This window comes from Bidens hawaiensis, unplaced genomic scaffold, assembly GCF_021521415.1.
Source record: "Bidens hawaiensis isolate Kalapana, Puna unplaced genomic scaffold, B.hawaiensis_p1.1 tig00001412_1, whole genome shotgun sequence".
NCBI lineage: Eukaryota > Viridiplantae > Streptophyta > Magnoliopsida > Asterales > Asteraceae > Bidens > Bidens hawaiensis.
The window spans coordinates 159,671-231,759 of record NW_027491079.1 but is presented as its reverse complement, the minus strand read 5'-3'; the positions used below and the strand labels follow the sequence as shown (position 1 = coordinate 231,759).

The window sequence follows — 72,089 nt, the reverse complement described above, 5'->3', positions numbered from 1 at the left end:
CAAAGTCTTTTTTAACGTGTACGATAGTGTTAAAGTCATGTTTATGTTATATCCCACTTATTTAATTATGAAAGCTATAACTCATTCAGTAGCACTGACTTTACGTATGCACGTCTATTTAAGCCAGTTATTATGATTAAGTATGGGTATAGATAGCATTGACACAAGGGCTATCTAGTTGAATAGTGTTTCATGTTTTAGAGAAGAGTAATTTAATTAAGGATTTGTAATCCAGTGTGTGGACAAGTTGATGACTAGTGTAATTTTATTCTTCTTTTGTGTGGTGCGTATTCAATAAATTTTCTATGTTTATGAAATATGTTGCATGTGTAAACCCCACCATTCAGACCCTTGGATTCAGGGCATTTCATGAAACAACTAACAATCGTTTTTCGCTGACAAATTTCCATTGGCAAATGCCTTCACTGATGAATCACTGATGGAACTAATTGTTGGTGTTATTTATATAATGGAGAGTATAAATTATAGGCAAATTGGAAAAAAAAATAGTCTCACCTTTTGTGTATTGGCTGATAATAATCTTACCTTTAAAAATCACTACCAACGGTCCAATCTTTCAACTATTTTTGTCTCAATGGTCCTCCGTTAAAAACACTTAACGTCGTTACATTTGTTTTCGAGTTTCAAACCGATGTTTTAGGGCTTTTGATCAGAATAAGGATACGAGTCAACTGATGTAAAACTTATCTCGAAACGGTGATCCAAACGACAAAACAGTATTTCAATTTGGGTGTTTGAATTTACAATTAACAAAAATCAATCCATTTGATACCTCGTTTCGAGATAAGTTTTACATCAGTTGCCTCGTATCATTCTTCTGGTCAAAATCCCTAAAACATCGGTATGAAATTTGAAAAAAAATGTAACAACGTTAAGTATTTTTTTAACGGGGGACCATTTAGACAAAAATAGTTAGAAAGGTTGAAACATTGGTAGTGATTTTTAAAAGTGGGATTATTATAGGCCAATACACAAAATGTGAGATTATATATTTCCAACTTGCCTAAATTATAATAATCTACTAAAAGTAGTCTTATCAAATATGTAATTTCTTTATTTAATTATTTCTAACAATTAAACTATGATTACTTTCCTAGCGTTTCAATACGTTACGGTATGTTGCGTACCCAGAAGATTATAACCTCTATGAAAAAACGCTATATATATTAAATATTAACATTGGTACTCAAACGAAAAAATATTCAATTGTGAGTCACGTTACCTTAAAACAAAGTTTCTTTCTTCACTGGTTATTCTATAACATTCCACCATTTGTAACACAATCAAGTTCTTGTTACTTCTTAAAACGTGATCAAAACCCTTTGTTGTCTGATTGAAGACTCTAACAAAGGCCTCTTTATATCGATCTGGTTTTCCGCTACGAAATACTCGAATCCGTCTCTCATTCAAGTTATCGCATGTCATTCATTTTATTCTATTTATATGCATACAAAAACTCGATTTCGAGTTTTTTTCTTTGTCATTAACATATGTTTATTGATCCAAAAGACATTTATATGGCAATCATAATCTTCGTTAATCTTTTGGCTTTTATTTATTGTTAAAAACAAATGAGAGTTATGACTACTTTCCTAGATTAACCTATTCATATCATATCAAAGTTATTTGAGAGTTGATCTTTAGAAAATGCATTAGTATTTCACTTGTTATACGTAGAGATGCACAAACCAATTTTAATCCCTTAACCAGTTCGGGTTGAACCTTGTTCGCTAGGTCACCAACTGTCAAAACCAGTTTATGATCGGTTTTGGTTCGGGTTAAACCGGTTTTTTTTAACTGTTTACGGTCGGTTTTTGAACGACTCGAGTAGTTTTGGACGGTTTTTGGTTCAATTAACCGGTTTAGAACCAGTTTTGATAGAGAGAATTACAAGCTGGTTCAAAATTTATGGTTCCAGTTGGTTCAAACAGTATATTTTAGTCTTTTATTAAATAATGTAAATAATATGTTATATTCTTTTTATTCTAACGTTAATTAATATAATTGAGTTGACATTAATATATTGTTTTAGGTTGTCATTACATCTCATTCTTATTCCTATTGGATTATTTTCTAGTTTCTAAATGTAAGATTATTAAAATAAAAAAAATTAACGTGCTAAATTAGAAAATGTATTAATATATGCATGATAGATTTTAATTTTTACTTAAATGTATAAAGAAGTTAAGCATTTCTTTTTTTTACTAATTAAAACTTAATATATGATAATTAATTTAACAAAAATATTATCATTTATTATTGTACATAGTTAATGTAAAAATGATAATACAATAAAAATAATAATTGAGTATAATTGTTTCAAAAAAATTATTATGATCTCTAGTTTATGAGTTGCAAATATATTTATATCATTACAATTTTCTATTTCATTTATTTGTTGATTTTCTGTTTTATCCTTAATAGTTAGCACTTAAAAATTCTATTTTTCTTCAAAAATATATTATATTTATCTTACATTTTCTTTTAAAAAAAAGGTAGTGGGTGAAAATATTAGGTCGTAATAACTTCAAAGTAAAAAATTATTTTTGTTAAGATGATAAAGATAAAAAATAATAAAAAAATCAATAATATTTTAATTCGAAGAATTACAGCTAATTACTAGATAAAAAATTTTAATCACATTTAATATTTACTAATTTTCATTTATTTACAGGAATACAAAAAAATGATTGCTTTGTACATTTAAGATAATTTAATAAACAAAAAAGTGTCCAAAGAAAATTTGACCACATATATGAATTCATTTATTAATACGATAGCTATAATATTATACAACACGATAAACTTGAACTTTTTTTTTAATCGTTGTTTAGTTTCATTGTTTATATCAACATTTGACTTAACATATTGTTTTAACAGCTAATACATCTATGTCCTTAAAAGATACTTTCGACAAAATTTTTCTTACCATGACTCGAACTCCTAACCACCCAAAGGAAGTGAACATTTGGAAAACCTTTATAACCACCTCCACGAAAGCGGCGATGGCAACATTGGATCTAACCTAATCGGTCAAATACACATTAATGTACAAATGAATTCGTAGATAAATAATTATTCGTAATTCGTTTAAGAGGTATTAAATTAATCTCTCTAATATTGCATAATAAAGTTAGGCTTAATTTTATTTTTTCATATAAGATTTAAGTAAGTAATTTATGAGATTTGTTTTATATTTAAAAATAAGTCGGGTTAAATGCAATGACTTTGTGAAATGAGATATATTTTCATAGTGAGAAGGAATCTTAAATTTGAAGCTAATAGAAAAGATTTAAAATAAATATTTCAACATATTTCTATTTACATCCCATTTCTTTGTGTGTGTGTGTATCTCGATCTTCCTCCCTTCACATCCACAATGTATTTTGTTGGTTAAAGAATTAAGGAGAAAGCTCCTTTGTTGATCAAGTATTAACAACAAGTGATAAAGTATCTTCTTCTATTTTTTATTTTGTACTTGTTACATACTTTTTTTAGGTTTATTGGATTTTAATAATCCCTATTGACTGTATTGGCCAATAATAATCCTTATTCATTTTATCACCGCTGGCGGTCCCAAATTTAAAAAAGTTGGCCCCTAATGGCCCCCCGTTAAAAATGACTTAACGGAGTTATACTTTTTTCAGAATTTCAAACTATTGTTTTAGGGCTTTTGTTCGGAAATGGGATATGAGTCGATTGATATAAAACTTAACTCGAAACAGTTATCCAAACGACTTGATTTTTGTTAATTGTAAGTTCAAACAACCGAATTGAAGCATTGTTTCTTCGTTTTGGAGCACCGTTTCGAACGAAGCTTTACATCAATCGACTTGTATCATCCTTCCGAACAAAAACCCTAAAAAATTAGTTTGAAATTTGGAAAAAAAGTATAACGCCGTTAAGTCATTTTTAATGGAGGACCGTTGGGGGCCAACTTTTATAAAGTTGGGACCGCCAGCGGTGATAAAATTAATAGGGATTATTATCGGCCAATACCAGTCAATAGGGATTATTAAAATCCAATAAACCTTTTTTTTATCTTTTAGTCTTGCTCATGTTTTTGTAAGTCTCTAGCAATGGGTCATATTTTTATCGGGTTTTGTCTTGTCTTCTCTAATTTCTTACCGGTGGAGATTTTCAGATATAATCTTTGCCGTTCAATAAAAATATATTCAGAAAAAGACTACATTTCTTTTTGTTACGAAACGCATACCTTAATTTTCATGTTAATCGCTTTTTGGTTTCTCATTTCGGCATATAGATAAACCAAAATTCACATCTGCTGTTTAAATCCATTTTGAAATGTTGAGTTTTGAACTAGACCTACTAAAAAACCGAATCTGAATTGCTACAAATATTAATATATGTCTTATTTTTTTACATATAATACACATTTTTCTTTTTAATATATGACGCATGGAAAATCAAGTCTTAAATGAATCGTATTAGAAAATTTTACACCTTTCTGTTTAACACCTAAACTAGTTACTTTTTTTGTTGGTTAGATCTTTTAGGTGGTGAAATTAGACCAACAATGACATTTTGTCATAGCTTATTGGTTACTGTTTTTTAATTGCATGAAAAATAAAAGTTTTCGCTTTTTTGTCATTTCATAACAAAAAAATGAAATATTATCACGTCTGAGTGTTTGTTATAAAAGCTTCATAAAAAATAATAAATAAATAAACAAATTCAAGATTAATATATATGATTTAATTTATGTTAAATATATTTCACAAAAACTAGAAACATTCATCTTTTTATTATGGTCTTCTCATGAGTTTTTTCTTAAGAATCTGCTAATCTTTAGTAGTAGTGGATTTTAACTAAACTGTATTTTGCATTATGATTTTGCAGACAAAAGCCAAAAAATAGAAGGATATAGTTATTATGGGGAAGAAATAGTGCCTACAATCGCATCTGGTGGAAACGAGAATTCAACATTCGCATCTAGAAACGAACAGGAAATTCATCGTTCTTCGAGTTCACAAAGGGTACAATATACTCCTCATTCGAAGAAGAACTCAAAAAGTAATACTCATTTTTCCTTTCTAGTATTTACTAAATTAAATTTGAATCCATCCATATAGAGTTATTTTATTTTGTTTATTTTGTTTTGTGTTACCAAGTTCCTTAAGAAGAACGATCACCCCAACGAGAAAGAAAGGATAGACATTGGAAGAAAACTCAACATCGAAGGAAAAAAGGTCAAATTTTGGTTCCAAAATCGAAGAACTCAGAAAGGTAATGTTTGATAACATATTTACTTTTGAAAAAGTGAGATATTTGAAAATTCAATGGCAAAAAATTCAAGTTTAAAAAATATGCAAACATCTGACAGTTTAAGAAATATACTAGTCACTCCTAGACCTAGACCCACTATTATTTATTATCTGGTATTAAAATTCATTAACTATATTTGTGTAGGCTCAAATGGAGCGTGATGAACTAAAGAAAGAGAATGAGAAACTTAAGCTTGAGCTTTTAGCATTGAAAGAAGCTATAAAGAACCCAATTTGCAACAAATGTGGCCCGCAAGCAACACTTTCAGGCAGTTTTATTGAACAACAAAAGCTCAAGATAGAGAATGAATGATTAAAAAAGAATCTTAGTAGAATGACGAGTGTCTTAAATAAAACGCCGTTGACACTTTCTATTCCATTGCCAAACAAAATGGCAAATTCTAATGACAAAAATATAGAAGAGTTAGCAGGTATACATAACTGTTAACATATTTTTTATTATTATTATTATGGAGAATATTCAAGATAAGAAAGAAAGACGACGATTTCTAATAGTTCTAGTAGCTTCTGATTGATATGTGTGTTGTTATATAAAGTGTCCCTTGAGTATGCCACTATCTTTATTATTGGCACTTATATTAATGGTATGGATATGGATGACTATTTCACATTTCTCGAATGTTCTTTTGAAGTTTTTTTTTCTTTACATAATCATTTAATTTTTGTTTTTGTTTGTTAATTTGATGGTATGTGGAGGCATCCAAACAACAAAAAGGAAGAGAGACTTACATGACCTATAAAAGGGAATAAGGTTTGGATGGATGAATAGGTGAACTGGAAGGACTGTTTTTGAGTTATCATAGGAGTTGGGGAGACTTGGGGATAAAACGAAGGTGCGTTACCAACAGGCTGGAAGGACTGGTGTTTGGCCGACAAGCGGGAAGTAAAGAAAACCTTTGTGCCCGGAACTAGGAGTTGCTCACCGAAAGAAGGAAAGGTTCATGCGAAGCAAGGTTTGCGGAAGATTGCAATATGATATAAAGATTTGCTGGGGCACCATCTCACAACCCGAAGGCCTGATAGTACGTCTAAAATAAGTTTACCCGCTAGAAACTAGGGGTGTAGATCTGGCATCATCAAGTATTAATTTAATGCTCACTTTTTGTACTTACGGATAACATAAATTATCTCTCACTTTGAGAGGAAGATTTTATGAGATATGGCTATCACTCTCTTTTCACAATGACTATCAATCATTTCTTTTCTACATACACTCCTGTCTCTAGATAATTCAATATTGTATTCATCATTCCTTATCCGAGTAAACGTCATGTTAGGGTCTAAGACTCAATGTCTGTTATTTTGGGTACCGCATTAAAAGTTTTATATAAAATGCTTAGCCAACATGGGAAGGATGAGTCATGAAAATTCAGTCGATCTTAGACATAGCTCCAAATAGGATAGGTTTACATATCAAATCAGTTGCCGTTATTAAGGAAGAAGAAGAAGAAGAAGAAGAAGAAGAAGAAATAAAGAAAGAAAGAAACTTCCCTTATAATTATGACACAAATTAAAAACATCAAATGAAAATAGAGATTTGTTCAATGTTTGATAACAAATAATGAGACTTATTGCCCAACCTCTTAATAGTGATACAAATACGGAGCAAATGAATCTTCAAGATGAAGTCAACATATGCAACACAATACATACATTTAAGACACAAATATACACAAATAGGAGTGAGATCTTCGTTTTTTTAACTCATGATGTAAAGTGTGAAGAAGCCCAATGATTTGTAAACTATAGTCATGTTTAAATTTATTAGAATGCAATTTTGTCCTATTCAAGTGTTTCCAATGTCATATATGACAAATCAATGTGAAATTATCATTCCTAAAAGGGTACCTTAGTGAGGATAGTTATAACGTGCGCCCAACAAATTTTTCACATATATTGTACATAGCAAAATACGCAATTTGCATCAAAACATATTTGGATTAAAACAAAGATCTAATAGTAAGTATCTAGTTTAATATATCTCATAAACTATTTACTCTTTTGCTCGACTTTCACTTTATAGACTTTCTAGCTCCTTTACTAACGAACAATAACTTTGAATTCGCATAGGGAAGCTCCAACAATAATATTATAAGCCCAATGGAGTCGCAATCACAAATACGCAACGAAATAGATATTCAAAGGAATGGATATCTTGAGCAAGCATCAAGGGCAATGGAAGAGATCTTGAGGCTTGGGCTAGTCAATGCTCCATTATGGAAAAGAAACAAGGAATGTGGAAAAGAAACTCTTAAGCTCATCGAATATGTAAAGGCTTTTACACCTTGCCTGGGCACAAAACCACCTGGATTGGTATCCGAGGCTACAAGGGCTAGCAACGTGGTACCAATAAATGGTTCAATCCTTGTAGAAGCATTACTTAACGCGGTGACTTTTCTTTTTTGTCTTTGGTAGTTTATTAGAAAACCAAGGGTTTTATCAAGTTATACGAAATTTGATTAATTTTATGTATTACAGGATCAATGGAGAGATACGTTTACGGGTGTGATCGGAAGTTGTACTACAACGGAAGTGATTTCTAAAGGCGTAGGAGGTTCAAGAAGTGGTGCTCTCCAACTTGTAAGTCTTCTTGAATTTCTTTGCTTTTAATATCCGATATTAAAATTATCATTTAGTTAATGCTAAAAGATCAAAATTTTATGCAGATCAAAGCCAAAATCCAAGTCATCACACCTTTAGTACCAGTTCGAGACTTGAAGTTTATTAGATTCGCCAAACAACAAGCAGAGGGGCTATGGATTGTGGCTGATGTAACCATTAACTATGGAATGGAAGGTCACATAACAAGGTGTCCATCTGATTGTAGCATACATGATATGCCAAATGGTTTATTAGAGGTACATATATACATATAAAATTATTTGTAAATATAGTTTTATTGCATAATCACTAACTAAAATATAATTATATATGTGTAGATCACCTGGATCGAACATGTTGAACACTGCGAGCAATCAGTCCCCCGTCAGTATCGCAAGTTAACTAGCTCTGATCTTGGCTTTGGGGAAAAAAGATGGAGTAGTGCACTTTTGCGACACTATGAGGGCTTAAGAGCCACCATATCACCTGTCATACCTCAACCTATGGCGGAAATATCAGGATGCGAACCATTGGTTCACAACTCACAGGGTACTATTATACAATTTGAATATGACAATAACTAATTTATTTATTAAGTTCAAACAAGTACACAAAGTTCAATCATAACTAGAAACAATCCAAATTTAAATGATTATCCAAAATATAAATAGAACGCAAATATCCTTTATTTTATTAACTAAGATCTCTATATGTGTTTCTTCACCTTAACTTCAAACCAAATGATAACCTGCAATTACAAGCAAAATAATATTGATTTGTCAACACGAGGTTGTGTGAGAAAAGTCACCAGTTTTGATATAATATATATATATATAAGAGCAAAACTGATATTGTGAGTATAAATCAATCAAATCATGAGCAAATAAAGGGTGTCAGTTAACCATGCCTCTCGAACACGGGCTATGGCTACTATGACAAAACAAATACAAGTAAGGGTGTCAGTTGACCATTGCCTTGCGGATCGGTCTTTGGCTACTAAGACGGCGTATGATCATACTGACTTTTGCTAGAATTCTGATGTACCTCTCCGAATGCGATAAAATAAAGCAACTAAACAAGTAGCAATTAGTCATTCAATTGATAAACACACAATATTCATAGTTTGTTCGTGCGTATAATATATACTATGTAAATACGAATAGATAAGCAATTGTCCCCAAAATGTTTAAAAGCTGTAAAATATGGGGAAGGACTTCTCACCTTATTACTTAGGCAAGATTAAGAAATAATAAGAATAAACGAGAAATCGTCTTTTAGCGCGCTGACTGAGTTAATCCGAATAGACTAGATATAACAAACCAGGATTAAAACTAAGGACATAGCCGCTGGAATCAATCCAAACGGATGGATAGAACTTCGATTATGAGAATTTCAGTAAATAAGCGAGCTGGTACTGACCAGGATCCGAACAGCGAGCCGGGAGTAGATTTTTGGTCTGTACAATTAAAATCTCGAGAAAAAACTAAACTTCTTCTGGACCGAAAGCTAGTTCCGACAAGAAATGATAGAAATCGATTGGTCAACTTTGTTGACCAATTTGCCTTTAAACTGGTCGGAGTCCAATTAACCCATCAAATCCCCTCAATCTAAAAAATTGATTGAGGGTTATTGATTATTGGACAATAGAGAATAAATTTACAAAAGACAAATTACCCGAAATGTGCTTAGATCAATGAGAAAACTGAGTCAAACACCGGAAACACCAAAGTCAAACTTGAACACGAACAAGTATGATGAAAATAATAAAGAATGAAGGGAAATCGGTTTTTTTTGTTGAAGGTGGCAGGCTGCTACAGAGTAAATTAGGGTTTGTGGAAGAGGGTTGCAGGTTATTATGGCCTTGTTTATATAAGAATAGTAAACTAATGCTAATTTTACTCTAAAGACTCGTTTAAGCAACAATATCTCATTTAATGACCCAAACAACTGAAAAAAAACCAAAATTCGTTCTTGTGGTAGGGGCAAGTGTATATGGACATGTACCAAGTCTAGGAGGGTTTTCTTGGAGCTTAAAACACAAGATTTGGTCCATAATTAAGCAATTTAGCATTAAACACGAGATTGGACTAAAAATAAACAATGTTAGCTGATCTGAGGCCTTGGCCGCGACACGCAACCAGGTTAGGCCATCCTCCTCGCATGACGCAGCGTGGAGGATGGTCTGACCTCTTTCGTTCTTTCAGTTTTGGTCCCTAAGGTTCCCAAAATGTCATGTTTGGCCTTTTTAAGAAATTTTAAGTAATAAATGGCAAGTTTAAATAACACAAAGGGTATAAAATAAAAAGCTACTTTCAACTTATATGTACTAAGTGTCTCAATCTCCATGCATCTTGATTTTGAATTCCAAAGTCAGTTTAAAAAGCTACTTACTACTTATATGTACTAATCTTAATTATCAAATGCTTATTAGCTAACTTTATATATTTTTTTCTCATGTAGACACTCGTGGAAGATGATTAAATTATGGTTTTGCAAAAGAATTCGGGTGACATGACTGGATCACTCATTATCTATGCCATCATGGATTCGCCGACAGGGTCCTTGCTGATGTATGGCGAAGACACTTCTTCGGTGGCACTCTTGCCATCAGGGTTATCTATTGTACCGGGTTATGGTGAAGATGGCACAGGTGCACCTAGGGCTGTCACTTTTACCCGAAACCCGAAACTCAACCCGAAAAAACCCATACCCAAACCCGAACTAACCCGACCCGAAAAACCCAAACCCGAAAAAAGACTAACCCGAACCAAAGTAATTCGAATTGGTTCTTGGGTTTGATTTATAAGTTTCGGGTCAACCCGAAAAACCCGAATAAACTTTTAGTTTTGAAATTAAATATAATTTTAGGTATAATAGGCTTAGTCTTAGTCACTAAATTTATCAAAATCTGAGCCTAATCAAATGTTGTCATTCCAACTATTATGGATCGATTGCTTATTGTTAATTTAAGTTTTCCGTTTATTACTAATAACAACCATAATCGAATAACCAAATCACATCTGATTGAAGACGATTATGGTTCGAGTTAGTTACTTAGTTTTACTCTTCTTTTGAATTGTTTTATGACTTTATCAAGTTATATTGGTTTATTATTTGATTATTTGCGTTACGAGCAAAAAAGAATATGTTGTTTTAATTTTAGCATTGAAGTTTTTAAAATTTTTTTTGTTGTTTGTTTCATTTTCTAGGATACTCGAAACCCGATTAACCCAACCCGAAAAAACCCGAACCCGAAAAACCCATGAGAGATTTGGGTTGGGTTTCGGGTTAAGATTTAAAACTTTGAAACCCGAAGAACCCGACCCGAAAAACACCCCTAGGTGCACCAGATGGTGAACGTGGATCGATGGTGGCTATGGGAAACCAAATATTTCAAGCTACCCCGAACCTCACGATGGAAACCATTAGCACCATAAATGATCTAATGTCACGAATGGTTCTGGAAGTTAAAGAAATTAATCAATATAGTCAATAATAAGAGTAGACGAGTGGTTGAACCACTTATTCGAGTCTAGTTGTAACATCCTAGAAAATCCCAATTATTATTTTGGACTAAAAATGTCAACTTTGAAATTTGAAGGATTAAAAATATTCTTACAACAAGTAAAGAGAAAGAAAAAGAGATAAGAAAAACAAAACATCTCATGTTAAGAAAATGAGAAAAATTCCATCCCATATGGAAAAATGGACGAAAGCGGAAGCATTCCACATGGGTAAAAATAAGAAAGAAAACTTTCATCCCACATTGAAACAAGGAAGAAAATGGAAGCTCTTTATAAGGAAAAGAGTTTCCATAGTAATATTCTTATGTGGCTAACCACTTTCCATAGTCCTAGCGGAGGGTGCGAAGCACCCGACGCGCACGCGCACGGACTCGGAATTGGACACGGACACGGACTCGGACTCGGACGATAGGCGTAATGTGGCGTTTTGATGGCGCACTTTGCACTTACCTAAACCGACATAGTACGGCTTCGCGCTACGCGAAGTATTCCTCCGCACGATGCGAAGTAACAAATCTGCATGCGTGACACGTGGGGAAACGTGGCAGCACGTGGTGCCACGTGGCAACACGCCTGATGACTCAGCAACATATAGGCGGTTCACGTGACGCAAATGGTCCTTTGCGCGACGCGAAGAAACCCAAAAATTACTATAAATAGAAAGGTTCATGGCACGTTTCATCTCACACCAATCACATCTCACGTTCACACGTTTAGCATCGTTTTGCATGCCGGTTCTCGTAGTACGTGCCAATCCCCAAGGTTCCGACGGTTTAAGCCTCAATACGCGATAGAGAGTAGAAGTGCTGCCCGTACAAGCTTAGCCATATAAACTCCGAATACCCGTGTAAGGTAGGGGTTTTGCTTAAGTTATTATTTTATTATTATTATTATACTTGGCTTAGACCATAGTCAATGGTATAGCCCAAACCTTGATCATAATTATGTTTACAAAAACTTTATACATGCAAAGGTTATAACTAAAATAATGTTTCTTTCTGATTAAGAAACATAAGCTTTTACATATATGAAGATATAGTCAGAAATAGTTTCTTCAAAATTAAGAAACATTACATGCAAGAGATATAGTTTTCTTCGTGATAAAGAAACGTAAAATTTACATACAAAGGTTATAGTTATTCAATGTTTCTTCTTAAAGAAGAAACCTATGAATAGATGTTTCTTCATGAAGAAGAAACTCAGCACATGATTTTTAAATAAATGAAAAGACTACAGGTCTAAATATTATATTCAAAACAAATGATCGGTCAAGGTTAAAGCTATCAAAACTAGACTAAAGGTCTGTAAATGGATCAAGAGACGATCCATATATTTATATAAACCTATTATATTATAGGTCAATCATCATTCATTCACAAAGGTTTTTAAATGAGATCACCATATCATTCAAAAAAGACAATCATAGGTGAATACGTTAAACCTTTTACAGTCGTCATTAAGATAAACGGGTTGTTTATCTTAACAAGTCACTCAAATGTTTATATGAGATTACGTGATCTCTAAATTTAAGGGATTACGTGATCCCTAAGTCACAATGTAGAAAATAAAAGCAACTCAGACCGAGTACACATGTGTCTGGATCCAAACATATATGCTTAGCCTATCAATCGAGGCTACGTGGCCGCAGGCTAGCAGTCATAACGAAAGTTCTCCAATGGGCATCAGTTCCTGGAGAACCACAATTGTGTGTGTATGGCAGTGGCACAAGTTCCCAAAAATAAGAGACGTTTCTGCTGAAATTGTTCAAGAAAACTATCTTGTCAGTCAAAGATTTTACAAATGTTTTTAGAGTCAACGATTCACCAGCATATCACTGACGTATTTTTTCTCACATTACAAGAAAGCAAGTATAGCCCAGATTGCAAGGAATTAGAGTCATTCCTGGAGTTAGATGCTCGCTTATGGAGATGGCTCAATTTTTAATTATTAAAATATTGCAAATAAGATCAAACAAGGTTTGTAAACCAATCACTCAGATATTTACTATCCAAGAAGTTTTCAAAATAAATTAATATTTTATAAACAAAGACTTCCGCTAATAACCTGCCACTCTGATATATTTTCAAAACAGGTACCAACTACGGGTGTCACGCCTAGGCCCTAAGTCGGGGTGTGACACTAGTGTTGGTGTCAAGGGTTGTGACGTATTCAGTTACAAGGATATAGCCCGTGTAATACACGGGTGGTTAAAAAATACAACAAAAACATTAAATTTAATAATATACGTGATAACATATCTTGTCGTCTCAAAAGCATATTAAAACATATATATATATATGTGTGTGTGTGTGTGTGTGTGTGTGTGTGTGTGTGTGTGTTTAAAAATATGTTTAATACAACATATTTTTATCTTATGGATTCATAATAGCATAGCTTATAGAATTATGATTTTGTCTTAATAGTATAAATAGGTAGATTAAAATTAAATAGCTTGCTAGGTATAAATTATAATCTTGGAAATTGTTGAGGTGGAATCCTATGTGAATAGCTTAATTAAATGTCATGTGGACACTATATGTTGCTTTAATATAGTAGTTAGATTAGATTAGATTTGCTATCGTTAATGTATTTATTTAATATCATTATACATTCTTTTAGTTTTATAAATTTATTGTTGATATCATGTACATGTGTGTATGAGTTGTCTTTCTGTTAAAATTTTAAAAAAATAAATACTTTTTCAATAAAAAGTAATTTGCTATATTTCTTTTTATTCTTAAAGTTTTAAGTGTTTGTTTTGCATTTTATCTATTTATCGAGCTAGCAATGAAGTGGTGGTTCATTGGCAAAGGCAAACCGTTTAAACACCTAGATTTGATAGATGATTTGGGTTCAAGTCCATAGACACAAAGATTAAAAGAAATTCATCATCAATATATATATATATATAGGGGTGGGTTAAAATAAAAAGAGATAGTTTTCTAAGAAGACCAGGAATAAATCATAGCCATTGGATTATGTTAATCAATGGTTGAGATTTAAAATTACCAAAAACCGACATAGTTTCCTAGAATTACTCTTTCACCATTATAACCGACATAGTTTCCTAAAATTATTCTTTTACCATAGATTTTAATGTTAAATGTCAAAAATCTATTGGTTCTTACCATTTCTAGGAAACTTTTTATTTTTATTTGAACTCTTTTCTATATATATATATACACACACACACACATATAGGGGAGGGTTATAATAAAAAGAAGTAGTTTCCTAGGAAGACTAAGAATAAATCATAGTCATTGGATCATGTTAATCAATGGTTGAGATTTAAAATTACCAAAAACCGACATAGTTTCCTAGAATTACTCTTTCACCATTATAACCGACATAGTTTCCTAGAATTATTCTTTTACCATAGGTTTTAATGCCAAATGTCAAAAATCTATTGGTTCTTACCATTCCAAGGAAACTCTTTATTCTTATTTGAAAACCCACTTGAGTTGTGAAAACTCTAGAAACTCATTCTCAACCACATGTTTTTAATTAATGTTTAAATCTTGTGGTCCATAATTAAAGTAAATAAAAAATGTAAATATAAATATAACGTTTTCTCTCTCCTGAAAACATATATAAAAATTAGTAAAAAAATGTTAAAAAATAGCAAAACATTTTTTTTGATGTTTCGATGTTTTGTATTAAATATTACAACATATATTACATGTAACAAAAAAAACGATGTTACATAGGGTTTTCGCGGGTTTTTCACAACTCAAGTGGGTTTTCATTTTACCATAGATTTTAATGTTAAATGTCAAAAATCTATTGGTTCTTACCATTTCTAGGAAACTTTTTATTTTTATTTGAACCCTTTTCTATATATATATATATATATACACACACACACACATATATAGGGGAGGGTTATAATAAAAAGAAGTAGTTTCCTAGGAAGACTAAGAATAAATCATAGTCATTGGATCATGTTAATCAATGGTTGAGATTTAAAATTACCAAAAACCGACATAGTTTCCTAGAATTACTCTTTCACCATTATAACCAACATAGTTTCCTAGAATTATTCTTTTACCATAGGTTTTAATGCCAAATGTCAAAAATCTATTGGTTGTTACCATTCCAAGGAAACTCTTTATTCTTATTTGAAAACCCACTTGAGTTGTGAAAACTCTAGAAACTCATTCTCAACCACATGTTTTTAATTAATGTTTAAATCTTATGGTCCACAATTAAAGTAAATAAAAAATGTAAATATAAATATAACGTTTTCTCTCTCCTGAAAACATATATAAAAATTAGTAAAAAAATGTTAAAAAATAGCAAAACATTTTTTTTGATGTTTCGATGTTTTGTATTAAATATTACAACATATATTACATCTAACAAAAAAAAAACGATGTTACATAGGGTTTTCGCGGGTTTTCACAACTCAAGTGGGTTTTCATTTTAACCTTACCCTATATATATATATATATATATATATATATATATATATATATATATATATATATATATATATATACACTCATCGAGCTTCTTAAAAAATTTGTATTGAAATTGGTAATGTAAATGTAGAAATAAATTTAAGTTTCATGAATACTTTGGAATCAACACATGAGAGTGAGCAAAGGTGATTTATTTTTAAGTTTATGGTTAAATATTGATAAAAACATTTTAGACATAAAATTAAGAGGATATATCATATATCTTTAAGGATTTTTAGTTATTGTTATAGTATATGATATCTTGGATGTTTACATCTCATATGAAAATATAAAAGTTACACTATGATAAAGAATGGAAAATTTTCATTTTAGGAAAAATGATGATGAAATATCAAAACAAAATGTAATTAATTAATTAATAGTATTAATTGATAGTGATATTCCTAACTATTATTATAGCTATATATATGTAATAATAAGATTTCCATAAATTAAACTGACCAATAAATCAAATTTTAAAATTGAAACAATTATAAAGACATGCATGCATGTATTTAGTGATTTGGATGTAACTACTGTTGAACTTTTAAGAAAGTGGCCATTGATTGGGTATCGTAACGGTTTATTTGAAGGTTATTTTACATGCATTTGGTATTTCGAATTATATGTTTTTAAGAAACTTTGACTAGGATTAAATTCATTATAACAGTTGATTGGTGAATCAAGTTTTAGCTTGTAGTCGGATTGTGGAGCTCAAAAGACAAGTTATGTGATGTATATTGAACGGAGAAATATGACGATGTCATTTTAGCCAAAGGTGCTGAGAAAATTGAAAAATTCACTTGCTAACATGGAAGACGTGTTAGAGGGTCAATATTAAGTGAAGTCATTGATTTGGCCGTTACATTCATATCTATATTAGGGGTGTCAATGGTGACGGGTTGATAACATGATGACTTAAACACAAATATACATGTTTGTGTTTGTTTGTGTGGTTTCGTGTCGGGCCCACTGTCAAAAAGAAGATTTTGTCGGATTAAAGTACTCGGATGAATCCGAATGAATACAAACCAAAATATAAGAACAAATTGATATAGAATTACATAGAAGAGTAAAAGAAAGGCTCACATTAAGTTGGATCAAAAAGAGAGGGCCACTTTCCTAGCCCAATGTAGAAAGCCCATATGCAATATAATACTTTATAATATGTCAAATGAATATATAGGTGAATGCCTCATTTGTCCAAGATGCTTTTAAAGCTCCCTTAAAACATTTAGCATTCTAAAACTAATTTAAATCATGGGAAAATTCCCAGAGTGCCCACAATACAGTAGTTGTCAATCCTAGATTATTAAGTCAACGAGTGAGTCAAGAATATTGGACAGAACGAGTATTTTGGGTCAAGAATATTATCGGAACGAGTATTTTATAGAACAAAATATAAGGGGTGACTAATTTAGGCAAAATTTAGTCGGGGCGAGTTTTTTGAGTAACCTCTTTTACTTATAATTAGTTTTCTTTAATATAACTTTTAAAATATAAAGTATTATATAATTTTGAATATAAAGTATTATAGAATTTCGAATATAACTCAAAACATTTAGACGTGCTTTTTTTCCCAACCTCTCTTATAAGTTATAACTCAAAACAGAGAGCTTCAGCGAATAGCATATCCATAAAAAAATCATTCAATGGAACCAAAATCTTGTTTTCGTCCTTCTGGAAGATCGGATACACTGCCAAGTACAAAATATTGTCAGGACGAGTATTTTGTAGAACAAAATGTAAGGGGTGACTATTTTAGGCAAAATTTAGTCGGGATGAGTTTTCTGTGTAACCTCTTTTACTTATAATTAGTTTTCTCTAATAACTTTTAAAACATAAAGTATTATAGAATTCCGAATATACAATTGAGACGTGCTTTTTTTTTCGCCCAACCTCTCTTATAAGTTATAACTCAAAACAGAGGGCTTCAGGGAATAACATATCCATAAAAAATCATTCAATGGAGACAGTTACTTCCATGACACTCCCTCGAAAAACATGATGTAGGTAATATGGGTCGCATATCCATAAAAAACATATGTAATCACTTAAAGAAAAAAAATGTGTATGCTTTATTAAAGGGTTGCATACTTGCATCAGCATCTCTACTTTATAATCAAACACTTTAGTGTTGTTCATTCATTCATGCGTTTTCGTTCCAAATTTGTAATCTCTTCCAGATTTGTAATCATTTGACGCATTCGACTCGCAAAGTTGATAGTATTCCTTTTGATTGGTTGTTCTTATTTATTCAATTTCCACATAATAGTTAACATGAATAATAGAGAAAGAACAAAAAAAAAAATTCACGGTTAGAAAGAACTTGATTATGTTAATTATTTCTTAATTGATTTTATCCGATATTTTTGAGTGGTGGTTGTTGCCATAACACTTGTTTTAAGGTTTCTTAGGTCAAGAAGATCATAAGTTGTTCTATCATTGCAGTTGTTTAAAAATCAAAGCATTTTATATTTCAAGAACAAAGTTTTTGTTTTCACATTCCTATTGAATCAAACCACTTTTTAAATTTAAAAACTTCTTTCTTCATTATAAAAACTTAATGAATTTTTATGAATAAGTTTATCTGGTCCACTCCTACTTGACAAAAAGGATATATACCCTTTCATATGGTGGGAGATGTTAACTTAAATTCTTGGTTTTGGTTTGATTTTAACATTAGATAATGACAGTTTTGGTTGGTATATAGCACCTCTATGTTTTAACTGTCACATAACTGCCAAATGCAACAAATTGTCTTGTTTGTAACAACTGGTTCCAAGAGAGGCAGCCGAACCAAAATCTTGTTTTCGTCCTTCTGGAAGATCGGATACACTGTAACTGTAATACCAAGTACAAAATAGTTAAACTTTATGCAACTGCATAGTCGTCATGCTTCTATTTTAGAAAATTGTCTGGTCAATGCATGGTGAAACGAAAGAAAATTTAACTCAAAATCAATCTAATTAAACAATGTGATGAACTTGTTTTAAAACCGTCTATGTCTGACAAATAAAAACCATGCAACATCTAGATAACAGCAACACATACCATCAAGCAAGGTATGCAACCCAGAACATGTCATATATCTCATAAAAGATTAAAGAAGTCGATTCATATTTCAATGTTTTATACAGCTGTTTAGAAATATGCTCAACTTAAACATCATGCAAGAAGAATGAGCTACAAAACATGGCTGCATACAATCAAACAAGATCGAACAAGTGCACTCCATTCTGTTTCAAGGAAGTCAATGATTTTGTTCGCGTATAACTTATACAACACCCTGATGGTCAAACGCACAAGCTACGGCCTACGAGGACAATGAATCAATAGCCAAACAAACATTTCAGCTCATTTAGGCTAATTACAGGCTACAAAATACTTCACCTATGAGTGAGCCAATTCTTCGGCATGCCTTTGTATGAAAGCACCGTTACTCTGTTTTTGTGAGTCCAAATGATAACATAACCAGAATAAACAAAAAGTCATATAAACAAAGAAGACGTAACAACTTTAAATACTGGCAGTGGTGGTGGCGGGTCAATGATCCGCCACCACCACCGCTGTTACCAAATGGCAACAACCTGTCTTATCTGTAGCAAATGGACAAGCTGAAAGTCAACCGAACCAGAATCTCATTTGGACCCTTTGGAAGCAAAGAAGCATGCCTCCAATTGTCACTCTGGAAAACGTACACCACATCAATAACATTCTTAAAATAAAAATCTTAACAAGAAACAATTGAACAAAGTTGAATTTCACCTCATAAAAGATTGGATACATTGGATAATTAATTACAAATTTAAAAAAAGTCTATTACTTACAAACATTATTCAAATTATACAAGAACATCCTAATCTTAAAATAAATAAAACCGTCAATTCACTTTTAATCAAGAAAACGGGCTCCGGATGAAATTAAATGCTTTAGCTCTGTCAAATGTTCATCATTTGAAATATGGAGATTAATACGAAGGTTAGTCAAAACGGCTTCTTTTTCCCAACTTAATGGGCCGGAAGCATATAATGCCTCCAAAGTAGACCGATACGCATGTAACTCTAACCTATGAACACTCTCTGCAACTTCATGTTCGACCCGTGAAGTATTATTATTATAAGACTCCCCATCACTAGATATAACGTCTACATCATATTGACTAGTCAACTTATTATAACCATCACTAACAACACTGCAACTACCAACAGAGCATTGGTCATTATCATACACATTTTTCTTCATTTCATAATAACCATTTAAAGTATAGTTAAAGGATGCTTGTGTGTATGTCTTACCCTCAAAAGCATCTACCTTTTTGAACGAATGCCTTTGACTTCCACAATCGTTCTCGGCAAGTTTGACTTTCTTGGATTTAGGATGTAACGAGCCGAAAGGAGACGCCCTCTTCGGCTTCCTTACTCTAGCATCATTTTGATGAATGTTTAAACAATTACTTGGTTCGACCTTATTGTTTCTCGAAATCTATATTAATAACCAATATAAATATAAAACCATATATCAGTATCTCATAAAAGTAAAATATGCCAAAATAATAAACGAAGAAAAAAGAGCTACCTTCCGCAGAGATGCAGGCACCTCCTTATTTGTAATCTCCACTCTGCGGCCCGTTTTAAATCTCATGGTATAATGATAATCAACCCAAATCTGCACATATTTAATAAAACAAATTAAATCTATATATATATATACACACACATAGAAATATATATATACATATATATACATATAGAAATATATATATATATATATATATATGTATATATATATGTTTAAAAAAAGGCAAACAACATATTAGAAAACAGTCAATCACTAGTTTCTTATAATATAATTTAATAACTCAAAATCCAATTTTTTGATAAATATTAGTAGTGCTACCCTGTTCGGTAGTAGTGCTGGTAATTCGTGTTTTAGCAGGGCACATTTAATATAATTATAAAATTTGAATACAACGCAGTTAACTATTTTCAATGTCATGACGATAACGCATGAAAGGAAAATAAAGTCTAGCTTACTAATTTCAGTTATTCCAGAAAACAAAAAAAAAATCAAATACCGTGTTTTTTATTAACATGTCTTATCTTGTCTTAAATAGGTATCCAATTGTCTACCCTGTTTGGTATATTCGACTTGTTTGACTTATGAGAGCTTGAGCTTGGCTTGTGAATTATTTTTTAAAACTCAAGTTAGGCTGGGACTTGGCTGATTTATTATTTAAAAAGTAGTTTTTATATATTATGAGAAAAACCATACGAGGTTAAGCCTGGCACGAGTTCATGTGTAGTATCTTCGAACCAATGCATAGAAGTCTAGTAGAGCTAAAACTCAAGGATCAACAAGCCTAAACGACATCCTAATACAAGGCTTGAGCTCAAGCTCGATCACCGAACGAGTTTTATTTAAGGCTCGAGCAGCACAGACTTGATAAGGCTCAGCTCGTTTCGAGCTTTTTGTTGATTCGGCGTCGAGTAGTTCATTAATAGCTTGGGTTGTTTGCATGACTAAAATTTACATTCAGATTGGTTGAATCAATAACCAGACATATTACATATTTATATCTTAAACTTCTAAGTTATTTAAGAAATCTTTCTTTATTGATTTGACTAATAAACTGGTGAAATTGTAAGCTTAACGAACTGTTTAATTATAAAAACATTGATTATGACAATTTTTATATATTCAAACAATTTTATATTTATACGTATATTTAATACTAAATAATAAATAGTACAAGACTTTAAGTAGCATTGCATCAAAATTCAATAGCACTTCATTGAAAAGTTATTGTATATTTAAAGCGCACCTTATATTACATTTTAGGGCTTGCTAGGATAACAAAATTACGCACCTCATGAATATCTTGTTGTGACCGTGGAAAGTGACCCACATATTTGTGGTGGTGCTTTGCCTTTAAATTTTTAACTTTTTTATATTAAAGCTATTTATAACTAAAGAATTATTTTTTTTTTCATAAATAGTAAATAAGATTCCTTAATGAAATATTTTTTTTATTATAAAAAGTTGTCCTCATTCGATTCTAGCTATGGTAGAATGGCCGCCACAAGAATTTCATTTGTTCCCACTTTTAGTAAATAACAATATTTACCAAGAGGAAAATCAATTAATGAATTGTTTTGATTTACTTTGTTAACTAAAGGAATTTTATATAAAGTCATTTTCCATATTTATTGTTTAATAAATAACAAAAATCACTTACAGATAATTATAAAAAGGCTAAGCAATAATAAATAAATAAATAATCCTATACCATAAAGTATATGCATCTATCAATTTGGAAAATAATGAACGTATGTATGTGTCAAATTCCAATGATCCTTTCGGATCATTTCAAAATCACAAATCAATTCTAAAGATATAACCCAGAATAAAAATTTGAAAACCGAATTTGTGTTCGGTTCATTTGAAGTTAATGTTGATCGAATCTAATTCGAATAATATGCATCCTTAATAGAAAACTACTTTTTTTAATACCAAAAGTGTGTGAATATTAAAGGATCTCTGAGCTATTCAAACACCAGGATGACAAAATGATAGCGTCAATAAAATTTCTCTTTTTACTCGTTTGCTAGTTTATTTTTATATAAAACCTTTTAAAAATATATATGTGTGTGTGTATTGTTAGAATATCTTGTTATATTTTCGGGGTAAACGTTTCTTAAAGACTTATACATGCTACCTTTTTCAATGTCATTTTGGCATGTTTTAAATGATTATCCCTAAATTCAATATATTATCGTGGATTTCTTTAATTTGTTAGGAACACTAAGAATATACAATGCTAAAAGAATTTACGCAACCATTCATTTGCATATACTTTTATATCTTTATTGTTAAAAATAGATGTATGGTTTAAATAGTAACACATTATCAAGTGGCAAATATGCAGTTTCGGAAGCGATCAATGTCTTGAAAGACTCATAATTATCAAAGACGATAAAACCGAACCAAAGATTCCAAAAACAAAGTTCTCTTCAATTAAAATTCAATCAAAAACTCCCCCTAACAATAAACCCTAACATCCTCTTTATACTAAACAAAGGAAAATAAATAAACATGTAAACGAGATAAACAAAAAGAAATAAAATATAAAGCATAAATAAACTTTGAAATTCGAATTAGGAGACAATTGCATCATACTCCCCGTCTTCGAAAAAAACTCGTCCTCGAACGGAACATCAGCTCGATTCTTATCCGCAACCCAGTTTAAAAAGTTCAACTTCTCGAGGCGTCTCGCTCTGCTCGAGACTTGTACCACCTGATTAGACAATTCTGTCTACATGCACTTTAAATTACCGTATGCGCTTGAGACATGTCCATTCGACTGGGAAACATAACCAAAATTTCCATTATGACCATCCACTCCTTTTACCTTCTTTGTGGCCCAGTGATTATCTTCTATTGGCACAACTATTTCCGTCGAATCATAGAACTTTGTTGAATCAGTAGCAATTGTGGATAATTAAATGTATTGATTTGTAATTATCATATTCATTAGTATGTGTTAGCCGATAATTAAGCAACACAATTATCGGTCCTTTATTTTGTAATTAAATGTATTGATTTGCAATTATTTGTTTCCGTATTTATCTCATTTCCTTGTAACCAAATATGTATGCTATTGTTAATGAGAATAGGGAAGGGATTTGAATATATCATCCTCTATAGGGTTTGTTTTCGATCAAACCCCCTGCCGTCTCTAGCCGATTTCGATCGGCTCCTTCACCATTCCATTTTTTTTTCACTCGCTATTTCCTTTTGTCCTCGGTTCTTCAATGGCCGACACACATGATGCCCCTGCCACTGGCGCCGCCAGTCACAAACCGCTTCACCCGGCCTACACAGTCTCTAACATCCAACACAAGGTGCATATCCTAGATGGTAAAAAGGTCTCCTATGCATTATGGGTGACACTTTCTACGCTTCATGCTAAAAGGTACAACGTACTTTGTCACATTGATGGGGATTTTGCCTCTTGGGAAAACATAGATTCCATTGTTTTACAATGGATCTATGGCACTCTCTCAGATGACTACCTTGTCCGTGTTTTGGCCGATAAGTCCACAGCCTATGCGGCTTGGCAACGAGTTGAACGCCTCTTTGTGAACAACATCATAGGTCGGCTCAGGCTAATCTCGCAGAGGTAGACCCTCTCCAACCAACTCAACTTGCTGAAGCAGTTCATGCCCTCTTTGTGGACCCCGGAGATATTGATGATCAGTGGAACTTTGACACAGGTGCTTTTTCTCACATTTCTTTTGATAAAAGCAACATTGACAATTTTTCTATGTTTGCACCAATAGGGTCAATAATTGTTGGTAATGGCAATAAACTTCCAGTTTTGGGCTCGGGCCACTCAACCCTCAACTTTGGCTCAAAACCCCTTGATGTGCTAAAAGTAGTTATTAATTTATTAACTAAATAAACGATAATCTAGACACTAAGTAATAATTCTAGACTCTTAACTTAACTAAAACTACTAACCGGCAAGTGAACCGGTCGACTCTAGTACAGCCAAGTAAGTCCGGATATCGAACCCACGAGACTCTTTTAATTACGTAAACTAGCTAAATTAGACTCAACTACAAGCAAGACTATTTATATTATGTTGGGGGGGTTTTCTAATAACTAATATTAAATTAATATTAAAATTAATCACTAATACTTAAAGACGACTTAAACCTAGCCTTTATTAAAATGATGACAAGCAACCACCTGGGCTAGAATCCCTAATGTATCAATTATCAAATAGTTAGAAAATGCTAAGTTATAGAACTAAGATCTTAAATTATTCACTTAAAGAAAATCTAAACAGGACCCCTGACCCTTCTCAAGAAGACACCTATGGATTTCTATTAAGTTCTTAAAAACACCAGTTAAATTAGACTCACTTACGATCGCTAATTTATTTTATGATAAGTACCTCTATAAGAAATCCTACCTTACAGCGCGGAAATCAAATGTAGTTAAAAGTATTCACTCGACTAGATAAACAAGGATGAAAAATCAAACCTAGACGGACTCCTTACGAAGAACTAAATTTAGCAATCTTAAACAACCAAGACTTACCATATAATCTATCACCTCTCAGCTATTTAGATTAGCAACACACTTAAGTCTATTTGATTTATTAATATTGTTCCTATGGTTTTAATGCATATAAACCATAAACTAGTCAAAAACATACAGTAGATGACCTAACAGAATCCTATTATATGAAACAATCACCAAGGAAACTGTGAAACAATAAAATTCACCAAACAATCCTAAGAACACATATGCATCGAATAAATAACAAGAAACCTCTTACTTAATCATAAACCATAACAAAAGCAAAAGTCCAAACTAAAATCCAATATCAACAAAAGTTCATCATAACCTAGGCAGTTTAGGTGGTTTAGCCAACAATCATTCTCAAGAGACTAAAATAAAAAGATTCAATAATAGAGTTTATAATAAAAAAAATATTAAATCAAACCAAACAAACAAAACGTGAGCGGCTGATTCTATCTCCAATCCCTCAGTGACTCCCACTCACAACTCAAAGAAAAAATATAAATTCATCTCCGGTGGCGGCGGCTGCTTCTGTTCGTGAATACCCTCCAACAAACAAAGTAAATGTGATTATATATATGCTGCTGTGTCTCCTGTCTTGACTTTAATCCAAATCCTCCACTTCTTGGACTTAGTGGGCCCAACCTACTTCAAAATGAATAGAGAAAAAAAAAATTAATATGTCGGGTCTACTGAATCATCGTTATTATTATTATTATTAGATATTATTATTATTATTATTACATAATATGACATACGTTTTTTGTTTTCTTTATTTTCTTTTTAAGTACTTTATATAATTATAATAATAATTAGCATTATATATCAAATGCTATACTCGTCATTCGTCGGTCTCAAGTTTATTAAAAGTGTTTCATTTTAGCGTGTTGTCTCTTGAAATCATTAAACTCACACATGAACCAAATAATAATAATAATATGTATAATTTAGACCACATCACCCCTACACCTTAAAAACATCATTTTTAATCCCAACATTGTCAAAAACCTTATCTCTGTTCGTCAATTCAATATTGACAATTATACTTCTATTGAATCTGACCCCTATGGTTTTTCTATGAAGGATTTCAAGGATGGCACGATCCTCAGTCGTCACAACAGTTCGAGTGACTTGTGCCCGCTCGCACCTAATGCTTTCGCCACTGCTTGCTTTGCAACTACTCAAGAATCTCCTTTTTGGCATAATAGACTCGGTCACCCAGGTCAACCCGTGATGAATTTTCTTCGTTTGAATAATGTTATTTCTTGTAATAAACTTAAGACTTCATCTCTTTGCCATGCTTGTCAGTTATCGAAACACAAACGTTTACCATTTTCTGATTCTAGCAGTCATACTTTATGTCCCTTTTCTTTATTGCACTGTGATTTATGGACATCACCTATACTAAACCATGCAGGATATAAATACTATTTGGTAATAATTGATGACTTCACCCAATATACGTGGATTTATCCACTTAGATTTAAATCTGAAACATTCTCCAAAATAACACATTTTCACCAATTCATAACTACCCAATTTCGCCTACCCATTCAGACCATTCAATGCGACATGGGTGGTGAATTTGACAACACAAAACTTCACTTCTCAACAGGGCATTCAACTTCGTTTTTCATGTCCTCACACCTCTCAACAAAACGGCAAAGCCAAACGTATGATTCGTCGTTTGAATGAAATTATGTTTACCCTCCTAACTCACGCCTCTCTTTCCTCAACTTTTTGGGTCGAAGCTCTTCACACCGCATCTTACCTTCACAACATTTTACCTACCAAACTACACCAAAACCGCACCCCTTTTCCCTTCTATACCTTCGGGAACCTTCTTATGATCATCTCCGGGTTTTCGGATGCCTTTGCTACCCCAACACATCCCCACTCGTCCCAACAAACTCACCCATCGATCCTCCGCGTGTCTTTTCCTTGGATACCCAGCCAACTATCGCGGTTATCGTTGTCTTAACCTTGCTTCGGGAAAAACTATTTTTTCTCGACACGTCGCCTTTGACGAACAGGTATTTCCCATGGCAAACCCTCACAACACCACCACCCTCACACGACTTCCTCGACCCCAACCCCTTTTCCTCGACCCAACCACCTTTCACGCACCCACCAACGAACCTAATGCTCCCATTTCACCACCAGCCCAACCCCCTCCCATTCCTCATGCATCATCCCCACTCCCACCCCCACTTCTCCCTCCTCGGCCCAATCCCAACCAACCCACTCCTCATCACAGCCCCTCAATCAAACCATAGGCCCTCCCTCACCGCACTCCTCAACCGTACCACCTGCCCAACCCATACCCGCCCCTCCCCCAACCCACCCCATGCAAACTCGCTCTCGTTCGGGCATTGTAAAAACCAAACTACCCTTCTCACTAAATACCCACACCTCTCTCTCCTTGTCACCTCTCCCAAAGTCCCATTTAACTGCCCTATCTGACCCAAACTGGAAACTTGCCATGACTGACGAATATGAAGCTTTGTTGGCCAACAACACGTGGGAACTTGTCCCTCGACCACCTGATGTTCCAGTTATCCGATGCATGTGGCTTTTCAAGCACAAGTTCCACGCTGACGGCTCTCTACAACGACATAAGGCCCACTTGGTTGTAAATGGAAAAAGCCAAACAGTGGGTGTTGACTGTGATGAAACGTTTAGCCCAGTCGTCAAACCCACCACCATTCGCACAGTGCTTAGTCTTGCTATTTCGCGAGGTTGGTCGGCCCACCAACTCGATGTCAAAAATGCGTTTTTGAACGGGCACTTGAAAGAGACCATATACATGTTTCAACCGCCTGGTTTCACCTTTTCAGTCTATCCAAAATATGTATGCAAACTTAAAAAATCTGTATAAGGTCTGAAACAAGCTCCAAGAGCTTGGTATCAACGTTTTGCAGGTTATTTTCTCAGGTGTGGTTTCAGTAGCAGCGTTTGCGATACATCACTCTTTATTTACAACCGCGGGAACCAGATGGATTATCTTTTATTATACGTGGTCGACATTATTTTAACGGCCTCCAGTGATGATCTGCTCCATAAAATCATTAAATCCCTTACTGCTGAATTCAAAATGACTGACTTGGGGACTTTGCATCATTTTTTGGGTATTACTGTAACCAAACAAGCTAATGGGTTATTTTTATCTCAATCCACTTATGCAGCTGATATCTTGTCTCGTGCAAACATGTCAAACTGTAAGCCCGCTAGCACCCCAGTCGAAGTTGGATCTAAACTTAGTGTCGATAGTGGTTCTACTTTAATGGACGGTCCCTTATACAGGAGCTTAGCCGGGGCTCTTCAATATCTCATGATTACAAGACCTGGCATTGCGTATGCCGTTCAACAGGTCTGTCTTTTCAAGCACGCTCCTCAAGAACCACATTTTCAGTTTCTGAAACGGATTCTTCGCTACATCAAAGGCACCCTAGATCATGGTTTATTACTTTCTCCGTCCTCCTCCACCGATTTGACTGGCTACTCTGATACTAATTGGGGCGGGTGCCCCGACTCTTGGCGTTCCACATCCGGCTACTGTGTCTTTTTGGGATCCAACTTGATCTCCTGGTCCTCTAAACTCCAATCTACAATTTCCAGGTCCAGTGCAGAAGCTGAATACCACGCCGTGGCCAACACTGTTGTTGAATTCAGCTGGGTTCGCAACCTTTTACTTGAATTACATCTTCCCGTTCGCTACGCGCCTATCATTTACTGTGACAATATCTCAGCCGTTTACCTCTCTGATAATCCAATCTAACACCAACGCACGAAACACATAGAACTGGATATCCACTTTGTCCGAGAAAAGGTCCGACTCGGATCTGTCAAGGTCCTACACGTCCCTGTTGATTACCAATATGCAGATATTTTCACGAAAGGATTACCGAAGCATTTGTTTCAGCGTTTTCGATCCAGTTTATGCCTCCGGCTCACGAAAGAATTACCGAAGCATTGATAAGCAACACAATTATTGGTACATTATTTTGTAATTAAATGTATTGATTTGTAATTATTTGTTTCCGTATTTATCTCCTTTCCTTGTAACTATGTATGTATGCTATTGTTAATGAGAATAGGGAAGAGATTTGAATATCTTAAAGTATGTGGCTTTAGTTTAGTAATGTGAGGCTCACCCATAGTAGCATGTGCATGTTGAACTATGTTTCTATTTCCCACGTGGACTTCATTTCATGAATGGATAGCATGACGTCATCCTTTCCCATATGAAATTCAAAGTCTGTTAATGACTTATCATTTAAAGATTCAATGCATCTACCCATAACTTTAGAAGCTTCTCTATCTATAGTCTCTCTTTTAACCCTCGAAATATTAGGTTCGTTACTCCATGTTGTCGCACAAACTGGCATGAAAAGTGGAGTGTCTAAACACTCATCGGAGGTCTCGATATCAATCGCCGGACCATCCCAAACCACCAAAGGAACACCATCTTTAACAAGAAAATTCTTGGAAGCCACTTCATCATCACTAACCATACCACCGCCAATACCCACGCAAATAGCTTGTTTCAAAAATAAATACTCGTCTTCAGGAAAATCAACCCCGTCTTCATCAAACTGGGTTCATCTTCCGAACAAATTGTTCGTAAAACAGGGGTGAGTGACTGCCAAACAGACGCTGCTCTCCGTCGTCACCTTCATCCCAGACGACGGTGCTTGACTCGGTTTCCGCCTCGCACATCTCCCGTTGTAACTCGAGATCACGGACTCGTTTTCGAAGCCGGTGGATCTCTTCAAGATCACGGACTCGTTGTCGGAGTCGTTTGATCTTCTTAAGATCCCGTGGGTCGGAACATACTCCACCGCTGCCTCGGTCGGCGACTCTGTGAGTAGGACGTCGATCTTCTCCACAGGCACATGAATAGAAAATACTTCTGTCGTTGCCTCTGTCGGCGACTCTATGATCAAACAAGTATTCACCCCCACGTCGAGCCATTTGAGAACCAAAAGCTCTGATACCAAATGATGTAGTTTCGGAAGTGATCAATGGCTGTAGAGGCTCATGATTATCAAAGACGATAAAACCGAACCAAAGGTTCCAAGAACAAAGTTCTCTTCAATTAAAATTCAATCAAAAACTACCCCTAACAATAAACCCTAGCATCCTATTTGTACTAAACAAAGGAAAATAGATAAACATGAAAACGAGATAAACATAAAGAAATAAAACATAAAGCATAAATAAACTTTGAAATTCGAATTAGGAGATAGTTGCATCATATATGATGCAAGAGCATCTAGTCCATTATGTCGGCCCAGCTCATATGTTATTTTTATCTATAAATATGATTGTTAGGTTTTTTTATTAGTTAGTTGATTATTTTAATAAAGAATTTTGTAAGCTTTAAACTTTGTTGACTGAATCATTCGATTCGAATCGTTTGAATGAAATCGTTGTGTTCTTGAGCCATTTGATTGCTAGTCGAACTGCATCAGGCAATATAAAGCTTGTGTGATTGTTTTCTTGCTCGACTAGTGACTACTGAGATTATAAGCATATCGTTTTAGATTATTGTAACCTTATTCATAACACTAGTTAACATGACAGGTTATTGATACAAGTAATGGACATCAAGTAGCTCATTTTCATTTTCATTGTCATTTTCATACACAAGTTGTTTTTCTTGAAACATTTAACAATTATTTAAATTATTTAAATTTGACTACAGAAGTACTAGTGATTTATGAGAGAAAACATCTACTTTCTACACAAGATACGTCATTTTAAAAGTAACATATGGATTCGTATCACGTGAACTAGTGATTATGAGAGAACTCCTACTCCAAGTTTTTATAAAAAAACTATCTCTTGTTTACAAGAACAAGTTTTATAAAAAAAATCGAAGTTAAGATTTTCAAGTTAAATGATAAGTCAAAAGATTAGCTTGGACGAATGAAGAAGCGATCATCAAACTTAGAAAGAAACGAAAACACTTTCTCTTGTGTTTGTGTAACGAAAGATGTTTAACCACTGAGCTTTGGTCATGCTATCTATCTTTCAAGTCAATCCTCATTTGGTTTGTCTTGTTTTTGAAGACCCAAATTATGTGAAATCTGATTTTGATTTATCATGACTATTAAAATTCTTTAGAGAAAATCGCACAATAACTATTGCAGACGATGCACAACTCAATCTAACGATATTTAATGTCTCTCTTCAAGTCTGTCTACATTGGCAATCTTTCTTGAACACCTCATATAGCCTCAATATTATAAAATACACGAATTACACATTCCTCGGTTTGAAATTACACAAATGATGCTACCAATACCATCATCAAGCTATTGAAGTATAATCCCATTCCAAAATACTCAATATATGAGACAAAAAGACTTTTGAGATCATCTAAGAATTACAGTCGGTGCCAGATTAGATGAAGTATACAATGCAAAAGAGCATATATTAAAGTATTGAAAATTGAAACAAGAAATAAACACATGAAATATTAATTCAAACTTCTTAACAATTGAAAAACTCGAATTACAACACCCAGAGACGAGAATCCAAATATCAATCGGGACTCATTCAATAACAAAAGTTTTTCTCACATCGTTGGAGACTTAAAAGATTACAACTTAGTGAACGTTTAATCTCTGGGTATTCAAAATTTTACAATTTCGTGTAGAGTACCATCATCGATGTCAGTGTAGAATTTAAGCTTTTATATAAACAGCCCGCTTATATGTTTGATAGCTCAATGATTACTAATAACCATTTATATTACATATTCCGGTTCAATTTTATAAGATATTGTTGAAAGTTGGAACACATTACACATCCAACGTGTAGTCATCGAAGCTGGACTCTGCTGGAGTGATGTCTAAATACTTACTCGTCTAATTAAGGTCCTAAGCTTTAAATATTGAGAATAACATCATTTGAACTTAGTGTTTGTTTTAATCAAATAAGCTGAATGTAGCTTGCAGCTTTTGTGCAGATCTGATTGCTTTAACCACTATTTAATATATAGCCAGGAATTAATTAATATTAATATACATGTACAACTTTGAAACACACTTTATTCTCAAAGTTGAATTTTAATATTGGGTATTAGATTTAGAACAGACTTACCCACTATGTTTGGTGCTTGGATTCGGTACATGATTTTCATGAGTCATGATAAAGATGGACACTATATTTAACTTTTATTTTTAAGTTTTTATTTCTGATATAGACTTTACATAAAAAGTCTTTTCTTTCTGATTTTATTTTTAAAGTGTATTGTGCTGAATCTGTTCATTATATAAACTTTTACCAAAGGGTTTGTAGTCCAGCAATACCAAGGTGCTGATAAAGGTGTAAACATAAGTGTGCTGATAAATGTGTAAACATAAGTGTGCTAAGGTGTGAACATAAGTGTAGAATAGAAAGTAGATTTTAAGACAAGGTGAGTCAGCTGGTCTAAAAAATGAATTAAAAAAAGTAGAATCTATTTGTAACTAGTGTTTTTCTGAATCAAATTGGATCATGTGACATGAATATTTCGATTATCCAATTTTAGGCGAGTGGCATTTTCAAAACACAATGGATTATCAACACAGATAACGTAATAATAATAAAAAGATGTTCTTTAATCAATCAAGATCGAATAAGATACTAAAACAACACTTCAAACACCACCTTAAACCACTTTCACATATAAGAAAAATCTTAACAATACGTATAGTCCTTGTTTGGATCATCAGGTCTTGAAGATGAATATATAATAACTTCCATGCGAGTATCTCTGGTCAACTGTAAATGATGACGACTATTGATCACTAAACATATAATTAAGCAATGGAGCAACAACTGCTACACTTAAAACTGTTCCCCAACAATGCATATCTACAGAAACAAAACAAGCAGCCTAACTTTTAATAACAATCATTAATCATTAAATCGGCTAATTATTGTCTTAATTAACATACCGTTGGCGAAGTGTTACATGCTCTGGGAACTCAAATTCCTTAGGGAAAGAATGCAAATTAGAAACCTACAAAATATTTTTCTTATGAAGTTGTAAAGAATAATAATAATAAAAAAAAAATAAAACTATAAATAATAGCCTGGATTATAAAACCGGCATACCTCTCTAGGGGTAAAGTATCTAAGACAGTTCATCCAATAATGATTTGTCTCTTGTCTTTGGCTGCAAACATTAACCAAAATAATTCTATAAAAACCGACAGTAAAAATGACCAATTTTATATAAAATAGTAACAAAATACGATCTTTGTTGAAACTTACCATAACGGTAGCCAAAAGGGAGCCAGTGCCTTTAACATATCGATAATAACTCTTTGTAAAACAACAACAGCGCGTCGAATCAGGATACACAATATCTAAACCAATTTAAGGAACAGCTTTGCATGGGCCAATTTAGGTTATATATTATCTCTAACGGGTCAAAAGGATAAATACGTCATTTTAATGTGTATAACCCCTTAAACTACTTTATTCAAAAAACTAGATCATGCCGCAATAATATAAACTTTCAAATCATAACAGACAAACTAAATATTTCAAGAAAATGTGAGCTTTCAGGACACATAAGTCATAAGTGCTGCAGTTCAATCCAACCCGACCCATTTATAAAATCACATGCTTTGACTTTGACCCGTTACCCAACCCGACCAATTCACCAAATTACCATTTAGGCCCCTCTAATTTCAAGGATACCCATCGCACTCCCCCATCTTTCTATAAAGCTCGATGGAATATAATACTGTTTTATTGAATCTTCAACTGAAAAACTATTTTGGTTAATCAGGTTTCTAAATTCCAAAAAACTTTCTATGGGAAGGCATGCTGACTGATCATATTCACTGATTAACGTGCTCTCTTTGTGGTCAAATAACGGTTTTGGCACAAATATAAGCTGCCCGTTGAATTCCGGGTTGCAGAAAGATAACGGCTTTCTTTTTGCCTGTAAACATAAAAAAATCGCATTTTAAATTCTTCTTTGATTACATCCATTTGCTGTTGTTCATTAGTGTTGCATACCAGACAAAAGTAACGGGGTCGGGAATATGGAACTCCAAACTGCAGGGGACTTAAAATAAATTCTTGTGTCACAAATTGGTTTTCTTCAAGTATCTGAATCATCTTTTCATGTGTATCAGATGTCTGAGACAAAACAATAGATTATCAATTCAATAACTTATCAATTAAACATAAATATTACAAAGTGAGTTCTTTCAAACCTCAAATCCAACAACATTCTCAACGAAGATCATGAGCGGAGGCTGCATCATTTGTGGTATGATTTCAAGGATATTAAGGAAAGATGAAGCCCAGGCATCAGCAGATTGTTTCTGTAGACCTAAACACAGGCTTAGCATGGGGATAAACTATAATCAACTAAGGTAAATGCTAATCAGTATGTTTACCTTGTCGGGTATACGGTTGACAAGGTGGAGAAAGAAGCCACACGCTTGCTCGGTATTGATCAAGATCAGCAGCAGTCAAGGTCTGTATGTTACCCTATTTTCACCTCCAAAATGAAACTTAAATAAGAATCTAAAGTAGGCATGTGAAACAACCAACCGTTCAATGAACTGTTCAAGAACGGTCAGCAGGAGCCAGGAAGTTCATTTATGTTCGAATAAACCAACAAAAATGAACAACATTGCTTGTTCATTTGAATTCGTTTATGATCTCTCGTTTATATATCCGTTTAAAAATTTTAGGTCTATTACAAATTAGTCTAAATTTATTAACTTTTTTGGTTATGTCCGTTCAGTAATGCTCATTCGATTACACCCGTGAAGTCGTGAACTATTCTTTTATACAGTTAACGCATGACCATAAGCCAACACAAACATGCTCATTTCCCTAACGAACGAACACGAACAGTTAAAATAAAATAAACAAACACGAACATGAACATGCCTGGTTCGTGTATGTTCGGTTTGTCTACATGCCTAATCGAAGCCATACCGACAACACCATTTACAGATATAGTAACTTATAACATCTAACTTCCACCTTGTAACAATTATTATTATTATTATTATTATTATTATTATTATTATTATTATAACAAATGACTTATCTCAATTGTGAAATTATGTACCTGAAATGGACGATGGGCAAAATTATGAGCATAGACATCATTAGCCAAGTCGTTTATGTCGAAGGCTTCCACCATCTTAGCATTCACATCGCTGAATATCTCTGTTCAATTCACCATGCCTCGAATGTTAATCCAAAGAATTGCATAACTGCAATGAGATAGAGAGAGATTACCATGCCACCGATTCCGCTGTAAAATTCCAGCACTCTGTTCTTCTTCCATGAGCCAGTTGCTCGTATTTTGGGGCTTTCAATTGGATTGACTTGGTTTAGGGTTAAGAATTTGAAAATAAGGTTTTATAAACTTTGGTTGTACAGAAAACAGGCAGCAGGCTAAGAAGCTTGTTCGTTCTTAAGTCGTTTAAAAATTATATTAGTAGATTTTGAGGTTGTAATATTACTATTCGTGGAGTTTATTTCGAAATATTTATAAAAGTAAACTAATCACGATGCTATATTTAACTTTTTATAAAACGTTATATGTGAAATTACTTGCAGAAATTGGGTTAACAAGTAAATAGTTTGGTTGAAAATAAATGACCCCTTAAATACTTTTAAAACCTTTGGTTCTTGGTTTGAACAACCGTCTGTATATGTCATCCAAACTATACGGGAAACACGTGAGAGGAAAAATTTTAAGTGCATAAAGTAATTATGTTATATAAGTTGTGTCTTGTAGCTTACTTATTAAACATTATCCACTCATTCAATAACCGACTTCGAAAGCATACTCGTACGAAATAGTCTAGGAAAGAAGAATCGAAGCGCTAGCAGAGCCAACAGAATCAATAGCACCAACAGATTCATAACATGTCTTCAAACCTAACTCGATTTCACTCTGATACCAGCTTTTGACTCCTTGCCTTTGTATACCTCGCATGAGGCTAGGGTCACTTTAGTTGATGCCAACCTCTTTTACTGATGCCTGACGCTTGATGCTCGCTGTTCCCTACTTCGGGTTAGGTACCACAACTCAAAAGAAAGAAGCTAGAAGGAACAAGTTCATGCAAAGCTGATTCTCGAACAAGAAGAGCATATTCTGTAAGAATAATAGGAGATATGCCTCCTACTAGACCTGGTATACCTTGATTAGATAGACTATTTTCTGTGTCAAAGAGAAAGAGTGGGTTCTGTTTGTCTTAACATTTAGCCCATGCGTAGTCAAAACTAGGCAACCCAAACATTTTACGTCATGTGGCGCTTAGTCAGCATTTCAAAGTTTTACAAAAAACAAGTGTAATGGAAAAATACCCATAACTCTCCTACGATCATTATTTTATTCCTTCCCACTCTTTCCGATTCTCACACAACTCTCCACAAGACGCCACCAAAAAACACCCACCGTAGATGATCTAATAAACATGCCTTGTCCGGATTGAGTAACCATGTTAAACAAATGTGAAATTAAAAAGTACAAGGGGCAAATATGCCTTTCGTGAAAACACGATTAAAGGGTTTCCGTATGTTCAGAACCCACCCACGTTCCGTCATTTCTTCAACCAACTGCTCGGCCGGCGCGACGGTGCAAACTTTTCCGGCAACTTGCAGGTACCTATCCTCTTCTCATATACAAATACATTCTCAGGCCCGTCGTTTGTTGCTGTTAGTTTTTTGTTTTCATAGGTTAATTAGGGTTCTAGTTGGTAAAATAATGATTCAGTGTATTATTCTACTTTGTCTGTATCATTCATAATATACTCTGTACAAAAAGAAAAATCGATAGTTTTATCACCATAAGAGATACAATTTGAATCTGAAGCTCAAATCAATCATTTTTCAAGAAAGATATAATTTTTACAAATTGTAAGATTTCCATTCTAACAGAAAATATATCTCTTTTGCAATTACGGGTGTTAGGAGTTCAACTACGTTTGAGCTCGGCTTGTTTTCACTTACGAAAGATCGAGCTTGGGCCCCGGCTTGCTCAGCATAATTTTGAATTTAGGTTTAATTTAATATTATTAACATTTTTGTTTTTTTTATATATTTTGAGAAAAATCTTAATGAGCCTTAGCTTGGCTCGAGCTTGAGTAAAGTACACTAAACGAGCCAAAATTCAGCTCGAGCTTGGCTATGCGGTGTAAAGTTATTACATAGAAGTCCAAATGAGCTAGAACTTAAAAATACAGTAGGCTCGTTGATGAGCGTTAACAATCTTCCCATACAAGGTTTGTGCTCGGGCTTGATAACGCTCGGCTCGTTTCGAGCTTTTTTTGATCCAATCTCGGGTAGCTCGCGGGCGGCTCGGCTTGTTCGCACCCCTAGAGTTACAAAAGATAGATCTATGTAGATGCAACGTTGCAAAAATCCCGACTAGACACCGATTAATCGCTAGTCCCCACTTCACTGATTAATTTTGGGCTAGTCGGCCAATTAATTGGTCAACTGTCAAATCCGGCCAAAATCGGCGGTTTCCAGCGAGATTCCGACCAAAATCAGCGCCTCTGGCGATATTCCGACCAAAATCAGCGGTTTCCGGCGAGATTCCATAAAAAACCATCAGTTTCCAGCGAGATTCCAACCAATTTCCGACCAAAATATGTTTGTGTATGTATAAAACTGTAAATTACATATAAAAATGTGTGCGTGTATATATAAACTTGAAAAATATACATTAAAGTCCGATCCGATTAATCCCGATTAATCGCTAGTCCCACGCCACCGCCCGACTAGCGACTGGCGATTTTTACAACTCTGGTTAAACTATTAGAGCAATCATCAGATTTCTAGAAATCAACAAAATACACGTAAGAGTAATAGAGAGTAATCACAGTTGTGTATCGACTTTTGAATGTGTTATCACTGTCACGTGATATGAAATAACCAAAATTAGACTGCAAGAGATAGTGTTTAGATGTGAAGCAGGTGTTTGAAATTGTGATAGTTAAGCAATGAGTTTTTTTAAGTGTTTTGAGAAAAAATGATTTTTGAATGTGATTACATTTTTCTTGCCCAATTTATCCTGATAATTTTGGTTCAGTTAATTATGGAGGCTCAATTCTTTCGGTTTCTGAAGATCTTTGGTGTCGGTTTCAAAGCTAGAGCCGAATCAGAAGGGCGTTTATTATTCTTAAAGCTGGGGTACAGTCATGAGGTCGAGTTAAGCGTCCCTCCTGCTGTTAGAGTATTTTTTTTTAAACCGAATATTGTTTGTTGCACTGGAATTGATAAGCAACGGGTGCACCAGTTTGCTGCTGCGGTTCGTAGCTGCAAGCCCCCTGAGGTTTACAAAGGCAAAGGCATCATGTATGTTGATGAGGTTATTAAGAAAAAACAAGGAAAGAAATCAAAATAGGTTTTTGTCGTCTTTCGGTTTTGGGTTTGTTAAAGAGTTATGTTTCTGATCTTTATTATAGAGTTCGTAGTACTGATTTTGGACAAGTATGAAGTTAATAATGGTGCATTGTACTTCATGTGCTTTGTTACAGTAGTTCACCTATTGTTGAGCTTGTATTGTATAACATAATATTGCATTGTGTTGTATAGTATAATCCTGCAATAATGCATGCTTTATTTATATGCATTTTGTATTGTTCTAAGATTGGTATATATTGATGGTTTGACAAGTAATATTTTCTCCGACTACTGCAATGCGACTTTTAACACTCATTGAGCATATGATACTTTGGTCATAAGTCCCCTCTGGGAACCATCGTTGGGAAATATCCCATATGCCACGTGGTTTCACATGTTCTACATCGCATTGTGGTGGCTATGAGCCTATGAGAACTAGTAGTGCACATGTATTCACAAGGTGAGTATAGGAAACCAACTATGCCTGTGGTAAAGCAAATCTAAATGTGCCCATTTCGCACTCTATAGGCCAACCACTCTCTCGCTTGCCACTTTTCTTCTTCTCTCACCACTGTTTGACCGCCCCACTGTGGACGCTGTCTTAATCCAAACTCCTTGGTTTTGTAATGAGTTATAAAGTAGGAAAATCCATAGTCCAATAAATAGTCGGTTTAGATGAAAACAAAACCAAATAGTTTATAGAGTTCATATTTAAGCAGTAATGAGTTAACCAGATTGAATGTCTTAAAACCAAAGCTAGTCGGTTTAGTTGAAAACAAAACCAAATAGTTTATAGAGTTCACATTTAAACGGTTTTGAGTCTATTTAATTGAGTTCGGGTTTGAAACCTAATATTGAACACTGTAATTACAGTTAATTCCTAAAATGCAATTATTACACATTTCTGTAATAATATGCTTTTATAAAAAAAATATTTAATTATAACTATCATATTGAAGAGGTAGGACCCAGCAGAGCCCAGTTGGACCCGCAAGACTCACCTTGAAGAGGGACGTCTGCGCAGAAACCATCTGGATCCGCAGGACCAACCATGCTCAGAGACGTGACGTCCTTACGCGCAGTACGCAAGCTGTTCCCGCAGGAAATGCCTCCCAATGGTGAAGGGCTCTGCCTGTTCCCGCAGTTGCGGATACAAGCCATCAGGGAAGGCCACCCGCACAGCAAGGCTACACGCACAAGGCACTTAGCTCTCAATCACTCAGTGTCACCTGAAGGAATGAGCAAAGCCGGGGTCAATCCCGCACAAAGGCGGGAGGGGGAATACTCCCGCCCATAAGCCAGTCCGTACGATACGGGAAGATCTTCTGTACTGTACCTGACGAGGTATGGGCAAAAGATCTGACTAAAGATACGACAGCTTATTGACAACAGTATGGCGAGCAGCATGCTCCTGTACTGTATGTCACTATTAGCCGCTGCCTACTCACCAACTCCTGTCATACCACGTGCATAGCCGGCAGTTGGTGGAAAAGGAATAGTACACAGCAGGCCTGGTCACTATCAGCCGCTGCCTACCCACCAACTACCAGCAGGGCACGTGCGTAGGCCACTGTTGGTAGAACAGGAATACTATTGCAGCCGGCCACACCTCCTTGGAAACCTACCTTCGGCTATAAATACCACAAATGGTATGATCATCTCATATTAACATATCTTATCATATTATACCTGATATCTGCTCTAGCAATCTCTTAATATACATTTATATTTAAAGAGCAATCTAGTCTGATTCTCACGCCGGAGGGTGGTCACAAGGAGGAACCCCCCCCCCCCCTTCTCAGTGACAAGCTCACGGTGTCTGTTTTGCAGGTTATCAGAAGAACCATCTTTTCTGGGTCTAACCCCTCGTGGGAAACATCTATCTAACCCCCAGGTTACCCGTAATCTGCCCGGGGTCCGGTTAGTGTTTCTTCATTGGCGCCATCCGTGCATAAAAGCTAGAACTTCATTTTTCTCCAGTTTTTTCAAACTTTTGGAAAGATGGTTAAAGAAACTCCGGTAACCACAACCCCAGCTACTGGGGGGAATACCGGCTACACAGTCTTTACAAACACTACCCCGGTTACCCAAGCCGGGGCAAGTGAAGTAAATTTTACGAACACTACCCCAGTTACCCAAGCTGGGGCAAGTGCAGTAAATAATCGCTCACTGGGAATCACCGATACCCAGTTAGAGAAACGAACAAGACTCCCCCGCCAAACACTCGATGAAGTTAAGGCATGGGCGGAGGCACGTCAAAAGGAATTCCAAGCTGAGTTGGACGAACGCTTGCGTTCCGTCCAACAGGCTGACGAATTCGAAGAATACTTGGACGATGACTCGGAGGAATCCGACACCGACGCGAACCCTCGCCATAGGGCAAAAGGGAAGCGTAAGGAAACGGACTCCCAACCGAGAAGGCATTTTGGAGAAGCCTTCAAACCAAAAAACACAGGTGGAAGTCCACGTGACTTCTCCAAAACATTCAGACCAAACGTTGCAAATGCGGGAACGTCCAAATTTGCAAGGGACATTGCGGAAGCAATTGCCCCAAAAAGTGCCAAACAAATGTCCAGCATAGGCACATATGATGGTATATCTGACCCAGATGATCATTTGAACAGATTCATAGCGGGGGCAACCGTCAGTAGTTGGACGGAACCTACGTGGTGTTACATGTTCCAAATGACGCTTGTCGGGGCTGCTAGAGCGTGGTTCGATCGTCTACCGGTCAACCACATCTACGACTGGGCAGACTTCCAACAGAAGTTTAGCCAACACTTCAGCCAGCAAATAAAGTATACCGAGGAGCAATGGACAATCCTCAAATGCATTCGAGAGGAAGATGAATCTTTGCTAGACTTCATCACTCGCTTCAACTCGAAGAAGCTAAGTCTGGGTAACATTAGCGAGGATCTTGTTCGCGCTGCTTTTATTCAGGGCGCGAACGACCCAGAGCTCATCCGCACCTTAACGGGTAAAGATGGCATGCCATCCACATGGGATGCCATCATGACAGCAGCTAAACGCTTTGCGGAAACGGAGAAGCAACTGGGTAGAGATCTCCCACAGAGCACAAACCTCTACACCCAGAAAACAAGAGAAGACAACGTCCTTACCGCCCGATTAAACAAAAAGCGGAAGCTAGACATTTGGCAGTCAAGGGTAAACTTTGACACCTCATCCGGCTTGCAACATCGGTTAGGCGGAAGGGGTAACGTACAGTCGAACCAGAACTCCAGATGGACGCCGCTCACCAAAAGCATCACCGAGATATTCGCCACTGAGGAGCTCCCATGGCCAAAGCCTACAATAATCCGACATCGTCCCAATGCCGATCGGAGCAAATACTGTGACTTTCACGGGACAAAAGGCCACAACACTGAAGAATGCACAGACGTAAAGGACATGGTCGAAGCATTTGTCAGAGATGGGACGCTCGCGCACCTCGTGGCGCAATGAACGCTGAGCAGGCTGATGCGTGTAGAACCCCAGCTGGGGAAAACACGAATAAAATTGCAGCTTCAATATGGAGACTACATGCTGCGTAAAGAACGAGATCCCGAACCAGGTATCGGCTCGATGGCACTCCCATCCCAACAACATGGAAGGGAGCTCAATTACACAGTTTGCATGTAAATCAATTCCAAATTTGTAAAGAAAAGGCCCAGAGCCACTTCTAATGGAAATGATTCTCCTTAGAACATCGACGCTGATGATTTTACATTTATACTTTTAACACTGATGCCGGTTTTCACCGCATACATATGTGTGAAAGTCGTTGCATGGGGAAGGCGGCAAAACCCGCATAAACCCAAAAAACGGCAGACCTTCACGCAGGTCAGTTGAAGGGGAAAAGTTCAGTCATCCTACTAAATGAAAGTGCCGGTCTATCCGCATGAATCATGATAGAGGAAACTGAACACTAACCTATTAACAACCGCGCGTCGAACGGTTAATTTATTCAACACGGATATGCCGGTCTTCACCGCATAATTACGTGGAAAGTCGTTGCATGGGGAAGGCGGCAAAACCCGCATAAACCCAAAAAACGGCAAACCTTCACGCAGGTCAGTTGAAGGGGAAAAGTTCAGTCATCCTACTAAATGAAAGTGCCGGTCTATCCGCATGAATCATGAGAGGAAACTGAACACTAACCTATTGACAACCGCGCGTCGAACGGTTAATTTATTCAACACGGATATGCCGGTTTTCACCGCATAATTACGTGGAAAGTCGTTGCGTGGGGAAGGCGGCAAAACCCGCATAAACCCAAAAAACGGCAAACCTTCACGCAGGTCAGTTGAAGGGGAAAAGTTCAGTCATCCTACTAAATGAAAGTGCCGGTCTATCCGCATGAATCATGAGAGGAAACTGAACACTAACCTATTGACAACCGCGCGTCGAACGGTTAACTTATTCAAAACAGAATTTCTAACAAAAGGATGAGGAAAACCTACACGCAGGTCAGATATAGGTAAAGTTTAGCCATCCTACTAAGTGCAAGTGACGGTCCTACCCGTACAATCACGAAAGAGGAAGCAAAACTTCAACCTATTATCTACCACGTTCAAAGGTTAACTTATCCTAAACACTTAGAAATTTCAAAAAAGGATGAGGAAAACCTACACGCAGGTCAGATATAGGTAAAGTTTAGCCATCCTACTAAGTGCAAGTGACGGTCATACCCGCACAATCACGAAAGAGGAAGCAAAACTTCAACCCATTATCTACCACGTTCAAAGGTTAACTTATTCTACACTTGGAAAATTGCTAGTTTAAACTAAAGTATGCAAGTCATAACGTTTATAAAGCAAGGAATCCAGAGAAAATAGCGGTCTTACCCGCACAAAGATTTATATTTCACAATGATTCATTACAAGAATGGCCGGGTAACTACCCGCCTACAAGAAAATAAATCTATACAAGATAAATCTATCCTAGCAGTGGGAAGGGATCTTCAGGATCAGGCTTCAGGGCCACTTCCACTTGGACCAGCACCATCAGTAGATCGTGGCAGTTCAAGGAAAGCTTTAAGGATAGCTAGCCCATCATCAGCAGCAGCAACTTGGTTCACCTTCTCCACCACCGGATGCGGGAAGGCGGCATACTGATTCACTGCTTGGTCGTAAACAGCTTCGGTATCAACATTATACAAAGGGAAGTTGGAAGGCGGGATGCCTTTCTCAACGAACCCTAGACCAAGCAGGAAGCCGGCCTTTTCCCCATCCTCATGAGAAGCGTTGAGGGCTGCGCTCATAGCATCATCATAAGACGTCTCTGAGAAGACCCGATGCACAACCTACAAGAAAATATACAAGTATCAGAACCTTTTCTATTTACAAAGAAAAGCGTAAAGACATGAAAAGCATACCTGAGACAACGCTTCTCGAAGAAGCCATTCCTTGGCAACCAGAGCTTCTTGGAGGGCAGCTTGAGCTTCGTTACGGGCGCGTTCGGCTTCACTCTTGTTGAGGTTGGCAAGCAACACTTCTTTAGCCGCAGCCTCTTCGACGCCCTTTAGCTTCCGCTCAGTATGGTCAAGCACCCCCCTCTGGTCCAAGATCTCCTGGAGCTTTTTGGCGTCTTCCATCGCCAAGGCATCATGAGCCTGCTGGAGAGCCTCTAATTTGGCTTTAAGCTCTTCATTCTCCACGCGTAGAGGCTCAGCAACAGCTTCAGCCTTGGTGGCCCTCTCGGTTGAGTTCCTTGCAGTTTCCTTAGCCAGCCGAAGCTGTTCATTAACAGCTTGGGCAGCCTTGGAACGGGCCTCGAGCCGGGCCTGAACTTCAACCTCGAGGGCCTTGAAGGCCTTCTCCTTTTCCGCAGCAGCTGCGGTAAGCCTTTGGTTCTCCTCCCGGACAGCCCGCGCCTGAGCTACTTCTTTAATGCGAGCTGCTTTTAACTTGTCGTTTTCACGACAAAGCAGCTCGACGCGCGGCTGCATCCGGGCCAGGAGAACCCGAAGCTCATTGGTTAGCCTACCCTCCTGGTAGCTAGCCATGGCTTCCCCCAACGCACCACTGGGAGCAGCGTGACGAGCCCACTCCACGCACTCCACAGGGGTGCGAAGGGTTGTTTCTCGGCGAATGTTCCATCGTGGAACATACACTTCATTGGAATCCGACACTGCAAAAAACATAAAGCAGTTAGGAAAAGATGATAAAAAATATATATATAAAATGGGCCAAAAGAACCATACGCACCTGTAGGGTCAATAACAGGCCGATAGCCGCCAAACCATCACCTGAACCCAACGGAAATCCATCCAAGAGGTCAGGCAGATGGGAAGGAGGCAGAGGTTGGCGATAAGCCCCATGCATACCTGAAGGTTCGGCCGTCGTTGCCGATGACGGAGGCATGGTAGAAGCCGCCGCGGTCGCCGCCGCGGAATCCGCAGCAAAAGTAACCGCCGGCTCGGTGAAAGATGCGGTAAAAATAGCACTCACAGCCGGCGGTGACGTCATCACAGCTGGAACAGTCGGCTCAAAGGAGTGAGCAACTGAACCAGTGGAAGCAGGCGCAGGCGCCTGGGTCGTCGCCTCAGGTAGGCTGACCAAGCCTACCGTCATGGGCGGAGCACTCTGCGCTCCACCCTGGAATGCGTCAACATCCACGCCTGCACAAAGAAGAAAAGTGTTAATGATAGAAAACTATGAAGTTAAAAGACAGGAAGTTTGTACTTACAGGTTTTCTTGAGCCTGAAAGTGCGGACGGGCGGGGATGAACCCGATGGAGCCGGCCTCTTCACGCCGGTCACCGTTGTCATCCTGGGCTCTCCGGAGGTGACTATCGTCGCAGCCTCCGGAGCGGCGGTCTTATCACCACCGGGATTCCCCGCCACCTCTTCGCTCTCGGTCTCCGAATCAGACCGAGGCGCCGGATCGGCAGTGGAGGCCACCTTCTCCTTCCCCTTCCCGCCGGCAGCCTTCTTCTTCCGCACCAACGGAGAACCATCTGCGGATTCCTCATCAGAACATACGATTAGAGGAATTCCAGCAAAGGTTTCAACATTGAGGGGTCGAGGGTCGAATAGCGCCTTACCTGGCCGCCTGGCGCTAAGGATCTCATGGCCTAGCGGATAGACCTCCACGAACCGATCCGCCGTTTGTTCTAGGATGGGCAACTCGTTCTCGTCTAGAGCGCGAGTACCCATCCGAGCGGGACCGTCAGCCTCCCGCGGGTACATGAGCGACTGCAAGTCGTTCCCCTCTGAAATAAACAGGAAAAAAGTTAGAAGAGATTCTAAATCAACAAAAAGAAACAAAGCATACCGTAAGGAACAGAGTTCGAACCGTATTCGAGGACGATTGGGATCTTTTGCGCATCCGCAGCCTTCCACACCCGGCTCATCCCCAGCATCACCATCCCGGACTCCGCAAACCGGTAGACCGGAGATTGGACTCGGGATATCTTCGAAAACCATTCCGCCTCCTGGTAGTTGGAGGCGTGAAGGCTGGGAAGTGCTTGCCCATTCTTGAATTTCATGGCAAGGGGGATGGCGCGAGCGGAGATGTAGAAGAACTCCCGCTTCCACGAGCGAAGACTGCGCTCGGTTGCGCAAATCTTCAAACCCTTAATCCGGGTTATCAGGGTATACCACCCCTGGATGCACCTCCAAGTGTAGAAGGTCATCAGGCGGTTGACATAGGGCTCAATGCCCAGAATCCGGCACACCCACTCAAAGTGGCGAACCTTGGCAATCGCCATCGGATGCACCTCGGTCAGGTGCACACCGTGCCTCTCAAGGACACGGTAAACAAACTTTGTCAATGGGAACCTAAGATTCCCATAGACAAAGAATGCAGCATAAACCCCGATCTTGCCTCTGGGGGCATCATACACCGTCTGGTGGGGTTCAGGAAACTCAGGCTCGAGAGACTCGAGCATGAACTTCCTGACGATGTACTGATACAGATCGACAGGCAGAGCACACTGGCACTCGCCAGCAGTACTCTTGTCATCGGCTGTAGATTCGAGATCACGTGAAGACATCTTGCAGAAAGAAGAAAACGATTTCAAGGGAATGCTCGACTGAAAAGATGAGTATTCGCCGGAAATCGTTTTGAAGATGAAGAGAAGAGTGAAAGTGTGGATTACAAAGAACCCTCTCCCCCTTTATATACTAATCGCAATTAATGCGATGAATTTAATGCGGAAGAGAGAGAAATCGAAGGTGCAATGAAACTATGACACGTGGCAAAAAGCAAGCTGGCAACAGCTGTTGAAAGGACGCGTACCATTAATTTCGCGGCCACGCGCCCGAAAAATCGTGCCCACGCGCCTGAAAAAGCGTCTGGAATGACCATGTACTGTCACGTCACCATAACTTCCTGCACGTCCTGACACAGTCAGAAGAAACCGTCGCACGACGTTTCAGAGGTTTGGACTGTTCTTATCCTTTCACCAACTCTTCGAATTTCAAAAAAATTCAAAAAGTTTCAAAAGTAAGCGGGAAAATACCCCTTAACTTGGCAACCAAGTAACCGTAAGACGGATGCGGGTACAGTGTTAAGGCAAAACCCTTCACATACCTAGCACCCGCAGGGAATTGAAGCCAAGAGTAACTTGGCAACCAAGTAACCGTAAGACGGATGCGGGTACAGTGTTAAGGCAAAACCCTTCACATACCAAGCACCCGCAGGGAATTGAAGCCAAGAATAACTTGGCAACCAAGTAACCGTAAGACGGATGCGGGTACAGTGTTAAGGAAAAACCCTTCACATACCTAGCACCCGCAGGGAATTGAAGCCAAGAATAACTTGGCAACCAAGTAACCGTAAGACGGATGCGGGTACAGTGTTAAGGCAAAACCCTTCACATACCTAGCACCCGCAGGGAATTGAAGCCAAGAATACCTCGGCAACCAAGTATCTATAAGACGGGTGCGGGTACAGTGTTAAGGCAAAACCCTTCACATACCAGCACCCGCAGGGAATGGACGCCAGGAATACCTTGGAAGTAAAGTAACCGTAAGACGAGCGCGGGTACAGTGTTAAGGCAAAACCCTTCACATACCTAGCGCTCCGCAGAGAATTGAAACCAAGAAGGATCTTCTGGGCAATGCTTGCGGAAACGGAAATAACATCCCCGCATAACGGGAACGTCGAGAACTACGTTGTTTGAAGCTCCAGGATGGAATTGGTGGTTTTAACATAATTGATCACTATGTTCAAAACTACCAAAACCTCATGGAGAATCCACACAAGTGGGACTCAACGCTCCTGACTTGCGAGGAGGTTACAGACCTACCCGCATCATACCCAAAGATCAAGCAGGAAACTCGGGAATTTCTGCAAGTGACAAGGACTTCCGCGGGAAGAATCCCCATGGAAAACCTTAAAAAACCCTTTTCAAAACCCTTTGCTTAAGTCCAAAAGTTCACCTCGCTCTATTAAACACTCATGAGAAGAACATTGGACTGGGGGGGACTTGAAGAGGTAGGACCCAGCAGAGCCCAGTTGGACCCGCAAGACTCACCTTGAAGAGGGACGTCTGCGCAGAAACCAACTGGATCCGCAGGACCAACCATGCTCAGAGACGTGACGTCCTTACGCGCAGTACGCAAGCTGTTCCCGCAGGAAATGCCTCCCAATGGTGAAGGACTCTGCCTGTTCCCGCAGTTGCGGATACAAGCCATCAGGGAAGGCCACCCGCGCAGCAAGGCTACACGCACAAGGCACTTAGCTCTCAATCACTCAGTGTCACCTGAAGGAATGAGCAAAGCCGGGGTCAATCCCGCACAAAGGCGGGAGGGGGAATACTCCCGCCCATAAGCCAGTCCGTACGATACGGGAAGATCTTCTGTACTGTACCTGACGAGGTATGGGCAAAAGATCTGACTAAAGATACGACAGCTTATTGACAAAAGTATGGCGAGCAGCATGCTCCTGTACTGTATGTCACTATTAGCCGCTGCCTACTCACCAACTCCTGTCATACCACGTGCATAGCCGGCAGTTGGTGGAAAAGGAATAGTACACAGCAGGCCTGGTCACTATCAGCCGCTGCCTACCCACCAACTACCAGCAGGGCACGTGCGTAGGCCACTGTTGGTAGAACAGGAATACTATTGCAGCCGGCCACACCTCCTTGGAAACCTACCTTCGGCTATAAATACCACAAATGGTATGATCATCTCATCTTAACATATCTTATCATATTATACCTGATATCTGCTCTAGCAATCTCTTAATATACATTTATATTTAAAGAGCAATCTAGTCTGATTCTCACGCCGGAGGGTGGTCACAAGGAGGAACCCCCCCCCCTTCTCAGTGACAAGCTCACGGTGTCTGTTTTGCAGGTTATCAGAAGAACCATCTTTTCTGGGTCTAATCCCTCGTGGGAAACATCTATCTAACCCCCAGGTTACCCGTAATCTGCCCGGGGTCCGGTTAGTGTTTCTTCACATATACATAACACATTAGTTATATATGTACTATGACTTGGTTTTTAGTGGTATGATGTTTGGTTTTAAATCCTATTAAGTATAAGGTTATGTAGTATTTGGGTGTTAAACACTGCTCTTAAAAAAAGTTGTACTTTTCTTGTGGACAAAGGCATATAGAATAACTTTGGTTCCTTAGATTCTTGATTCTTTAAAAAACATTCCCAACATTCCGTAGGGGACAAGAGGTGTTTGTTGAAAGAAGCATTTACTCACACGCACACGACACACATCAGCACGAACAAACATATACACACCCACACATAAACACATGCACCAATACATAAAAGCATGCAAATGCAGACGCTGCGCACATACAAACGTTAGTTTGTAAACCTTGGATTGAACAAAACGTTCCATTTAACATAGGAATGTTTCTGTTTGAATAAACAAGTTACATTCATTTTTCCTTATACACACACACTTGTGTGTATCTGGACTTGTATTGGGAACTCCAAATTCCATTTGGACATGATGATATGCAATTGATTAAATGATGCTTAGAATAACTTGATTTGGACATGATGTGCGATTGATGGAATGATTATTAGAATATCAATTGATAGAAAATCACAATTCGTACATTTCAGAATCCTATTTATTATACCTGGCTCTGTATGTATATAATCATTCGAAGGCGTGCCAAATGATGGTACAATTAATTTAATCGAAAACAAAAATATTCTATAAAAAAAAATACTCATTGCTCAGTGTTAGTGTGCTACACTTATTGACTTGTGTTAGGATAGTTGTTTAGCACATGAAATGTTATTTTTTATGGCAATAATGGGTGGACTTATAAGAGATCTACTATCAAATTTTACCTAAACTAGCACATGTAACTTTTGTTTTGGTAAATCGCAGGAGAGGTATAATTAGTTATACAACAGATCCTGTCGCTATACACGCTGATGGCCCACAAATGCGGGATGAGAGTGCTGGAGGTTGGAGGAAGGGCCATCTCTTCGGCTTTGGGACTAGCAAGCTTTTCTATGTAATTAGATATAGTTTTATATATGGAAAAATTCCCAAAATAGGTATTTATGAAAACAAAATTCTAGTTTTAGGTATAATTTTTAAATAATTCCAAAAATAGGTATTATAAACTAGTCCTGACAAATATATTATTTTAGTACACGAGTTGTTTGCAGATCCAATCAAAACATTCCACGTGGCCATAAATTAACAGTGACGAGTAAGTTCACTAACCATCTAGTCGTCACGACTAAGGTAGTTGCATGCATCGTAATCTACAACCACGAGTACTGCATAAATGCTTTAGTCGTGACGAGTAGATTACAACTTTTCGAGACACGAGTAGTTTACTAAACTAACCATAACGAGTTGTTTTGTGTACCAAATTCATTGAACCGGTTAGTTTTACAAGAAACTAACTGGACCGGTTAGTTTAAATCTCAAATAGTAACTACGAGTAGTTCTTTCTTATACATTCTCAATACGAGTAGGTCTTCTGTAAACATATCCAATACTAGTAGTTTGTTACCAGTTAACCCATCGCGACTACTTCGTGGCTACTCATTTTTAGCGTTAATACGATTTAATTATAAAATATTCTAAAGGATTACTCGTCACGGTGCAATTAATTGTAGTCATGTAATTGTCGTTTGCAAATGCATGAACGGTGCGCCTACTTTATCGGAACCCACTTCTTCAAGCTGTGGCGAGTAATATTTTATAATAAAATTGGAGGGTTTTTTGATTGGAATCACCATACCACAAATCGTATTTACGAATAAAAAACACCATTAGGTGATAGTCAACCGCTTAGAGTCTTTTATCTCCGAACTACAAATCCGTATCGCGGCGAGTAGGATTTAATTAATTGCACCGCGGCTAGTAATCTTTTAGAATATATTATAAATTAAATCGTATTAATGCTAAAATGAGTAGATTATAAAGTCAAACTAGTCGTGATAGGTTAGCTGGTAACAAACTACTAGTATTGGACATGTTTACGGAAGAACTACTCGTATTGATAATGTATAAGGTAGAACTAACCGGTCCAGTTAGTTTTTTTTTTTGTAAAAATAATTGGTTCTTTGGTAAACAAAACAACTCGTTATGGTTAGTTTAGTAAACTACTCGTGTCTCGAAAAGTTGTAAGCTACTCGTCACGACTAAAACATCTATGCAATACTCGTGGTTGTTGATTACGATGCATGAAACTATTTTAGTCGTGACGACTAAATGGTTAGTGAACTTACTTGTCATGGTTAGTTGATGGCCACGTGGCATGTTTTGATTGGATCTGCAAACTACTCATGAACTAAAATAATATACTCGTCACGACTATTTATAATACCTATTTTTGGAATTCTTTGAAAATCATACCTAAACTAGAATTTGTTTTCATAAATAACTATTTTTGGAATTTTCCCTTTATATATCATGTTTATTTTTTTCTAATGAGAATATATTTTTTAGCTCATTGTACCTTTTTTTTATTATCTCTACGTGTTATTAACATGATCACAAGGACAATATATCATTGTTTACTTTGACAAATAAAACTAAATAACAACGAAAACATGTCGTCCGTAATATGTCGGTGATCACTTAGACTTCTCGCTATGGGCGGTAAAGGGCGGGCGGCGTAGGGGTAGGGCTATAAGCAGACCGAACTGAACCGGACGAGACCTTGTCCAGCTCGTCTGTTAAGCTTTTGTTGGACAAACAGACGGTTCACAAACGCCATACAGAACGAAAATTTGTGTCCATGTCCGCTCATTAAGGAATTAAGTTTGTCCGTGTCCATTTGGGTCCGTTCGTTAGTATTGTAAACGGACACTAATGGACAACCGAACACTAACGAACACTAATAGACAACCGAACACTAACAGGCACTAATGAACAAACAAACACCAATGGACACAAATGAACGTTAATGGACAAACAAACATAAACATATCAAAATATTTAACATAAACACTAATGAATATTACACCACATGTTATCCAAAAATACTTAACACTTAACCATAGTAACAAAACATATAATTATATCAAAATAATGTTTTGGTTTTCAAAATCCACAAACTTCTAGTGTTTCACGAGAAACAAGCTTCAAATTCTTCATTCTTCAAGGAATTTCAACATACACGTCACTATTAAACGGACGTTACCGGATGTAATTGGACGGACGTTACCGGATGTTCACGAACACTATTGAACGAACGCGGCCTTTGTCGTGTTCGTCCGTTAAGCTTACCGAACAAATTTTTTTGTCCGTGTCCGGTTCGTTTATTAAAGGGACGAGCATAAATGAACTTCCCACTCAATGGACAGTTGGACGTCTGATTTGCTTACAACCCTACGTGGGGGGGGGGGGGGGGAGTTGGTGGATGAGGAGAAAAATTAAAGTGGGAAACAGATGAGGAGATTGCATTGGCACGTGCGTGGATTGACTCATCTAAAGACTCGTTTCAAGGTAAATTAAAAAAAATATTTATATATATTCCATGTTATATTTTTTTGTTGACTAATACTAGGTTTTATTTTTATCGAAGGTGACAGTAACACTGCCCCTGAGTTTTGAGAGAGTATACGTGCTAGGTTCTTTGCTACAATGGGTCGAGGTGAATACCGCAAGGTCGATTCCGTCTACAGCAAATAGAAGGCAATGCGAACAAAAATAATCAACTTCGCCAACTATTACAACCGCATTGCAACCAGCGTGAGAAAAAGCGGCATGAACGATGCCAACGTGATGGAGTTAACCTTGAAACAATACAAGGGCGAATATAAAGGAGATTTCAATATGTTGGGCGTTTGGAGACAATGCACGAGCTCACCAAAGTGGGCTTCCGTCCCGTCATCTTCACCGCGACCGTCCAAACGGTCATAGAAAACGTCTACTTCGACCGATCAATCAGCGTCTCAAGCCATGTCGGATGTTCGTTGTCAATTAAACTTAAAAGACTATGATCTCGAGTTTGCTTTTGACGAACCGGATGAGTTACCACACCAGGTAGGAAGAGATAAAGCCAAGGCGACAGCGAGAGGTGGAGGATTGTCTAGAATGACATCCTCATCGAGTTCCAAAGTGAGCTCGCGTTTTGACAACTTGGAGCTTAAACTATGCGAGATTGCCAAGGTTAAAAAAGACTCAAAAGATGAAAACACAAGAATAAACGAAGAAAGAAAAATTATGCATGCGGAATATAAAACGATGCACGATAAAAGAAAAAACATTCAATTGGAGCGGCAACGAGACAAGGATTTCAAGTTTCTCGCAAAGGGTCCATCGCATCAAGATCCAGTCACGCGGGCTTTTTTAGAGGAAAAAAAAACAAAGATAATGGTCAAATATGCAAACGAGGACGAAGAGAACGACGACGAATATTAGTTATATTTGGGTTAATTTAAGTTGTTTATGCTTTAATTGTTTTTTTATGTTTTTTATTTTAATTTTAGTATTATTATATTCTATTGTGTTTGTTAAAAAAAAGAAAAAACCTTTAAAGGCCATCGGGGCTTCGAGCCATAGCCGGGCATTATAGTGGATGGACTTTAAAGCCCCACTAGCCACGTGGCGATGATGTGGGACTGTGGAGGGGCTTTAAAAGCCCCCTCCCATATTGAACAATCTTAGCGAAAGGTCAATCCTTCAGTGACGCCACCATGGTAACTGCCAGTGCCACTACTTTCCGTCGGAGCTGCTATCTATTAAATATATTACTTTCTTTATTTTGGCGCAGCGTCACCGGCGGATTACAGACAATTTATCGTTGCTGAAAGCCTTATATTTTGTGGTGTCTCTATTAGATTCCATGCAGGAGTCCTCTTATGAAGGACCCTTAATTACTGGCTTGATACTTAGCAACCTTAAGGAGATGCTAGTAACATATTTTGTATATGATAATATGTGAACATCATCACACCCGGCCTTCAGTTTTTATAGTAATAATTTTGTATATAAAACATAAATTAACGAACTTTCACCCCTAAGCTTGCTTTAATTTATTCCTATGATGGTTTTAAATTTTCCACATCATATCAATATTATACGTTCATCCTAGTTAATACTTCACATCATTATGCTTTACTGAATCAAGATGCCTTCCTGTGTATGCCCATTTGTCAGTGTGTTTACGCCCAGATTGTCGCTATAGATCATTAGACGAGAATATATGATGTAATTTCTTGTTTGTCATGTGGAAATGATGTTCACATATTATCATATTTCAATCAACTTTTATTGTGCCAACTGGCTTACAAGCATATATTCTCAAGATATCCATAGCAGTCATGAGTGAGTATACTTTAGGTTTTTGATTTTCATATTCTTGTTTTAGATCGGTTGGAATTCTATCTAACACTAATAAATATTCTAAGTTTATTATTCCTTTTTGTTATCAGATTCTAGTGCCTTTACGAAGAAATAGCTGATTCGAATGCGTGTTGGTAACTGGTTTTTGTATAAATAGACACAAACATCCCTTCTGTTACATTGCAGGGCTCTTTCTTGATTTGCTATAACTAAGGGAGTAAGGGTCGAATACAATGAGCTACAATAACTCTAACCGTGTTTCAGGTAAGTAATTTGTCCTTTTTCGCGTCTTTAAGCGGTTGATTGTTGGTGCATTGTCTCAAAATCATCCGTGGCATCATGCAGAAAGGTGGTCTAAAAGTCTTCAAGGAAGTCTTTTACACAGCCTTTTTTTTGTTCAAAATCTTGTTTTATTAACTCTACTAAGATGGTTTATGTTTCAATTTGTAAGCTATTCATATAACTTAGCTCGTAGAGTAACCCGGCAACCTGTTGTTTTTTAAGCCCCCCCCCCCCCAGTCTTTAAAATATCTATGTAAGAAAAATATATTTCGATGGTTGTTAAGATTTAAGTGTTATGACGTATGATAGCATTTTTCTTAATTTTCCAGGAAGTAGATATGTTAGAAGGAACATGTTGGAGTTTGGAAGGACTTTTGTGGTGATGCCCAAAGCAACTCACACAGCAACTATTGTTTGGTTACATGGCATTGGTGAGAAGGGCTCAAGGTGATTATTAACTTTTTTACATTGACTATTATCATTTGATTTTACAGATTGTCATTTGACTAGATTTTTTCTGGATTTGGTGGATTTAAAAAAATGGTTTTAGGTTGTTGACTAAATTTTAAGTGTTTGTAGGTAATTTGTTATCTCAGATAGCGGATTACGAGGATCCATCAGCTAAATTTTCAAGTGGCAGTCCATGTCATCGTCCAGAACGAGTGGTTTGCACAATCCACTATTTGAGATAGCGCTTCCACATGCCACAATTGGATTACATGAACTACCACTTAGAAAGTTAGCTAACGTGTCCTTATAATCCGTTATCTAAGATATAAAATGACCTAAAAGCAATTAAAATTTAGTCTGCCACCTAAAAACACTTGTTTTTAAACCACCTAGTCCAGCAAAAAAATCCATTTGACTATATATGGATGATCATGTTGAACTTTTGTGTGTCAAACTGAATTTATTGATGGAATTTATTGTTTTATGAAGGAAAAATATCTTTATCTAGCTGTATGTGAAAAATGCATAAGAACACAAGCGTTTTAAAGATAATACATCTCGAAACTTTTGTGTCACTTTTGAATATGAAAAATGTTATATAGTCGAATCTTGAATATCTTTTGATCATTTAAGGTGGTCCTTAAAGTGGCAATTTATAGCAAAATCTTCTTATCGAATCCGACATGCATACACACCCATATATTGAATTAACGGCTAGTGCACCATGCCTACCTCAAACGACATATATCATGTATAAGAAGAGTTAATCAACTCATTTCTCCCTAATGAAGTCATTTTTGTTGTCTTAATTACAGTTGGACTCAGATCTTGGAAAGTTTGCCTCTTCCACATGTAAAGATTCAAATTTACTAACTTTCCCATGCACAATCAATCATAAGTTTAGTTACATCAATATTATAATTAGTAGTTTGAGAAACTTTTATGTATGTTCTAGATCAAATGGATCTGCCCAAGTGCGCCAACTCGCCAAGTAACACTATTTGGTGGATATCCTTGCACTGCTTGTATGTTCCATGTCCTTTTGTACAATTTATAGACATTCTTTTGAATACTTGATGACTTTAGCACATCATATGCCAATATTATCAGGGTTTAATACCACAAGCATGTCCGACGACGATTGTGACAATTTAGAGGGCTTGGAAGCTTCAGCAGCGCATGTTTCAAATCTCTTGACTAATGAGCCTGATGATGGTATGTATCTAACATGATACTAATAGCTTATCTGACCAACCACATTGATTGCAATTATCATGTATTGCTAAAAAGCATCATTTCAACAAAATAAAAGTTAATACTCTTTGTTACATTTTCCTTTACAGTTAAACTAGGAGTTGCAGGCTTCAGCATGGGCGCGTCTGTCGCTCTTTACTCTGCCACGTGCCGAGCTCTTGGGCAATATGGGAATGGAAATCGATACCCCATCAACCTTAGTGCAGCCGTTGCTCTTAGTGGTTGGCTCCCATGTTCAAGGTTCTATTTATGTTGTTTTAAACTCACTATCTAGCTTTAACCATTTAAACTATTACAAATTATAATCATTAATTATTTTCAATTTATATTCATGGGTCCCGTTCTTTATTATTTTGTTGATCAAACAACTTTTTCTAGGTTCTTAAGGAATCGAGTGGGAGTATCACAAGAAGCTGCCAGGCGCGCAGCATCACTACCTGTTTTGGTTTGTCATGGTCGAGGTATTTGCTTATAGCACACCACAGAATCACACACCTTGTTTCTTAGCAGAGTTTATTATATATTATAGTTCTTATAATATCATTAATATTTAAGTTTGTTTGTTAGTCATTCTAATTTAAATATTATGATGGCTATTGACATTTTATAATTATAATTAGTTTCTTAGCTTTATCATTATTATCTTCACATCGTAATCTCTCTATACAATTTAAGAGATTTGGTTTTTGGTTATTCAATTCACAGAAGATATTATTCATCAATACACGAGTACTTTATATTAAATATGTTCATGCATTGCTTTTGTTGTAGTTGATGATGTGGTAGAGTACAAACTTGGTGAGAAATCTGCACAAACCATGTATTCGGCTGGATTTCATAACCTAACATTTCGTACATATAACGGGTAATTATTTTTCTTTTGTTTAAATTTAAGGTAATTAAGAATCTATTTCAGATTAATGTTAATTGATTTTATATTTTGTTCAGGCTTGGTCATTACACAATGCTAGAAGAGATTAATGATGTTTGCAGTTCGCTCATTACTTGCTTAGGAGCTTGAGGAAATACATTCCATAACTTAATTTCCTCCAGTCGAATCCATTTTGGATGTGTGAAAGCAGGCGGGGAATGATATACTATATTTCATATACTACTATATCCATTAGGAGCAAGTTTGATGTATTTGAATCTTAGAAAGAATGTATTGATAAGAGTTTGCAACTCATAGATTGGAATAGTTTTATTTACGTTTTAAAATCTAATTCTTAAATGTAATAACCCCGAATCATGTTTAATAAGAAATGGATCTGACAAGTGTTTACATTATGACTTTGGTGTCGTGTAGCTACATCAAACAAAAAAGTTCAATGAGATCACCTTGGGGCGACGTTAAGATAGGCTTTCTTAAAATTTATGTTGTTACTAGTTCTTTTTCTTGAACGTCGAGTTATTGTCTATCGTTGTCCTTTATGATAGAATCAGTCAGAGGACCTTGGCGACGGTGGTTTACCTTGCGGCGGTGGTTTACCCTGCAACAGATGTCAGCGGTTCGAGTCCGCTCATCTCCAACCCGTGAACTTAACCGATACAAGACTATGTGATAGCACCCAACTTTTTCGATTCGGCGGGTCGATCTATGATTTATCATTCATGGACGTTGATAAGATCCGTACATTTAGCAGCACCTTAGGATGACATAGCCTTAAAATGAAGGTCGGGGTTCAAACGAGAAAGAACGACTAAATATTTACAAATTGTGGGGTTTGAACCCCAGCCTCCCATTTAACACCCTAACCACCATACCACCCCATCAAAGTGGGAATGACATGTTACTAGTTAAAGGTAGTGATCACATTATACAAGTATTTCACTTTTCAAGGAAGGGGGCATCTTTTTGTCCTAATCTCTAGAGGTAGTGATCACCTGTCTCACTAATCACTCAACGTACAAATATAGTGATCATAGCCTCCAAAAATTTTCACTGATGCAATGGTATTATCACCAACTCAAATTACAATGGTGAATTTTGTGACTTGACTCGAGAAGTAACATGACAACACTATGTTATGGCTTTCATGTTGGCCCTCAGAATCGATTAACACAATGTGAAAGACATTAGACGAAAATATATGCACACAATTGAATATGAACGGTTATGCATTATTGATTGTTTTGAGATATTTTACAACTGGGGGGGGGGGGAGGGGAGATGGGTATTTATACCCAACGGCGGTTATTCCGTCAACTGTCGCAACACTTCAACAAGTGAGGCATCGTTTCTAATATCCTATTTACGATATGTTCACAAACTATTAACTAATTACAATCTGTACCCTAACTTTATTAACCGAACTATTTAACAAAGTGTAACTAAATTATAATAAACTAATGGGATTTTTAACGAGATCTGGATTGTTTCCAACAATCACCCCCTTAATCTCGATCTTGTATTATGACTTGCTATTTTGTCATAGTAGTGTAGTTTGACTCCAAACGAGATGAGCCTCCTGATCTTTCCATTTTGGGCATTCACTTTTGAAATGTCCGAGCTCGTTGCACTTATAGCATTTCACATGACTTTTATCTTCACGGATAGGTTCGCCTAATTTTCCATGGCTTTTGTCTTCACGAACTCGTTCACCATCTATACTTTTTCCGGACCAACGACCTTTACCCCGACCTTGTCCAAAGTTTCCTCAGTTTGAACTCCAGTTACCACAATGCTTACACTTATGTTCTTTAAACTTTTCTTTTCCAACTGTGTTGGTGAACATAAGTTTATTATGTTTGTCTTCTTCCTCGGTTGACTCCTTGATGCGTTCTTCATAGGCTTTTAATCTTCCAATAGCTTCTTGAAATAACATAGTAATCAGATCTGCAAATTGTTCAATTGCGGCAACAATCTGAATGTACTTCTTTGGTACAGATTTAAGTAGTTTTCAGACTAGTTTTTTATTATCAATTGTGGATCCAAGGTTGTTGGCTTGTGACACTAGTTGACTAATTTTTCTTGTGAAGTCATCAATAGTGTCCGTGTCTTTTATTTTCAAGGCTTCAAATTCTGATTCAAGAGTTTGTAATCTAGCCTCTTTAACCCTGTCAGCTCCCACAAAACGAGCATTTAAGTCTGCCCATATGTCTGCTGCTTTCTTATGATGAGCAACCTGAAGAATAATTTCTTCGGGCATTGCTTGAAAGAGATATGCGATAGCCATCCTATTTTTCTTAGCATCAACTGCACCTTCTTCTTCTAGTACCTCCGAGATTCCCTGAACATCAAAAATTGCTATGATCTTTACCACCCAAATTGTATAATTTGTTGAATTCAAAATTGGGCATTGTAGCGTCATTGATGTTCTTGCTTCCTTTACGGATTCATTATTTTTGTTGGCCATTGATCGAGCCTTCTTTTTCCCAATCTTGATGTGACTTGATGTATCACTATTCAACTTTTACTTTTGCTTTCGATTAAATTATATATACTTGCGAGTACAGCCCACTGGTCTTTCAGTCACCACTGGATTTGATCAAATCTCTGCCAAACTGCTATTGATCAATTTCTTCCTAGATCGAATCTCTGACCTGTTACTTGTTAGAAAATAGCCCCCTGGTTCTTTCGATTGTTTGATCACACCTCTACCAAACTGCTCGTGACCAAATTACTTCTAGAATCGAAAATATTGAACCTCCTATTTCTTCACCGATTTTCCTTTTTGACTTATTGCTTCTATTGAAGCCACCGGTGCTCTGGTTATTTTCGCCGGAATTTCAACGGTCAGTATGTACTTTTTCTGTTTCTGATTGCCCCTTCTGTTAATCACACTTCTTGATCAGTATAAGCCTTCGATCCCACTTAATCGTCTTTACGATTTAAGTAATTTTTTAATTTTCTAAATTTATAGAAAATTAAATTTTGTTTTTATAAAAAATCTTGTGTTGATTTTTTTTCAAGTTACTTTAAACAAAAATTACTTTATTTAAAAATTCTTTTTACTATACACACAACAATTACTTTAAATTTGTTTTTTTAAATCACCCTTTAAAGAGACTTTCTTCTTTCACAATACGTTTCCAAAATCACTTTTTGCCAAAATTACAACCGGTGCTCTCCTCCAGCTTTCTTTCTACAGTTCCACGCCGTAACCACCGGCGATTCAAGTTCTCCTCTTGAATCAAATTAATGGAGTCCAGTAGTTCGTCTCCTGTAATCGCTCGTTGTCTAGCGATCTTCCTTCGTCGTAATCGCGCCACTTGCGATATAAACTGGTAGACCTAATCTGATTTACAGGCTGCGACGATATGGGGTTTGCAATCTGCAAGGTTATGAAAGCCAGTCACTTCGGGATTTCGATTTTGGAACCGGTAAGCGCTTGTGTCTTCTATTTTCAATTTTAGGGTTAGTAAAATTGAATTAGAAACAATCTATCTTCTGTTTCTTCCGGCGCTCTGATACCAATTTGTTGGCCCTCAGAATCGATTGACATAATGTGAAAGAAGTTAAATGAAAATATATGAACACAATTAATATGAACACAATTGAATATGAACGGTTATGTATTATTGATTGTTTTGAGATATTTTACAATTGGGGGGGGGGGGGGAGATGAGTATTTATACCCACCGGCGGTCCAGCGGTTATTCCGTCAACCGTCGCAACACTTAAACATATGACGCATCATTTCTAATATCCTATTTACAATATGTTCGCAAAATATTAACTAATTACAATTTGCACCCTAACTTTGTTAACTGAACTATTTAACAAAGTTTAACTAAATTATAATAAACTAACGGGATTTTTAACAAGATCGGGATTATTTCCAACATTTCAAACCTGCAATTAGTTGTAGTAACATGCGTTGATTAGATATGGATGCTCCAACATGTGCAAGATGATCCAAGATCGTCTTGAGGGCTTGGAAATAGACCGAGATACTGGTGACACTGTCAAGCATTGTGTTTGATTAGTTGTGTTCAAGGACTCACTCAAGAGTTGCCGTTATCTTGAAAGATGTAAGCTAGATCCGCAAAGCGTTCCAAGCTAGGGCAATATTTGAGTTTGGTTGAATGATGGTGTGAAGTAAGTCATTGGATAGGGTGCTATATATTCATTGAAGGGATGATATATATCATCGATCCTTTCCTAAGAGTCATCGGTTTCTTTGTGTTTCCCGATTCCCGAAGAAGAGGTTTGAGGTTTGGGAATGAGATGACCAAGAACTTTAAAAGCTTAACAATGGAATTTTAATAGTTCACCTCATGAGGAGTATTTACTATTCTCAATCACGTCCTTGATCGATAATCAAACACGAATTAAACGACTAACTCTCGTTTATATTAATAAGAAAATATAACTCAAAAAACTGATTAGAACTCTCAAATTCTAACTCGATTTGACACTTGATAAACCCTAACTTGGTTGCATCATCTTCACTATCTATAATGTCTATCCATAAATCGGTTTATACATACTAACCTAACTTGCTAGTCAAGACATTACCAAATATAATAAAACCCTAATTGCAACCCCATAAACCCATTACATATTAAAGAATCTCGCAGTCCTAATAGGTCCAACCTGGTCACCTGCACGTGATGGGCCTATCAAGATGGAAATTACGTCCAACAATCACCCCCCAATTTCCGACTTGAAACAGGTGGTCTTTGATTTAAACTTGTCTCCTTTGACCTGTGTGACTTGACTTATGATCTTGACCATCTCGGCTTTCACAAACCTCTTGGTTCTCATCATCTTGTTCTTCATCATATCGGTCTTGACATCCCGGAACTCCTCTTGATCCATAGATGTGTTTTTTCAGCTCTCCCTCCCGAACTCGACAACTTCCTGGACCTTGTCCCCGACCATTCACTCGGTCGTATGAACTCGCATAACCAATCCTTCGGCTGCAATCATGGTCATTTAATCAAGCAAACATATTGATCTTCTTAGTGAGCGCCCGGTTCGATCCAAGAAATCAAACCCTTAGGCCAGAACATAACTCGTTCCACCCTTATAAAAAAAAACTCTAAATCGAACCTACTTGTTCAACCCTGAGTAAAATCTTCTTAATGGTAAACCCAAACTTGTTAACCAATGAAATAAAAAAGAATAATAAATAAACCAACTTGTTTTCTTTTACTTAAATTCCTCGTCAAAAAAAGAAAATAAACCCCTTGTTTTTTCATGCTAACATTTCATGTGCTAATCTATATCTACTATTAAAGCAATACAACATGACATATTTCTATTGGTTGATTTGATTATTTTACCAAATAACAAGCATTCTTAGAATTTATTTGTAATAAAATAATTCAAAAAGAAAATAATAATTTACCAAAAAAATCTTAATAAGCAAACTATCTATTTTCCATAAATAACCAAACCTTCTCTGTTAACCTGAATACCCTGACCTCTGTCAAACCTCCTCCATAAATAACCAAATCTCCTCTATATTCCACACACACACACACACACACACACATAATCTATATAAACGAAACCCCTAAAATACTATGTGTCGCGATGTGGTCGTTCCCCCCTTTTATGGAAGCCACTAGATTGCTTGATTTTTAAAATAGAGGCCTCTTATTAATTTAACCCAAATTCATGGGTATTGGTCTTATCAAAACTAGATAGCACTTAAATGGGTTATAACATCTCATTAAATTAAAAATTAATTTTACCAATTATTTGATATGAAAATCCTATAAAATAGGGATATACTAAAATTTAATATCCAATTTCAAAAGAAAAAGATATTATTTATAATTAATAAACAATTTTATAGTAAAAAACATAAGCGGGTCATGGGTCACCAAATCCAGATAGCTTTTAAACGGGTTATAATATATCATTTATTTATGAAACCCTTTCATCATCAAACCTTAAATATATTATTAATTTTCTTACAATAAAGAAAATTAAAATCCAAAAAATAAATATTAAAAAACATCATCATCATCATCATCATCATCGTACTCAGTATATCCCACCAATAGCCAAGCTATGGTAGGGTCTGAGGAGGGTAAGATGTAGACAGCCTTACCCCTACCCCATAGGGATAGAGAGGCTGCTTCCGATGAGACCCCCAGCTCGATAGTAGTTTTGCATCAAGCCTTGGACATAAGGCACATAGCACTCAATCATCGGGACACCGGCTGATTGGTGCATGTACCATTGTCTTTCGGCTATCAACGCCACCACATGATGCTTGATTAACCTTCTGCCACTTTTAAAACAATGTAAATAAATATTAAAAAATGTAAAACAATCATTCTCTCAAGCCATCAGATTGCTTTATTTGTAAATGAAGGCTTCTCACACATTTGACCCGAATTCACGGGTAAAGGTCTCACCAAACCTAGATAGCTCTTAAAAGGATTATAGCATCTCATTATATTAAAAAATAATCTCATCAAATATTTGATATGACAATCCTATAAAATAGGAATATACTAAAAATTAATATCCTATTTTATTTAAAAAAGATATTATTTATAATTAAGAAACAATTTTATAATAAAGAAAATAAACGGGTAATTTTAAACCGGATTATAACATATCATTTATTTGTGAAACCATTTCATCATCAAACCTCAAGTATTAATTATTAACTTTCTTACAATAAATAAAATTAAAATCCAAATATACATATATAAATATTAAAAACGAAAAATGTAAAACAACCCGTGTAATACGGGGGATAAAATCTAGTATATATATATATATATATAGATATATATATCTTAAATATATATAAACGAAAGCTTTAGCAGCTCTCTGGTTGTTTTCTACATCCTATCAAGCCACCAGATTGTTTTATTTTTAAATAAAGGCCTTCTCATGCATTTGACCCGAATTCACGGGTATGGGTCTCAACAAATCCAGATAGCTCTTAAACGGGTTATAACAATAACTCATTAAATTATAAACTAATCTCACTAAATATTTGATATGAAAATCCTATAAAATAGGGATATACTAAAAATTAATATTCCTTTCTAAAAAAAATATTATTTACAATTAAGAAACAATTTTATAGTAAAAAAAAGCGGGTCATGGGTCTTACCAAACCCATATAGCTTTTAAATTGGTTATAACATCTCATTTATTTGTTAAACCCTTTCATCATCAAACCCTAAATATATTATTAACTTCCTTATAATAAATAAAATTAAAATTCAAAAAATATTTAAGTATTATAAACGAAAAATATAAAACAACCCCCGTAATACGAGGGGATAAAGCTAGTGTGTGTGTGTATGTGTGTGTGTATAGGGGAGATTTCAAATGAGAACCACTTTGAGTTTTAAGAACTCGAAAGAACTCAATGTAACAATTTTTTTTACACATGCATAATATATGTAGGTTACATATATATAAAACAATTACAGCTTTTTTACGCACCGAGTCGACTTTTTACATATGTGTAACGGACGTAAAAATTAGTGTAATCACTTAAATCTTTATTCTCTCTCCTACTTTAATTTTTTAATCAGATTTACTCTCAACCACATAATCCAATCCATTTAATTAAATGTGTGGCCAAGAATGGAGTTCTTAAGTTCTTAAAACTCAACAAGGTTCTCAAAATACCCCCCCCCCAATACACACACACACACACGTCAAATGTTAAAAATGTGTAAGGTGGGGAAATTTAACCCAGTTAACTAGAAAATGTGATAAAATGGGTTAAAGGTTGCAGTTTAAACACTAGCTAAAGTATAGGGGCTAAACTACATGTTCAAAATCAAACTGAAGCATGCATCTTATAAAATGGGATTAAAACACACAGACACACACACACGTGTATGTGTGTGTGTGTCAATCATCAGGGAAAAGAACAAGAAGGGAGAAAACCTTTGTTCATCAAATTCCTCATACTAAAAGGCAAATTGGGTGATAAAACCTTGCATGTGAGTTAGGTTGTGATAATCTCAACTTTGTGATCATAAGGTATGCCCTAATAATCACATATGTTAATTATAGTAAAAGGGGACAAGTAGAATGCTTGCAATTAGCAAAGGGTTTGTGATCATATGATGAAATTAATAGTACATGTATGCTTAAAATAGTCATAATTGTTGAAGTTGTGAAGTATTTGGCACAAATCATTTGTTGTTAGTGTGAAAGTCTTTTCTGTGGTGGGTTCTAACCATAAGGTGAAGAACCCCAATTTTATGAACAAAAGATAGTGTATTAGCTTATTTTGTATTTGGCTTTTACATGTAAATTGAATGTTGTGAGTTTGCATAAAACTAGGATTATATGGGATGGTAAAAGTTATAAACATTTACCTAAAAATGATAACTTAATATCACGCTTATAAGGTGTTTAATGAAATGTTTAAACGAGAAGTATAATGTCAAACATGCCATAAGGGAACATATATGATCTCCTTGGGTAAATGTGGGCATGTTAATGAAAAAGGTATAAAAACAAAGGAAGTGATCCTAATGTGTAACCGGGTTGTAAATTGTAGGCAACTCAAGTGGCAACCAGGAAGATCGAACCGGAAGGGACACAAAGCTAAGAGGAAAACTTTATGGTACGTGGCTAGTTAGTGTGCTTATTTATGTTAAATTATATGCTAATATAGTTATCTTGACATAATGCTTAATATTGAAATGTTGAGTAAGTTCAAACAATGAACAATACGAACTTAAAAAGGAGTTAAAATAAATCGCTTGTTGAAACCAACGCGTAAATGACTCATTGAGTCATAACAGCAAAGGTGATGACGTGAGGTCGAAGACTCACTCAAAAATAAACCAAATACTACTAAATAGATAGTGGCAAATAGGTATCGAACACGAGGAGTTTGTGGAAAATGTGTTAATAAGTAGCTTACAATTAAACTAATATAAATGTAAATGGCACAAAGTAATTTCCAAGTTGATTTTTGATTTGATTTTGTGAACTAAAATTAACTAACACAAAGGTTGTAAACAATTTCTTGAACAAGTATTCCTCTTGGGGTTCGGGTTATTAGGCAGCACTCTTGTTAAAGTTCAATGGATAAATCACAATATCTTGATTTTGTGTAAATGTAATTGTTTGTGATTAATCAAGAACTAAGTACTCGGGTTCCTAGAATGCGAGGGTGTTACTTAGTAATCAATCAATATATTTCTAACTCTAATTCCTTCTACTAAATCTCAATTGTCAACGACACCAAGAACGTATAGAATGAAACTAGGTTTAAGCAATATGGACAAGTTACAAACAATCAAATAGACATCATGATTATACTAACATAACGATTAAATAATCAATCCAATTTCAAGAACAGTAAACAAAAGTGTTTTGTAAATGACCTTACATCCAAGAGAAATACCTAAGAGAAACTAGCCACTCATGGTTTGAGAAATCATCATCACATCAATTGTAATCAACATACGAATCAAAAGCCTCAAAATAATGTTTACCAATACCCAAGATGATAATCTAGCCTCTCCCAATCATCCCCAATTGTTTATGATTGAAAAGATGCGGAAAAAGATAGCTAAAACAGCCAATTAAAGACAAAGGAGTCCGGCAGTTACGATCGGACGGTGGTCCACGGTCCAGACCGTGGGCCACGGTCCAGGCCACGGTCAACATAATTCCCACGGTACGGTGGGTTCTGCCACATTTCCTTCAGGTGGACCGTGGTCCACGGTGTGAACCGTGGGCCACGGTGGAGGTGGTTACAGGTTTCCTGTTTTCCTTATAACTCTCTCGTTTTAGCTACGATTCCTTCACCATTTTTGCCCATGATCTAGTAACGTCCTCCTTTAACTCTTCAAACCTGCAATCACCCAAGCAATAGTAGTTATCCAATTCCATGAAATTACTTACTCCCGCAAGTATATATATATCTTTTAGTTCGATTAAGAGTTTCCCTACGGGTCACTCGTCATATTCCCACACTTAACCATTGCTTGCCCTCAAGCAACACTTGAAACCACAAGTGCTTTCAAAACACAACCCCCAAACAAACCACAAGCCGGGCTCAGTCAAGGTCCCTAATCATACCCTATTTCCTCATTATCAGAGGTTTGCATTAGTATCACTTAGTATTATATTTATAACATAGAATTTTAGTCAACCTTAACATGCTTTCGGTTTTTATTCACACAAACACACCGGCACTCATTAACCTTCTTATCAGTGATCATTCCATATTTCCAATAATACTCAATTCTCCTCGCATACGCTTGTACTACCATCAAATCTCCACCTATTCATGCTTTAACACTAATACAAATCAAGAGGTCTTAAAACGGGTTGTAATGGGGCTAGGTGTAAAGGTATGGAATGGGAATATTGAAAGCGACTCATGTGATCCGATCCGGCTTGTTACATCAAAACTAAATAAAATAAACTACTACTTACATAACCAACTTGTATCACAAACTCGATACACATCACTTTCGATATTGAATCCCAATCTTTTTCTTCTTTTTCTTTCTCTGTTTTTTTCATATTTTTTTATATAAACTTGAAGTTGCATACATATATGAAATCCACTACTCTCTATTTATTGATATCAAAACAAATAAAATTACAAAGAAAAACCTACCAAGCCGGATCGTCTCACAACATATATAGGGGTTAAAAATTAAAAATAATAAGTCCAAATAGGTATACTAAGGGAACCAACCCCCTGCCCCTCTCATTGCCCACGCTCATGTGTATAATGTATGAGGCCCAACCCCCAAAACCCACACTCTCGCTCATCCCGAAGAGGCTTAAACTTAATTGCCTCTATTACTTTTGTACTTATGCCAAGCTAAGGTCTCGAAATGCATTAATAGTACAAGTTCTAATGGAGAATAACCAATCCATCATCGCTTTCCATTTTCCCAATACTTAAGTGAACATGGATATGTTATGCAAGCTATTATACCGAAAGCATGCTAACCTTGACTAAAATACTTCTCAACCTCATTTTTAAAACAACTAAGCAAACTTGACTTTGAGGGAATTATGACCATGAAAAGAAACCAAAACTTACCCTTGCTATCTTACCACTTTCTGATGTTTTTCTTTCAATTGTCCCCTTTTTTTGTTTACATATTTTTTTATTATTATTTTTTATATATTTTTTTAAATTTTTAAATTTTTAATGAAAACTTTCCCATCCTCACACCTGGGATACATTGTCCCCAATGTTTGGTTTTGAGGAAGTAAAAACAAAAACAAAAACACCACCTCTTTTCAACCCGTAACACTAAGCCAAATGTTTCATCCTCCTCCCTTCCACCCAAATACTAAAAACCGAAACACAAAATAACCAATATACAAATAATATAAAAAACACATGCACTTGACATGACGAAGTCCCCTTCAATAGTAGGGCGGTTGTGGCGGCCCGAAGATAGAGGTCATGAAGTCCGAAAATTCACCAAAATTGAACGCTCCACTTCCTCTGCTACTATCTTCTCCAGATGATGGTGGTGGTGGCACCATTGACTGCATCGGATCCACCCACATGGAATGATGCAATGGTTGCTTGGGATAACACACTGAACCGTCATGTGGTGGGAGAGATGCGTAATCCATACTTGGTGGGTCTGGAACAACCGGTTCACCGGCATACCACTGATCATGCATTCTTCTATTTCTGTAATCTAAATAACGCATGTTCGTCTCGTGTTCTCGCCCATAGGCTTGGGCACGATTCCACATCTCTAACCGGTCATGCCTCTCCTTTTCAGCTCGTTCATGGTATGCACCCATAAAAGGCTGGTGATCAAATAAGGCCCCTGACTCTTCTGACCAATTACCATAGGTGGAATGCCTATGCCTTTCCACCACATCATTAACCGAACCCATGTGGGCCCAATTATCGTCATATGAAGCATACCCAGTCGAATAGTCCTAACCCCCATGTTGGGAACTACTGCCACCACCTGTCTCATTATCACCTCCCATCTCCACATCATCCGTATCACTTGTTTCCTCCACTATTTCACATTATCGTCTGACTCTTCGTCAGACTCTGGTTCAATATCTTCCCTTAATACTCTCCATTCACATTATCGTTCTTCAACTGATGGTACCTCTCGCCCTTTGTATATTTCCAACCTAGGCCCAACGCATTCAACTTGTGTTCCGTAAATGTCTTCTTCATCCCAGTTGCACCTAATGGAATGGTGCCATGAAACTTCAATATCGCTGTGATCAATCGGCAGTAAGGTATTAACTTCCTCTTGTTGCTTTCTCTACTTATCCATATGTTAAGCATGGCTAAGTAGCGGAAGGAAATTAGCGGCTTGCCACACATCAATGCGGCCAAAATAGTAATATCACTGTTTCTTACCATTGAAATGTCACTCCGACGGGGCACCACGTTGGATAAACATATTGTCATCAACAACTGAGCTTCAATCTTCAACACCTTCCTTCTAAAATTTGAACCCGTACCTCTACCTCCTTTCAACACAGACGATAACATATTAAACCATTGCGGATGTCTGTCGGGATGGTCAAACAAATCATTGACTGATGGATAAACATATGAGTTGGATGGCTTGCTGTCAAACCGAGCAATTGATTGAGTGTCTCAAAAGACATTACTAATTGAATTTCACCCACGGTACCAATTAACTTCATATCCGAACCCTTTTTAAACGGTGGGCACCTCAAGGTAGATACCCACTCCTCAATCTCCCTATCATATAACGTAGTGCTCTCTCCATCATAACACTGAAGGGCAGATTCCCACCCTAATGCTTCAAATCTTTTGAACACGCCAAACGCTTCAAGACCCGAGTCAGCCACTTCCTTCTCACACATAAACCCTTCCATCCTTTCTCTCAAATTGCTCATCTTTTCTCTAAACAACTCAGGTTGCCATTCTACAGCATAACTCGATAATACCCCACCTTTCCAATTGGGTTTCTGCCTTTGAACCTGCACTTTTTCCTGCTCTTCTTGCATCCGTTGTCTCTTGGCTTGAGCAGCCTGGCCACTAGAGGAACTAGACTTTCTCTTTCCTTTGTCTGAGTTTCTTCCCATCTCTACACAAAAATCACAAAAATAATCCAAGTCAATTTAATATGTTCCTCCCCACACTTGCTTGTTACCATAGTTGTGGATAATTACTTGATATTTAATTCACCAATATTTCAAAACTCCACAAAGAACACGCTTACTTTTTCAATTTTTCAAGGTAAAATCATAACTTTCAAGCATTTATCTAGTATCCACAACTATAATGTATAACCATTACAACTACAAGCAAGTGGGTATGCTCAGATCGATACTACCTTAACAATTATTCCAATATATACAAAGAATTGACAATGAACATACCTTGGTTAATGTTTAGGATGATTAATTAGTACTCTTTCACAGCAAGCAAGAAACCCCCAAAATCTTTGAAATTTTCGAAACTCAAACCCTCATAATTGGTTTAACACTTAGGAATGAAAGGAAGTAAGATTGGTTTTGTTAATCTTCACAGCAATTCACTTACAATAGGTTTAAGAAATTAAAGATTTGGTTGTTAGTTGGTAGTGAAATTAGAGTTTGGAAGAGGAAAGTATGAAAATGATAGAGATGGTAGGTGAATTATCTGGTGTAAAATAAATAAAAAACTTCTTTTATAACCTTTTAATTACCGTCGGATAGCATCAGGGGGCGCCGCACCGTGGGCTACGGTGTGAACCGTGGTCCATGGTTGACCACAGTCAACAAAAGTGTGTTAGCCGGACCGTGGGCCACGGTGTGAACCGTGGTCCACGGTTGAATTGAACCAGATCGAACAGCGTGCATCGTACCGTGGTGAGCTACCTAACCATGGACTACGTTAATGTGACCGTGGGCCACGGTTAACACCCTGGTCCACGGTGTACCCTTTTTTTAAGTAATCCTAGCAATTTACAAAACTAAACTAAAAATTAAAAATTAAAAATTACCCTACCCCCCATGAAAAACCTGAGTTGTCCTTAACACGGTAAAGAATTTCATAAGAATTTCCCCACACTTGAATTAGACACACTCCAACGAGAAAGGTAATTTTAAAAACAAATTTGAACAAAAGCTATGTTACAATATACAACAAACCTGGGCCTTTCTTTACGAAGTGGAGCCATTCGGTGAGATTAGAAGGAAACTCACCTTGTCATTGTCATGCATGTTCAAATCCTTTCCTTCCAAGTAGGGTTTAAGGCGATGTCCATTCACAACCTGTTTTCCTTAACCTTGCACGTCTTCGATCTCAACATCACCGAACTTCCCTATTCTTGTAATGACATACAGGCCCATCTACTTGCTTTTAAGCTTCCTGGGAAACAATTTGAGTCTTGAATTGTAAAGCCACACTTTTTGCCCAACCTCAAATGTTCGTTTCCTTATCTTAGCATCATGCACCCTTTTCAATTTCTCTTTGTAATTCAAAGCACATTCATACGCCTCATCCTGGATTTCCTCCAACTCGTTCAATCTCAACTTCCTCAACTCACCGGCTTCTTTGTAATCCATATTAACATTCTTAATTGCCCATAACGCCCGGTGAGCTACTTCCATTGGCAAATGACAACCCTTCCCATACACCAACCGATAAGGAGTGGTACCAATTGGTGTCTTGTAGGCCATGCGATAAGCCCACAATGCATCATCCAACTTAATCAACCAATCCTTTCTATCAACCCGAACCGTCTTCATTAAAATTTCTTTAATTTGTCGGTTGGAAACTTCAACTTGGCCGCTTGTTTGAGGATGGTAAGGCGTTGCAATTTGGTGATTAACACCATAGCGCTTCAACAATTTTCCAAATGCAAAGTTCTTGAAATGTGATCCACCATCACTTATGATAATTCTAGGAATCCAAAATCTTGAGAAGATGTTGGATTGAACAAACTTACACACCATGGAATGATCATTAGTTCTTGTTGCAATCGCTTCGACCCACTTTGACACATAATCAACCGCAACAAGAATGTAAAGATACCCGCATGAGTTTGGAAACGGGCCCATGAAATCTATGCCCCACACATCAAAAATGTTAACAACTAAAAT

At 36.6% G+C, this 72,089-nt stretch overlaps 2 protein-coding genes and 2 pseudogenes across 4 annotated transcripts; 3 read left to right on the top strand and 1 right to left on the bottom strand.

Annotated features, from left to right (window-relative positions):
* Nucleotides 1-7,427: 7,427 nt before the first annotated feature.
* LOC143574820 (homeobox-leucine zipper protein HDG1-like) lies at nucleotides 7,428-8,512 on the top strand. The gene is made up of 4 exons (XM_077059343.1): nucleotides 7,428-7,715; nucleotides 7,806-7,907; nucleotides 7,994-8,185; nucleotides 8,267-8,512. The coding sequence occupies exons 1-4, from the start codon at nucleotides 7,428-7,430 to the stop codon at nucleotides 8,510-8,512; spliced, it is 828 nt and encodes a 275-aa protein (XP_076915458.1).
* Nucleotides 8,513-32,544: 24,032 nt separating this feature from the next.
* Nucleotides 32,545-35,182, bottom strand: LOC143574244 (tRNA (cytosine(38)-C(5))-methyltransferase 2-like; annotated as a pseudogene). The gene is made up of 9 exons (XR_013142558.1): nucleotides 35,102-35,182; nucleotides 34,416-34,509; nucleotides 34,230-34,348; nucleotides 34,030-34,152; nucleotides 33,706-33,952; nucleotides 33,274-33,368; nucleotides 33,115-33,175; nucleotides 32,955-33,019; nucleotides 32,545-32,871 (listed from the first exon to the last, which is right to left on the bottom strand). The product of XR_013142558.1 is annotated as a tRNA (cytosine(38)-C(5))-methyltransferase 2-like (transcript).
* A 1,434-nt stretch (nucleotides 35,183-36,616) lies between these two features.
* On the top strand, nucleotides 36,617-38,493 carry LOC143574233 (large ribosomal subunit protein uL6m pseudogene; annotated as a pseudogene). The gene is made up of 2 exons (XR_013142555.1): nucleotides 36,617-36,648; nucleotides 38,081-38,493. The product of XR_013142555.1 is annotated as a large ribosomal subunit protein uL6m pseudogene (transcript).
* A 16,254-nt stretch (nucleotides 38,494-54,747) lies between these two features.
* On the top strand, nucleotides 54,748-57,276 carry LOC143574223 (uncharacterized). Its single transcript, XM_077058896.1, has 8 exons — nucleotides 54,748-54,862; nucleotides 55,681-55,717; nucleotides 55,821-55,890; nucleotides 55,976-56,080; nucleotides 56,209-56,359; nucleotides 56,498-56,580; nucleotides 56,891-56,984; nucleotides 57,068-57,276. Exons 1-8 carry the CDS (start codon nucleotides 54,768-54,770, stop codon nucleotides 57,138-57,140), a joined length of 708 nt encoding a protein of 235 aa, XP_076915011.1. The 5' UTR covers nucleotides 54,748-54,767; the 3' UTR covers nucleotides 57,141-57,276.
* Nucleotides 57,277-72,089: the final 14,813 nt, after the last annotated feature.

Coding starts and splice junctions, on each gene's coding strand:
- LOC143574820 (XM_077059343.1), top strand. CDS start 7,428: ATGGAGTCGCAATCACAAATACGCAACGAAATAGATATTCAAAGGAAT. Junction 7,716..7,805: donor TAGAAGCATTACTTAACGCG/GTGACTTTTCTT, acceptor TATGTATTACAG/GATCAATGGAGAGATACGTT. Junction 7,908..7,993: donor GAAGTGGTGCTCTCCAACTT/GTAAGTCTTCTT, acceptor AATTTTATGCAG/ATCAAAGCCAAAATCCAAGT.
- LOC143574223 (XM_077058896.1), top strand. CDS start 54,768: ATGTTGGAGTTTGGAAGGACTTTTGTGGTGATGCCCAAAGCAACTCAC. Junction 54,863..55,680: donor ATTGGTGAGAAGGGCTCAAG/GTGATTATTAAC, acceptor TCTTAATTACAG/TTGGACTCAGATCTTGGAAA. Junction 55,891..55,975: donor TGGATATCCTTGCACTGCTT/GTATGTTCCATG, acceptor CAATATTATCAG/GGTTTAATACCACAAGCATG.